This window comes from Microchirus variegatus (assembly GCF_963457635.1).
Source record: "Microchirus variegatus genome assembly, chromosome: 1".
NCBI classification, from domain to species: domain Eukaryota; kingdom Metazoa; phylum Chordata; class Actinopteri; order Pleuronectiformes; family Soleidae; genus Microchirus; species Microchirus variegatus.
The window spans coordinates 40771931-40839984 of NC_139802.1; the positions used below are offsets into that span (position 1 = coordinate 40771931).

General features: G+C 39.4%; 2 protein-coding genes across 4 annotated transcripts in view; one reads left to right on the top strand and one right to left on the bottom strand.

The window, feature by feature from the left end:
- Positions 1–18589: 18589 nt before the first annotated feature.
- LOC310933445 (kinesin-like protein KIF2A) lies at positions 18590–45757 on the top strand (the record flags this gene model as incomplete). Its single annotated transcript, XM_083896939.1, has 21 exons — positions 18590–18650; positions 19432–19526; positions 21452–21571; positions 21919–21973; positions 37570–37689; positions 38371–38471; positions 39146–39247; positions 39737–39791; positions 39870–40032; positions 40098–40188; positions 40264–40327; positions 40418–40509; positions 40803–40945; positions 41195–41399; positions 41769–41879; positions 41998–42065; positions 42781–42870; positions 44046–44187; positions 44642–44743; positions 45378–45513; positions 45642–45757. 21 exons carry the CDS (start codon positions 18590–18592, stop codon positions 45725–45727), a joined length of 2202 nt encoding a protein of 733 aa, XP_083753065.1. The 3' UTR covers positions 45728–45757.
- A 6550-nt stretch (positions 45758–52307) lies between these two features.
- LOC310936730 (membrane-associated phosphatidylinositol transfer protein 2-like) overlaps positions 52308–68054 on the bottom strand; it is a gene marked incomplete at both ends in the record, with an annotated part of 25948 nt that continues 10201 nt past the window's right edge. The window contains 25 exons of one of the 3 annotated variants that reach the window (XM_083900856.1): positions 52308–52685; positions 53252–53380; positions 53468–53651; positions 54714–54863; positions 54966–55114; positions 55203–55319; positions 55492–55608; positions 55820–55968; positions 56661–56927; positions 57035–57196; positions 58204–58341; positions 58441–58611; positions 59468–59643; positions 60688–60887; positions 62058–62177; positions 62283–62472; positions 62552–62705; positions 63405–63495; positions 63751–63815; positions 63968–64072; positions 65022–65117; positions 65849–66181; positions 66576–66809; positions 67611–67732; positions 67889–68054. The exon at positions 67889–68054 is cut by the window's right edge and continues 49 nt beyond it. In XM_083900856.1, coding sequence (XP_083756982.1) covers positions 52308–52685; positions 53252–53380; positions 53468–53651; positions 54714–54863; positions 54966–55114; positions 55203–55319; positions 55492–55608; positions 55820–55968; positions 56661–56927; positions 57035–57196; positions 58204–58341; positions 58441–58611; positions 59468–59643; positions 60688–60887; positions 62058–62177; positions 62283–62472; positions 62552–62705; positions 63405–63495; positions 63751–63815; positions 63968–64072; positions 65022–65117; positions 65849–66181; positions 66576–66809; positions 67611–67732; positions 67889–68054 — 4163 coding nt within the window. The remainder of the gene's footprint in view (positions 52686–53251; positions 53381–53467; positions 53652–54713; positions 54864–54965; positions 55115–55202; positions 55320–55491; positions 55609–55819; positions 55969–56660; positions 56928–57034; positions 57197–58203; positions 58342–58440; positions 58612–59467; positions 59644–60687; positions 60888–62057; positions 62178–62282; positions 62473–62551; positions 62706–63404; positions 63496–63750; positions 63816–63967; positions 64073–65021; positions 65118–65848; positions 66182–66575; positions 66810–67610; positions 67733–67888) is intronic. The other 2 variants (XM_083900858.1, XM_083900857.1) reach the window with 2 other exon arrangements.

Genomic DNA, 68054 nt, shown 5'->3' on the forward strand with positions numbered 1-68054 from the left:
TTCAAGGCAATTATTATTATTATCATTCATATCATCACCATTGTTATTATGCTATAATTAAAGTTGATATAATTATCAACACCCTTGCAGCTAAATATGTTCCATCCCAGAGCAATTCAGAGAGAGAGACTGAGTGCTCCTATCGGCTGTTCCACTAATACTACTCTGCATACATTCCCTTCCATAGAGACAGCCTATGCTGCAAAGCAACTTAAAGAAACTGCTAGGGCTTCAAAGAGTTGCACAATAAATGCAATAAAACACATGTCAATATCAGCAGAGAGTTTCAGACGGAGATGGAGAAACAGTCTCAGATTCATCTATCATGTTTGAAAACTGTGCATAACCTGCTGTTAAAATCCAATAATCTTCTCTTTTTCTTGCTCTCCTACACACTGCTGCTTTGATACGATAACACATAAACAACCTAACAGATATTATTGATGCGGTTAACCTCCGGGTTTTTATTTCATACATATCACATTGAAGTGCATGCTGTGTGTTTGTGTGTGTGTGTGTGTGTCATGCAGTTCATCCTGTTGATTCAAGCACGGTGCCATAGTATAAACAAGTCTCAACACACTGTATCTCAGGCACCTTTTTTTTCTTAAATGTCACAGCAGTGCAGGGGAAAGGAAGCGTAATCCAACACACACACACACACACACACACCATTACAAATGTATAGCATTACTGGTGCACACAGTGTGTTGGTGTGGCCTTTTGCAGGCGTTCCTCAGAGACGTGGCATTGACAAACCTACAAACAGTAATTGGGCCATTATAACTCCCTGCGATGGTATTGATTCTACTGTTTTAGGTGCAGGCGGATAATGGGAGTCTAGACGCAAGGGTTCATATTACAGGCAGAAGGCTCTGTGCAATATTATATACAGTAATCTCGGTGCTGGTCATGATTCACAAGTGTTGTTTTGTGTAATTCGGGTTCTATTGAAAGTGATGCAATTTAGCAGCGTATTTGGACAGTTATTGCAGAGTATTTCTGTGTGCTTGGAGCAGCGCCTCTGTGAGCTACTCTTTCTGCAGCTATACAGGCAAACTTACAGACTGAGGAGAAGTCTGTACGGAGGGGGAGGCAGAAATCATCAGGATGGATTCCTTCTTTTCCCCAGTCCAATTATCACCAGCGTTAACACTAATCCCAGCAGCCACGAGCTCAGTGACTCAACTTTGAAAATCCTGTCACCTGGAGAGCAGAGAGCAGGCGAGTGGCATCTTGCTGCTGATCAAAATCAAATATTACTGAGGCTTGGTTGCTATGGCAATAACACGCTGCCCCCGCCATGACATTTGGGGGTTTCGGCTGTAAAGGAGGTGCCCACCTCCCCTCCATTGCCTGTCTGCCCCTCTTGGTGCAAACGTGAGCGGAATAGATGAGTAAGCAGCATCCTGACCGTAGCTTTCACCTTGTGTGAGTTGTGTACGCAGCTCTCTCCCATGGGCTGCACAGCAACAGGACGACACGTAGCAACCAACTCTCCCCACGCTGCAGGAAGGTGCAGGTCCACAGAGAAATACTGAGGCCATCGATTGCTTTCTCCACGGGGGCACAGTGTGCAAACCGTTAGCCCACAAAATGTCAATGGATATGATTCGTGTAGAAACCTCTTGATCCCCCAATTCAGCTTTATAAAGCTTCACGAAGGTCATACTGTATGGTAAAATAACAATGCCTTACACCCTAAGCAGCTCCATGATATTACATTCTTATACATGTGTGTATATATTTGTGTATTTACATTATTATATTATATATTACATATATATTCATTTTTGGACATTGAGACAAAAATTAAAACAAACGTTATGTGTTTTATACTCTTCACATTTCAGATTGAACACACAAAATCTGGTGTATGTGTACAACTACGTAGTTTTTCTAAATAAAACGTCTTTTTTTCTTCATTTTAAGTTGTTAATACACCATTTTAACACACATTAAATTCTAAATAACTGGAAAAATGGGCAAAAACACTCACTCACAGAATAATATAGGGCCAGAATATTCTCTTTTATGGTTAAAATTAGCACACAAAAAAATCCAAACAGACATTTTGAGTTATATATTATATAATATTTTGTTTGTCGTATAACATATTGCAATAACAATATTTTTGGACGATATTTCACATGGAACAATATAGAACTGAGAAATAAAAATGTATTTGCTGCTAAATTATAACTTGGTATGGAGTGGTGGGCCACAGGAAATCAACTTGAGGGCCGCATGTGGCCCACGAGCCGCAAGTTTGAGACCCCTGCACTTTAGTGTCATTTTTGAAATTCATGAGGATTCATGCGTAGTAGTGACATGCAGCCTGACTGGGAGGTTTCCAACCATGATGTCTTTACAGTCTCCTGTGGATTTCCAATTATAGACTAAAGTCAGCTTCTCGTAAGAGTGTTATTGCTCTAGACTAATGTAATCAGCTGTTATTTTGTGTGTGTGTGTTTTGGGGGCCTCTCAGCTTGGGGCCCCTTCCAATTGACTGCTTTACCATCCAATGTTTTCAACACTCTCGTCTACCTGCTTCCCTCAATATTCCATGTTCTGTTTTTAACTCCCGATCCTGCTGCCTGCCCACCTTCAGCCTGCAATATTCATTTGGGAGAGCGGCGTTACGATGAAACATGCATTTCAATGCGTACAACAACACAGCCCTGGGCTCTTTTCACAGCATCAGTCATCTAACATCAAATCAAAGCTGCTTCTGAGGGGCGAGTGTGTATGAACAGGCCACGTATAAAGTGAGAGGGGAAAGAATAACAGAAGTGTTGCGCAGCTAACATTTGCAGAGAAAGCGGCTCAGCTGTGGGCAAACATGCAGGGGTTTTGGCTCAGGCTGCTGATGATGGAGGTTTGACACTCAGCTCTTTGGTCCTTTTGTTTAGTCTGTCGCAGGGGTGTGTGCAGAATGATTTTCACCGTGGTCCACTGATCTCCTCGCTACATTAGCCCAGGTCATTCCAGTGATTGCTGCTAAAGCTGCCAGGAAACTAAATGAATGTGTGAGGAGGAGGAGACAGACCACCGGTGCTCCCACATGCATATATTTACAGGCCACGAGAAACAACACAAAGGGGAGGAAAATGACTCCAGCTTTGAAAAAACCTCTATATAACGACACTAGACTCACAAGCACCAAATGGTCACAATACTGGCTATTTAAAGAGCTTGGAAGGGTGACATCTCTTTTTTATTATTAAACCCACCTCCAAAAAACTCTCTGAATCTGCTGTACCTCAAGTTGCAAATCTAGCGCTGTAAATCTCAGTGACTATGGGGTGTATATTGGCAGGAATCCTTGCAATACGCTACAAATCTCAATACAGGGATGACAGTACGATATTTTGTGACATCTTGGGATGCTATAAACGAGGCAATATCACTAACAAATCTCATGTGCAATCCCTGGCAATATCATGCTGTGTATATTCTAAAATATACACAGCAAAATTAATCTATTAAATTACAAAAACAGACAGAAAAACTAGTTACAAGTCAATATTAAGTTGCGAACCACATTGAATCGATTGGAAGGTCTCAAGTTTGAGTCCTCTGCTGAACGCCGTTGTGTATATTTTACATAGATCCCCTTTAATTCGATTTTTAATTTTTAATGAGAGAAAATGAAAATATATACAGAATAAACAGAGTATAATTAGAATATGTAAGGAATATTATGTACACATGTGGGCCTCCATATTAATTGGCTCAGCCTGAATGAAATGATTGTTGATGATTAGCAGAGCTAAAGACGCCATGTTTTTCGTTCTGTTTGGTAGATTAATAGCTCGGTGAAGTCCGTCTCACTACCTCTCGCTAACCACAGCGCATTTGTAACCCGAGCAGTTTTTGAAGTCAAAGCACCATCGTTAACTACTGTGCTGTGTTCACAAATAAATGTACAGTCATTCTTCACGCGCCATTTACTGCGAAAAGAAGAAGAAGAAGAAGAACGTCATAAGTGATTGATCATTTATTGACCGACACGTTCAGGGTCTTAAAGGCGTGGGTTGTCCATCAGTGTCTGGGAGGCTACATGTATGTTGGTTATTTACTGTAGTGATTCAGTCGGCTCCGATGCAGATGTAGGTGATTAATAGTCGTCTAAGAGTCGGAGGATGAGGCCTTCGTCTGCTATAACACTGAGATAAATCTACGTTTCTCGAGGAGAGCTGGATAGATGCAGCATTCAGGAGCAGCTCTGTCTAAACGTATAGGCTAGCTATCAATCATGAGATAAAGAATGTGCTTTTTGCTTCATAAAGCTCTTTTTTAAAACTTTTTATCCCTCCGCTATGAGCTGTAATTATTGATTTATTTTGTGTATTTCCAGAATCAGTGCTGCAGTCTAGATTTACTGCAGCTTGTGGATTCTGTTTTGTGAATCCTCTGCTTGAGGATGTGGGAGGCCGCTCATGCAAGAAAGGAGAATCCTCCACTCGCCACTTTATTCCGTGTCATGTTTTTATTTTTTATTTCTTTATTATTTGAAAAACAAAATGCATCTCGATGATGATGAATTATTCCTCACCGAGCAGCCGCACTTTGATTTCTCCTTAATCGAAAGCTGCGCAAAAGTTCTTCGGCGTGGAACAGCGCATGCATTTTTCATAAAAGACAGATCATCCGAAAGCGGCGCGGCGCGGCACGGGATATCGGTGACATATTCTGTGCAGAACACACCATGCATATTTCATAACAAAAATGTTTTCTCTCCTCCAGCTTTGTCGATGTTTAGACTCGAGAGGGATCAAGCGCTGAAGAATTGTGAGAAAGTGGAGGTATTTTCATCTGGGGCCGTGTTGTCAAAGATTTGTTTTTGTACATAAATTATCACTTTAAATCACAGGTGTCAAAATCAAGGCCCGTGGGCCACATCCGGCCCGCCATCCAATTGTATTTGGCCCGTGAGATAATATTTGATTTTTCTTTCCTGCTTTTTTCCCACTGATTTACTGATCAGTACCATTAAATGCGGACTTTTGAAAACATCAGCCCCTCATTTTCTTGTATTTGACTCGCTTTATACATCTATGTGCTGTTCTACTGTAATACAGCAGAGGAAATCGGGCAAGACAGATGGAAACGGACAATGGAAAATCATTTGTTTGGAAGTTTTTGTTATTTGACCTCATCCGGCCCTTGACTTTTGATTTCGGTCCACTCTGTTATTGTGTTTGACACCCCTGCTTTAAATCATAGCCATCACATGGTCAAACAATATCCCATTATTAGGGATTTTTTGGGATTTATAAGCAGCAAAAAAAACAAACTGCTTTACAAAGACAGTGAGTAGTGGCGACAGAAGAAGCTATTTTAATTAATGTAAGGAAAGGTAGGGAAACATTGATTAAGAACTACTATGTAATCGGAGACAGTGTGAGAGACCATCAGTAGGAAAGAAATAATAAGGACTAAGGAAGGAGAGGAAAGGAGTAGAGTGCACTCAAGACCATATTAGTGGTTGGTTGGTGGTGTTAAGAGATTTCAGAGAGAAGGTGCTCTCGAAAGAGATGAGTCTTCAAGAGTTTCTTGAAGACGGAAGAGAATGAGGCTCTCTTGCTCTGATAGCATTGGGGAGCTCATTCTACCATCAGGGAACCATATATGAGATTAATCTGGACTGGCATTTCCTTGTGTGCAGGGAGGGAAAAACAAGGCAGTGTTCAGACAGTGGTCGAGAAGGAGCATAAGCCTGAATATTGGAGTTCAAGTATATACTGTAGGTGTAATCCCAGGTTCCAAGGTCCCAAGTTACTTTGTACATCAATTTGATTCAGGCAACCTCCGTTGGCAGCCAATGGCGGTTGATAAGCAGCAGTGACGTGTCCTTTTAGGTTGGTTTAAGATCATCATTCTGGATCATGTACAGCACCTTACTCTAGACCCAGCAGAGCGGTGTTTCAGTAGTCAAGGTGGCAGAGAACCATGGCCTGTACCAAGAGTTGGGTGTCGTACTGATCTTTTCTGATGTTGCACAATGTGAAGTGACATGACAGATGGGTGGCAGATGTAAACATGGTCAGATAAGGATAGCTGATCATCAAGCACAAAACCTGGGTGTCATGGGTGAATAAGAGGCTTGGGAAGTGGGTGGAGTGGTTTGAAAAAGCTCTTTCCACACATGTTAAAGGAGCGCCCCCTGAGGTAATATTTGAACCAGGAGAGAGCGGTGGCTAAGATGCCCATGTCGGAATAAACAGAATGCAGCGATTTATTGTGTTCAAGACTGCAGACAATTCCAGCAAGGATGGATGGATGGTCATTCTTGAATCTTGGCTTATTGGGATCATGAATGCGCTTCCAGAGAAAAGGCCTCAGAACTGTTTGGAAACTGCTCTTTCAATGGCTCTTGACAGGAAGGGGACTAGTCAAGCATTGTTTGTTATTTTCCAAATCAAACCATGACATGAGCCCATTAGGATGGACGTGTGTGATAGCAGGCACAATGGTGGGCGATATGGCCTGTAGGAGGTTGTTAGAAATTGGGTCCAGTGTGCAGGTAGGTAAGTAGGATGGCTACCAATCAGGAGTTTCAACACCTCATTCTCAGTGAGGAGGGTGAATGGGGAAAGTGATGCACCATTAGCCTGAGGGCACAGAAGAGGATATGCAGTCAGACAGCGACATGTTGTGTTTGAGCCAGAAGACAGGTTGTCACCGAGTGGCTCAAAGAACTGACTGCTAATGGCTGTCACCTTTGCGGTGAAGAAGAAGGCAAAGATGTCGGGTGAGAGGTTTGTGTCTGCTGGAGGAGGCAGAGGGCTGAGTAGAGTTTTGAAGGTGGAAAATACTTTCCAAGTGTCACTATGCAGCTGAACTTATTATAAAAAAAAGTAGCTTTGGCAGCATTTGACACTTGATGAAACAGAGAATAGGAGCAACTGATAGCCCCTCAGATGAGCAGATGTGGCTAGAGGCTATCCAGGCAGGAGTTGAGAAGAGACTTTCTGTGGCATCATTAACCTCATGAGAAGAAAATGTGCTGAGAGGAGGTAAAGCAGAGACAACATCAAAGAGGTTGTCTGGAGACAGGCTGCAGAAGTTACAGTACATTGCGAGGACACCAGAGGTTGGTGGGAGAGTGTCATTTCAGCAGAGCAGACTGTAAAGCTTATTCGATTGTGGACAGAGCGATGTGACCTTTAAGCCATGTGTGGAATAGTTGCAGATAAGAATGAGGTCAAGTTCTTTATCAGCTTGTTTCTGATCAAAGGAGTTAATAAGAGACAGGAAGTCAGCCGAGTACGGGTTGTTAAAGTGAATGTTCTACAACAGTGTCCTAATTGTCCCGGTGGACAGTAAGTTAATAACAACCACAGCGAGAGACAAGCATGGTATGGTATTTGAAAGTGCAGTATTTGGTAGCAAGAGGGCTATGCTGCCAACTAATCCTAAAATTATAAAAGCATGTACCCATAATTTCTTCCCTCTTCACTGGAAGAAGAAGAGAAAGGAAGAGGCTGGAGGATCTGGAGGGCTATATTGATGAGTGTTTTCACTGGCTAGTCATGTGGAAAACATTGAAAACCCCATTCTAAAAGAAGCCACCCACAGCAGCCGCTCCTCCCGACAGCGAATTTGTGGAGAGCCTTACCTACTTAAATGGAAAATTATCCAGCCTTGATGCTCGACTTTCTATGTTGGAGGTCTTGCATAGAGAGTTTCTGGTGCTGCGGGAGTCACAGGTGTCCTTGCTTGTGGCTGAAAACGTGTCTCTGAAAGGATCCGTAAAATGCATCAGAGCAATTGTGTTTAGTAACTTAAAAGATGCAAAAAAAACAACCAACCGTTTCAGACTGATATTAACACCGAGCGTATTGCAAGCGACACGTTTGCGTAGGCTCACTTTGCATTACAAAAATTCTGTGACGGTTTGTGCTGTCGGAAAAATTAAAAACGGTTAAAGCCAATATGAGATTATTACGGTAATTTCACTTGCGTTGGTGTAGGGAGCCGGCGAATCAGCGTTTGGCCCTTTTATGGTTAAAGTAAACAAAAAAGTCCAGACTCTATTCATTGTTACTCTATTACTTTTATAAGTATAATAATTAATAACTACATTATTGCTTAAAATGTCCTTATAGATGCTCCATGTGTATGTTATAATCCATTTTAAACATGTTCGTATTCCCCAAATGTTAACAATAGTGCTGGGCACTAGCTTAACGCACGTTAAGCACGATGCGTTTCCATGACAACTGACCCATAAAAAGACGCGCACGACATCATGTTTACCTGCCGCGACACCAGAGTCCAGGCACCGTTTACCAGTTAGCTCCGTTAGCTCGTTTAGCCCCAGTTAGCGCGCCTACAGTCGGACTGGAGCGGTCTGTTTATGAAACGAAAAGAGCAGCGCTACAAATAACCCTAAGTGTACCTGTGTACTGCGTATGTGTGCCTCTGTTTAGCGTTACTTAAGAGACTAATTTTAACAATCCGTAGTCGTGTAAACATGACGTCGTGCGCGTCTTTTTCCGGTCAGTCGTCATTGTAAACGCGCCATGCGTTAACGTTGACGCCGTTAACGCGCCCAGCGCTAGTTAACAAATGACTAAACTTTGAGGTCAAAAAGTCAAATTGCAGTCTCCTTGCTACAGCAACTGTGTTGAAGGGCGACCCTAATCACATTCCCACATTTACATATGTGTGAAGAGAGATGCCGTCCTTATATAACGGCGAATTCCCCCTCTGCTGCAGCGCGGCACAATCGCTCCCCATCATCTCTCAGCTGTCATCTGCTGCAGTTTGTCACAATCCACAGCATCCCACTGCCTCGCCAGCTGACAGCTCTGAGGCCCCACTGAGGGGCATCAAATGGATCGCGAGCACAGTGATGTGTGCCAATTTGAGCGGCGCACAGTCGTTTGCGGAACATACATTTTCAAATAAAAATTGACAAAAGAAATTTAATCTCAATTCAGGGTACGGCTGAGGCGTTGTCACCGGATAAAATTAATTGTTACCCGCTCAGCAACGGCGTGTGACAGGTTTTGAATAGACGGGATAATGGCTTTATCATCTCGCCATGAAACGGTCGTACCGAAACAAGTGACAAGCAGTGCAACAAGAGGGGCACACGAGCTGCACATAACGGACGGGTTGGCAGAGAGAAATCGATGGAATCGCATTTGAAACGGCACAAACATCATCTGACAAGGCATCCATTCTCAGCGTGTTGTCTAGTCTGATACATTAATAAAAAATTATAAAATTTCATAGCTGTCAAAGACAAAAGACTCCACTGAATTTAGCCCAGTTTATGGCCTGGCTGAGGTTGGAAAGAGCACACGACAGAGAGTATTGGATTTCTGTGCCGAATGACTCTAATGCATCTCATTACAGAGCGAGTCCACACAGATTTGGTTCAGAGTGAACATGAGGTCAGAGAGGAGTGCATTAGATGGACTCACTTCATCGAAAACTCACAACAGCTCCGCTTCACACTTATTTTACCAATTCTGACGATCTGAAACAACAAAATAATACCTTCATTTACGTGTTGTCATCGGAAACTTCCAGAGTAACCACTGGTCCACATCCACAACAACTGTGATATGTGATATTATGAATTTAATTAAGATCAATTCGACAGAATTACAGCAATATAATTCTGTCAAATTGATGGATCGGGTGCTGAAAGAGTGGATGTATAAGTTACACATAGTCAGTAGTGATATCACCATATGTGCTGCCAGCATGCTGCTGGCATGGTTCAACCAGCCTGAGACACAGACTCCCCTGACTTATAACATGGCTGACAGCAGAGACACAAGGAACAACAGATTTGACCCACTTAACCTGAGCCTCGTCGAATAAAACATTCTCTATAGCTTAAGTGTATAATGTCTTTAAGGTTTTATATAAGACAGATGGAGGCAAAAGAAACAGTGTTCTAGTAAAGCAAATAGGCTGCATAGAGATTGGAGGATGACTGAGAACACAGAGACACTCATGAAAAGTGAATTCTGCTATTAAAAAAATGATGTAAAAAAAAAAAATGTATATATGTGTATACATATATATTTATATGTAGTTATATACATATGTATGTATATATATGTATGTATATATATATATACAAGTATATATACGTATATATATATATATATGTGTGTATATATATATATATATATATATTCCTGTCCCCACCCACCCCTGCACTGCTGCTCTGTCAGGTCTGATAGTATTGCTTGACAGAGCCCATTTTCAGCTGAAGGACACAGCATCTATCTCTCTATCTATAGCAAGTAAGTTGATTCTCTGTCTGTGTCTGTCTGTCTGTCTGTTACAGGCATATCTCGCTGACCGTTAATCAGATCGCCCTAAAATTTTGGATATGGGTTGAGCATGGCCCGATGGTGTGCATCCTTGATTTTCTACTGCTACACCAGCACGCCACACGGACAGGCAGCGCATCTGACGGCGCATCAGGAGTGTCAACAACGGGTAAGCAGCGACTCATTACACACGGATATGTTGTTATACTGAAACGACAAAGTCGGTGTCCATTCACCAATACGCGAGCGCATATCTATTTAGCACTAGCATGCTATTATTTTGCGTCTGACTTGACGAACCTGTGCTAGCTTAGCATTAGTGTAGGACTAACATAATGCAAACACTGTGCAACTTCATCAGGCAAGTTATTTTAATCTGATATAACATAGCAAAATACCCAGATTAATGTAGACTATAAATCTTAAAATCTCATTTTAAAATAACCAAAACAAAAATGATGCACTGCAGCTAAAATCAGATGTTATTGTGTTCTCATTAGCAGCCATGTTTTCAGTGAGGGTGAGTGTCCATATCTGACAATTAATATTAGTCTATGATTTTATAGGCAGGTTTTTATCGTAAATTTAAAAAGTAGCACCGACACTGTAACAATTAAAAACATTTTTAGTTAAATAATCTCTCAGTTTACTCTTTATGGAGCATGTAACTGCATAGTCAAGAGTATAATGTTAACGTACCCTGGTTAATCCTCACTAGATACTGGGATATTATGCAAACAATATTAATGTTACACCAAAACATAGAGCTAGGTACATTTTATACCATGTGTGTAATCTATAGAATTACCATAATACATCATTATCATTGCCTTTTGCTAATAATCCTGTACCTGATGACATGACAGTTGAAAGAACTCATGGAGTCTGAATTACCACAAAAAAAAAAAAATTCTTCCTTGGCCTATAACATACACCGAAAAAATATTCAAAAATGATCTTTCCCTTTTTCAGCTATGCTGCCCAGAGACAGACAGAATGATCACAAAGGATCATTAAAAAAACAGATGGTTTCACTGATGTTTTATGTCATTTGTGTGACATAATTTGAACAAAAGGGGCTGCACGAATGAGCCATCAAGACCAAAGAAGACAGATTTAATGAGCATAAGGAAATAAATTATCTCATTTAAATGGTTTTCGTGAGATTAAAAAGGACCGTCTTGGTCCAAATGACTGGGACTTGTCAATCAAGGAATCCCGTATTCTTTACATGCCAAGGTATCATCTCCGTTCAAAGGAGTAGTTTTTGATGTCAGCGGCATCAATCCGCGTTGGCAGCCGACCTGAAAATACACGAGCGTCTCAGCCTCATTCCTATTCCCCTGGAGTTTCTCTCTCCTGGGCCAAAAGATTCGACTCAGGTTTCCAGCATCAGTCCATGAAAACATAATGAGCAAACACGGCAGTCAAGAAAGCACGATAGAGGGAAAGGATTGGGGGATTGTGTGCTGCACACAGTCCCACCACACACTTCAAAGTAAAGCACCCTAACCCAAAGAAGCCTCTCCCCCCCCCCTCTCCTCCCCTTTCCTCAGCATTAAATACTGCAGCAGCATCATCCCCTTCTGAACTTCCTCCTCCTCCTCCTCCTCCTCCTCACCCTCCAATTAAAGGTCTCCGCTCTGTTCCTTGACAATAACCATAATGCAGCGCAGCGTTTCGGTTTTATTTACAGCCCGAGTAAAGACACAGCTCCCATATATGAATTCTAAATCATCTCATTTCACATTCAGTTGACCTACAGCGTTTTCACAAGGACAGTGTTGTTGCCTGAAAGACAATAGCCTGTCGCGTTTTAGCGCATAAAAGACTAGTGCACGGGGTTAACGACAAACATAACTTTCTTTCTTTTCTTTTTTTTTTTTTTTTTTCATGAAATGACATCAAGTGAAGAGAGACGATGGCTCTAACTGCCAATGAAACCCTGGGGGGATGTTGCAGCTCCAGTGAACAGGACTAAGGGCCCCCCATCATTGCCAGAAACCATTAACCGGTGATGCTGCCGCACAGCCGCGGCCTCCACCATGAAAATGAAATCAGTAAAATGGACCGTAATTCAATTGCCCCTTTTGTCCTCAGACCTTTCAGTCCTGATTCTTCAGCACAGGTCTCCTGATTTTGACAGGGATTATTAATTAGCGGAGGAATTGGTGCCATTTCAGTGGATGACGCGGCCGCGCGGGGTCACAGTGGAGTCAACGATGTGCTGGATGCTGATGCGGCATATGCTTCTGTAGGAGGAAGGACGGACCGATACAACAAACGTGCCCTGCATTTAAACTCTTACTTAAAGGTCCAATGTGTGAAATTTAAATGATTATAATGAATTCTTTCTAAGCATTCAATCACCGGATTGTATGAGTTGTTGTCTTTCATTACCCCAGAATTTTAACCCTTTAACACCTAAGCCTGAAAATGTCAATCTGGACTCTTTTTTTTTGCCTTTTTTTAACATTAAAGGGCCAGAAAATGTCCTGTGAGAAAGTGCTTTTGCCCATTTTTTCCAGAAGAACTTTCAATATCGGGCAGTTATTTACAATTTACTGCATGTTAATAAAAAAAAATAGTGTACTAACAATTTAAAATGAAGAAAAACAATAAGGTTTATTTAGAAAAAACACTGGAGTTGTTTTGCGTGTTAAATTTGAAATTTAAACAGTATATCCACTGGACGGATAAATCCTCTGAGGCTGGAAGTTCGTGTAGGACTCGACACTACAGAGGCTACTGGGAGCTAACAGCAATTAGCATTTGCAGGCTCTAGCAGGCACATTGTCGTCATATATAACATGTATCCACTGGACAGATAAATCCTCTGAGGCTGGAAGTTTGTGTAGAACTCTGTGCTGCACTGTGGAGCCAAGAATAGAACTTTTCACAGACTACGCGGACTTCCGGTTTTCAGATACCGTTGCCCTCGCCAGCACTCTCGCGTGTTTTACGGACAAAGCGGAGCTCCGCGAGACAACGATTCCAGGAATTTAGCGCATTGTGACGCACAAAAACATGAGTGAGTCATCTTTTTTCACACTTTGCCGATTGATAGGAATCCTCTGGATAACCTCCAGAGTCCCAAATATAAGGATTTCGGATTTATTTTCATAACATAAACTGAGATTCAGATTTGGAATATGGGTAAATGAATGATTTACTGTCCGTTTTAAAGATTATAGGATTTTGTTTATTTTATAGTGTAAAGCAAAAAAACTAACATTTACATACCTTGGAAAAGTAAGATTTTTTACACCAGGGTGGGAAATTAGCTGTGGTTTGGGGCATAATACCCTTAAAATATCTGAAACTGCCCTTGTAATCCACATGAGAGAAGCTTAAAATGCCCCATAAAATAGAAAATTAACTTCTACAAAGGCCAAGTTGAAAATGGCCGCAAGGCGTCTGGAGCACACACACACACACAACGTTTGATCTGTAATCCCGCAAAAGTACTGTAGGATTACATATAACAGAACCAGGACCGATTATGGGATTTTTTTTACTATGTTCTTCATGAAATAAAATACTTTAAAACCATTTTATAGATAGACATTCTTTGTGACCTTGTCTTGCACCCTGATGGAGAAAACACTGCATTCCATATTTGATTAAATTACCCAGGGAATGCTTCAAAAATGGGGCCACACGGTTGGTGTAGTGGTTAGCACTCTTGCATTTCTTGCTGCGCTGTGACCGTTTCAGGACCTGGACAGAACAAGGTTCTTTTCTGCATGGAGTTTGCATGTTTTCTCCGGGTTCTCCGGCTTCCTCCCACAGTCCAAAAACTGGAAAATTGGACACTCTAAAGGCCACATTCTACAATTGCGCAGACCCCTCAAGCCCTTTTAGCCCTAGCTTCTGGCTACAGTGAGCAATGGCATCCGAGAGAGAAAGACTGTTGTTGTTGCAACTGAATAACATTGAAACACAGATACTTTTGATACAAAAATGGAGACGCGAAAGACTGAGGAGACGTGTCCGGAGGTGGTGTGTACGTCCACTAAATGTACCGAGACTGACCGATGAGGGACATGGACGAAGAAACCCACTTCAGGTACTTCCCGAATGTCGGCTTGCAAATTTGATGAACTTCTACGCCCGTGCGCTACCTCATATTAATCATCAGGGCACCCACCGCGTGCCCGTTGATGCACGGCCAGCTAGCTACGCTAATGCACCCGGAGAGGCTATCCGTCAGGCTCTTCGGCGACGTAGAGCACTTTACACAGGAGTGTAAATTAGGCTTTAAATGATCCTAGGTGTGAGAGTGAAGGGTGGATCGTCTCTGTGTGGCCCTGCGATGGACTGGCGAACTGTGTACTCCGCCTATCGCTCCCTATGAAATTGGCACATGACCCTCATGTGGACGATAAAGCGCTAGAAAATGGATGGATGTTTCAAAATTCCACATTTTGCATTCCATTCCATTATGAATAAACAAACAATGCGTACATGCTTTGTCCTTGTTTTATTATTCATTTAGATAATTCTAAACCGATAACTGTAGTTCAAATAACTTGTAGTTGAGAATGTCCACGACACGGGCTCGGGTAGGGTCGGGCATGATTTTTTTTGGGCCCCCGATCTAAGCTCTATTCCACACCACAGGTGAGTCATATTACCGGAGTGAAAAGCACATCATCGCCTCACTGTGTTGAATTTACAGACACTGAAACAGAAGAAGCAGGGCCCTTTACAAAGTGAAGCCAAGAGGAAGAAAAGGGAATTTCCCCCAAGTCCCAAACCACCTTCAAAAGGATTTTCATATGCAGCGTCTGTGCGGATCATGAATTATCCATGATTGCAAAATAGATCCCTTGCAGTCGCTGCTCGACATGTAATATTGGTATGTAAAATAATGCGAACGATCCAGAGAAATATGTATGAATATCAGCCTGGGTTCAGCCGCTGTTTTGTATCACACAAATGAGCTGCAGAGCACATTTCAGAAGAAATGTCGTCGTGTGGTTAAATGAGGAACAAAGGAGGCGTAATTGTCCTTAATATAGAATTCAGTTTATTATCGTCAATGTTGATTAATCTTCTACACATTTTGTCCTTAAAAAATGTCCAATGTATATCTCATAAAGCGTCAGTCTGCGGTGACTTCTGCTAATGCGCTCGAGTGCATGTTCCGCACAACAACAGCATTACAATCCTCTGGAAAGCAAAGCAAAGCAAACAGAGAAAAGCACTCTCTCAAAGTCTGACGGGGGGAGGCTCCGGCTGCTGGGTGAAGCAGAGACAGTGATGGCTGACACCTCGGGGACCGGGCGGACTGATGGGTAGTGAGGGGACGTGTCCGTGTTTGTGGCTCTGTTGGACTGGAGAGGCTGAGGAAACGTGTGTTGTTAATGAAAGAGTGGAGGCGCTGTGGGGGTCTCCAGTCAACATAGTGGACTCATGGTTGTTCCACTGGGGGAGTGACAGCTGTGGATTAGGGGCAGGCTTTTGGTGGGCGGGGCCAGATATTTCAATGAGCCACTGTGTGAGCACATCAACGCTGTGAAGTGGGATTGTTCATTCATTGTGGATTCATCTGTCATCACATCTTCACCATTGCAGTTATTTGGCCTAATGAGTGAAATGATCTATTATTAACTGTATTATTAACGGTAACATTATCACAGATGACTTTTGTTTCCATATGTAACATGGCAGGTCACAAATAAGAGGTGGGAAGTCATTAAGTACAATTTTTATAATAACTGTACATATCACAAAACACAAATCAAAAAACACAAATGCAAAATGTTTTTTGTTTTACGTTTGTGTATTTTCATTTGCGTTTTTGATTTGTTTTTTGTTTTGCATTTGTGTTTTTTGTTTTGCGTTTGTATTTTGAATTGCGTTTGTTTTTTGATTTGCGTTGTGATTTTCCTTTGTGTTTTTTGATTTGCGTTTGTGTTTTGCGTTTTTTGTTTTGCATTCGTGTTTTTTGTTTTGTGTTTTTTCATTTGCGTTTGTTTTTTCATTTGCGTTTCTGTTTTTTTTACTTTTGCATTTGTGTTTTTTTTTACTTTTGCGTTTGTGTTTTTTACTTTTGCGTTGTTTTATCATTTGTGTTTGTGTTTTTTCAATTTACATTTGCATTTTTGTTTTGCGTTTGTATTTTGTTTTGCATTTGTGTTTTTTGTTTTGTATTTGTGTTTTTTCATTTGCATTTCTGTTTTTTCATTTATGTTTGTGCTTTTTCATTTGTGTTTTTTGTTTTGCGTTTGTGTTTTTTCATTTGCGTTTTGTGTTTTGCACCTCAGGGCCACCGTACTAGCCTGAGCATCAAAGCAAAACTATTGTGAGCGTCGTTCAGTGAGTCTTTGTCCTCCAACTTCTGCAATGCAACAACATAAGCAGTCGGCTCGCTCAGCCTCCCCAAGGTCTCCAATTACTTTTAAACTCAATGAGCGTTTTATTGTCAAAACCTGCAGAGGCCTCACACTGAGGCCCGAGGATATAAGTCACAATTAATATATGTAAAAGTAGCTGCGGTGGCGGTGGCAGTCATTGTCCTTTCAGTAATTAAACAGAGCCAAGTGCACCTGACTGCTGATCATGCAATGTCAAGAGTGTGTTTGTTTTGGGTCACTTAACTTTTACTTTCCAAGTGCAGCATTAACCTGACCTTTGTTAAAGTAATAATAAACATGTCAACCATAAAAACATGTTCCCAAAGTGAAAGTCTCCTTTTAAGTCTTAGATCTGAACAAAAGGTTGAGGGTTTTTTTTTGCTTCATTTTACTAGTTATTTTTTCATTCATGTATTTCTTTTAAAGGTACTATTATCAGTGTGTATTAGAATATCCATACCATCCATTTGCTCCCATTTTATCCTCCACAGGAGGGTTACAGTGAATGCATAATAATTCTAAATGTATGATTTAAGTGTAAAATAAGCACAGCAAGTCGATGAGAATACAAATTTATTTTTCTATTCATGGGAAAATAGAGCCAATCTTAGCTGAAACTGAGCAAGAGGTGGGATATAGGGATAAAGATCCTGTCAACAGCAAAATGCACATGACAAATCAGTCAGTATCCTCCTCTGTGCTGGTCTTTGCTGCCACCCTGTGGTCAGTAAGAGGAAGTTACAAGTTCAGGTATAAATATAATTCAGTGTATCTTCTTCTTCTTGTTTCGTCTGCTCCCTTCAGAGGTCGTCACAGCGAATCAACCTCCTCCATCTAACCTTATCCTCTGTGTCCTCCTCTCTGACACCAGCTAACTTCATGTCCTCTTTCACTACATCCATTAATCTTCTCTTTTTTCCACTTCTTCTAGTCCTCCTGCCTGGCTGTCCCAACCCCAGCGATATCCTTCTACCAATATATCCACTATCATTCCTCTGTACGTGACCAAACCATCTCATTCTGGCCTCTCTGTCCTTATCTCCAAAACATCTAACATGTGCTGTTCCCCTGATGAACTCACTCCTGATCCGATCCATCTTCTCTCCCAAAGAGAACCTCAACATCTTCATCTCTGCGACCTCCAGCTCTCTGCTTCCTGTCTGGCTTCCTGTACCTACCACAGTGCAGCACGTATGATTGGACACCAGTGTGATTGACAGCTGGTATCATCCAATCGGATCCTGTGTGCAGGTGACACCTCTCAACATCCTCTGGCATCAAGTAGGAGTTGAACTTTTCACTGACCGTTTTTTTTGTTTTCATCAGTGAGACAGATATCGTGATGCATCACCACCATACGTCTCGCGATATATTGATTATCGCAGAATCGTATCGTGATATTATCACGTCTCGTATTGTAGCATGAGATACCCTAGGTCACTTTTATTATTATTTATTTATTTTAATTTATCATTTTGTTATTTATTTTAACCCTAGTATTTACAGTATTAACAGTGGATTTTCCTCGAAGCAGCATCAGAGGAACCTTACGTACCACTGGTGCTGCGCGTACCTCAGTTTGAGAACCGTGGTTATTTATCAATTTGTTTATAATGATATAATATAATTTATGTACAACAAAAGCAGTCGTATTTTAATTAAATTTCACTGACATTTGTGCATGATTTTGTCAAATCTGACTATTTTTTTATTATTATTATTATAAATAATAATAAATGGTGCTGAGGAGACTCCACCCGCGCATGCGCAGTGACTCGCTCTCTTCCGATGACTGACCGACAGTGACCTCAGTATCTGCAGCAGCGCTCAACTCGGACTGACACCGCACACACACACACACACAAACACACACATTACACACACACACACACACACACCCACCCACATAGTGTCGCGGAGATGGCCGCGATATTCGGGAAGATCTTCGTGGGCATTTACGTGGAGATAAAGCGGAGCGACGGTACGTTGCCACACACATACAGACACACAGACACCGCTCCTCTCCATCCGGAGGGTCCGGATGACCGAAGCTAACGTCACCGCTCACCGCAGCGGCGACGTTACTGCTTGTTAGCTAGCTAGCCCGCTGCTACACCACCCTCCCCGCAACGTTTGGTGCATTTACACAGGGTTTTTGTTTATTAAAAAGAAAAAATATATATATATACACGAGCTTTTTTCATTTTTTAATGTATTTATTTTACTGCCATGCTGGTGTCGGTTACATAGACACATGCCGGCTCGGTGGTGCCAGCCGGGCGGGTCCGTCCACCTGTGCCTTGACATCCCTGCTCTGCGCTGCTTTGCTCTGCTGTGTCTTTTCCTCTCTTCCCCTTCTCTGCATCGGTGGAGGATGAAGATGCTCTGCATCATCCACACTGGCCTGTGAATCATGGGTGATGGCTGCATCCTCTCCCCCTCTGACTGCATCTTAAAAAAATATCCTTGTTTCATGCTTATTTTCATATGTACGTTTATAAAACTGACTCCTCAGCTTATAATAATCTAGTAATCAGTGAACAGTCAAGGTGCAGTAGTAGTGTTACAGCTGCACAGATTGAGTGAAAAGCATCATCCATCACATGAGCCACACCCATTAGCATCTTATTTCACTGTGCAAGTTGGGACTGTTATTTAACAGCAGTGCACATTCTTAGATGCCTGTGTCTTGAATTGTATTGTGTGATTTAAGTCCTGCAAAAGGTGCTGATGCTGAGCATCTCCATGTCCTCTCGCTGCAGGACGAATACACCAGGCGATGGTCACGTCGCTGCACGAGGACAACGAGAGCGTGACGGTGGAGTGGATCGAGAACGGGGACACCAAGGGGAAAGAAGTAGGGTGGCGATCCATCTCGTTTTAAATTTGAAAATGTGGTTACATTTTGCTATACATGTTCCTCCCAAAGACCAAACCCATGCCAAGGTTAATTGGACGCTCTAAATTGACCATAGGTGTGAATGTGAGAGTGAATGTTGACCTGTCCAGGGGTGTAACCCACCTTTTGCCCCCGTGTGAGCTGGGATTGGCTCCAGTGATTTAAAGTGGTTAACAATGAATGGATGGAAATGGAAATTTGACGACTGATTTACTTTGCTCTTGTATGTCTTAGTGTTTCTTCTGGGTAGGTCCAATTTTGAAACAATATTTGAATAGAATCGGTCCTCAAAAAGTGTGTGATTTGTCCTTGAGAGCTGAAGTAGGTAACATATCTTCAGCGTTATCGATCAATAGTTCTACAACATTTCAGCATAATCTAAATCAAGCCATCAGAGAGAGAGAAAACTAGATTTCAGCACCTGGTCTAGATTCTGTTTCCATAATTTAAGGTAGTGACCGATGACAGTCCAGAGTAAGGCTGGCTGATACATAATATCTGGATATTTTTAGGGGCTGTAACATAATATATGAGATATATGGGGATATTAAGCTATATACACTTCTGCTATAACATCAATAATTAGGCTTAAAATTAAAGCGTTATTGACTTTTTTAAGATATCTATATATTGTTGATTCCCTGGTCAGCTGCCTTCTCCGTACGGACTGTTTGCTTAATCGGTATATATAATATTTGATCTATAATATTTGGTATATTTCACAAATTTATTCTATAATGAATATGATTATCAATGCAACAGCTTTTAACATCACAAATACTTTATCACGATATGACAATATCCAAAATCTACAACAATAATATAGTGTTTCTATAATTTGACCAAAACATCATACTATACTATGTCGTCGACCAAAGCGTCATACCGTACTATGGGGTCCAAAATGTTACAAATTTTTTGAAAAAAATTGTTGGTCCAAAATTTTACCAAAACGTCATACTATACTATGTCGTCCAAAATCTGACCATTTTTTTGAAAAAAATGTTTTGGTCAAAAATATTACCAAAACGTCATACTCTATTTACTCCAAAATCGTCCAAAATCGGAAAATTTTTTGAAAAATGTTTTTGTCCTAAATTTGACCAAAACGTCATACTATACTATGTCGTCGACCAAAACGTTATGCCATGCTATGTGATCCAAAATGTGAACATTTTTGAAAAAAAAAATTTGGTCCAAAATTTTACCAAAACGTCATACTATACTATTTCGTCCAAAATCTGACCATTTTTTTGCCAAAATCTTTTTGGTCCAAAATTTGACCAAAACGTCATACTATACGATGTCGTCCAAAATCTGACCATTGTTTTGAAAAAGATACTTTATCACGATATGACAATGTCGACAATACTGTGTCTCGTGTCACGATGAAGTGGCAACCTGTTCGCCGCTCTTGCGAGACGTAAAGTTTCTGTACTCGTGCTTTTCGTGAGGCATCAAACGGGGAAACGAGCCATTGTAAAAGAAATTGCTGTGGTTTATTCCCAACATATAATCCACATTGGACAAAAAAGACAAGTTTCCAGATTTACAACAGTAAACGACAGTACTACGATAAGCGGTGCTTTACGGCAGTACCGGTTTGGGATAGCAAGACAAAATAAGAGCATAATAAACCTTATCTACTGAATATACATTACTGTCATTAAAACAAAATATCAGTTATGATTAATCATTATAAGTTAAAGCAAAAAAGATATTAACTAACTATGCAAGAAATGGTGTTCTTCCACTGTTAAATTAATGTAGTTGTTCATTTAAACCAAATTACTGCCACTTTATAAGTGTTGCAGTTTATTTAGTGCTGTTAATCCAGCGGTGGACTTCCTCACACGTTCTCCCTCCTCTCCTTTCTGTCTCAGATCGACCTGGAGAGTGTCTTTGCTCTGAATCCAGATGTTGCTCCCGACGAGGAGATCCCACAGAGTCCTGAGCCTCCTCTTCATCCTTCCAATGTTGCCAAAGCCAGCAAAGTTCCCAAGGTTTTCTCCTCGTCATTCATAATTCAAGAATAACAATTGAACTTGTTTGACTGTAGATCATTTTAAGGGTCAGATATTTTGAGTCAACTTAATTGCAGCTAATAAACTCATGATCCTTTGTTGACTATTTTCCCATACGGAAAATAACGTTTGAGAAGCTGAAACCTGTGATTATTTGCTTGAAATTTGACTTTAAAATTGCTTGAATGTTTCTCGTGTTTTTTAAGGTTTTTTGTTTTTGTAACAAAAATGCTGCTAAGTGTGAATCCAATGTCAACTTAATCTGCACAGGGATTGATTCAATATGTATGTGTTGTGATTTTGAGTCGTTTTGTTGTTTTTTTCAGACCAGACGCGCCACAGCAATACCAAAGGCTGAGAACACGCCTCGGGAGAACAGAGGTGCGTTTGATTTATTTGTGTAGACACCTAAGAACACACTGAACCCCATTCTAAATATGTGTTAACTAATGATGCGTTCATCCAAAATACTATTTTATTTTTTTTAGCCCAAAATGTGACCAAAACGTCATACTATACTATGTTGTCGACCTCAATGTCATACTACACTATTTCCTCCAAAATATGAACATTTTTTTGAAAAAAAAAAATTGGTCCAAAATTTGACAAAAATGTCATACTATGTCGTCCAAAATCTGTAAAAAAAAATTGCCCAAAATGTGACAAAAGGTCATACTATACTATGTCGTTGACCAAAATGTCATAGTATGCTGTGTCGTCGACCAGGATTTCATTATATGCTATGTTATCAGGCTTCTGGCCAACACATTGGTGTAGTGGTGAAGACACTTGCAGTTCAAGTTGTTGGTTGTGGGTTCGAATCCTGGCGGGGTTAGGGCTCTATGGTCACATTTTTTTAAAAAATCGAACCATATTTTAGAAAATAAAATTTTGGTCCAAAATTTGACAAAAATGTCATACTATACTATGTCGTCCAAAATCTGTTCATTTTTTTGAAAAAAGATTTTTACCCCAAAATGTGACCAAAACTTCATACTATACTATGTTGTCGACCTCAATGTCAATCTACACTATTTCCTCCAAAATCTGACAATTTTTTGGAAAAAAAAATGTTGGTCCAAAATTTGACAAAAACGACATATGTCATCCAAAATATGTAAAAAAAAAATATTATTTTTTTTAGCCCAAAATGTGACCAAAAAGTCATACTATACTATGTCGTCGACCTCAATGTCATACTACACTAATTCCATCAAAATCTGACCATTTTTTTGAAAAACAATTTTGGTCCAAAATTTGACAAAAACGTCATACTATATACTATGTCGTCCAAAATCTGTTCATTTTTTGAATTTTTTTTACCCCAAAATGTGACCAACAAGTCATACTATACTATGTTGTCGACCTCAATGTCATACTACACTATTTCCTCCAAAATCTATCCATATTTTAGACAATAAAATTTTGGTCCAAAATTTGACAAAAATGTCATACTATACTATGTCGTCCAAAATCTCTTCATTTTTTGAAAAAAGATTTTCTACCCCAAAATGTGACCAAAACGTGATACTATACTATGTTGTCGACCTCAATGTCAATCTACACTATTTCCTCCAAAATCTGACCATTTTTTGGAAAAAAAAAGTTTTGGTCCAAAATTTGACAAAAACGTCATACTATACTATGTCGTCCAAAATCTGTAAAAAATGTGATTTATTTTTTTTTGCCCAAAATGTGACAAAAAAGTCATACTATACTATGTCGTCCAAAATCTGTTCATTTTTTGAAAAAAATGTTTTACCCCAAAATTTGACAAAAACATCATACTATACTATATTGTTGACCTCAATGTCATACTACACTATTTCCTCCAAAATCTGACCATTTTTTTGAAAATAAAATGTTGGTCCAAAATTTGACAAAAACGTCATACTATACTATGTCGTCCAAAATCTGTTCATTTTTTGAAAAATAATTGTTTTACAACAAAATGTGACCAAAAAGTCATACTATACTATGTTGTCTACCTCAATGTCATACTACACTATTTCCTCCAAAATCTGACAATTTTTTGGAAAAAAAAATGTTGGTCCAAAATTTGACAAAAACGACATATGTCGTCCAAAATCTGTAAAAAAAAATTATTTTTTTTTTTAGCCCAAAATGTGACCAAAAAGTCATACTATACTATGTCGTTGACCTCAATGTCATACTACACTATTTCCTCCAAAATCTAACCATATTTTAGACAATAAAATTTTGGTCCAAAATTTGACAAAAATGTCATACTATACTATGTCGTCCAAAATCTTCATTTTTTGAAAAAATATTTTTTAACCCAAAATGTGACCAAAACGTCATACTATACTATGTTGTCGACCTCAATGTCAATCTACACTATTTCCTCCAAAATCTGACCATTTTTTGGAAAAAAAAAGTTTTGGTCCAAAATTTGACAAAAACGTCATACTATACTATGTCGTCCAAAATCTGTAAAAAAAATTGAATTTTTTTTTTAGCCCAAAATGTGACAAAAACGTCATACTATACTATGTCATCGACCTCAATGTCATACTACACTATTTCGTGCAAAATCTGACATTTTTTTTTAAAAAAAAATTTGGTCCAAATTTTGACAAAAACGTCATACCTATGTCGTCCGAAATATATCCATTTTTTTGAAAAAAAATTTTTGGTGCAAAACTTGACAAAAACGTCATACTATACTATGTTGTCGACCTCAATGTCATACTACACTATTGGGCAATATTTTTTTGGGGCGTTTTTGCCTTTAGAGGATTGTATAGGGGAGAGAGACAGGAGGCAAAGGTGGGGAATGACATGCAGGAAAAACTGCTCAATGTCATACTACACTATTCCGTGCAAAATCTGACCATTTTTTTGAAAAAACAATTTGGTCCAAAATTTGACAAAAACGACATACTATACTATGTAGTCCAAAATCTGACCATTTTTTTGAAAAACATTTTTTTGGTCCAAAACTTGACAAAAACATCATACTATACTATGTAGTACCTTATACTATACTATGTCATCCAAAATGTGACCATTTTTTGAAAAAAAAATTTGGTCCAAAATTTGACAAAAAGGACATACTATACTATGTCGTCCGAAATATATACATTTTTTTGAAAACATTTTTTTGGTCCAAAACTTGACAAAAACGTCATACTATACTATATTGTCGACCTCAATGTCATACTACACTATTTCCTCCAAAATCTGACAATTTTTTTGAAAAAAAAATGTTGGTCCAAAATTTGACAAAAACTTCATACTATACTATGTCGTCCAAAATCTCTTCATTTTTTGAAAAAAGATTTTTTACCCCAAAATGTGACCAAAACGTCATACTATACTATGTTGTCGACCTCAATGTCAATCTATACTATTTCCTCCAAAATCAGACCATTTTTTGGAAAAAAAAAGTTTTTGTCCAAAATTTGACAAAAACGTCATACTATACTATGTCATCGACCTCAATGTCATACTACACTATTTCGTGCAAAATCTGACCATTTTTTGGAAAAAACAATTTGGTCCAAAATTTGACAAAAACATCATACTATACTATGTCGTCCGAAATATATCAATTTTTTTGAAAACATTTTTTTGGTCCAAAACTTGACAAAATGTCATACTATACTATGTTGTCGACCTCAATGTCATACTACACCATTCCGTGCAAAATCGGACCATTTTTTTGAAAAAACAATTTGGTCCAAAATTTGACAAAAACTTCATACTATACTATGTCGTCCAAAATTGGGCAATATTTTTTGGGGGCGTTTTTGCCTTGAGAGGATTGTATAGGGGAGAGAGACAGGAGGCAAAGGTGGGGAATGACATGCAGGAAAATCTGCTCGGTGTGGGATTTGAACCAGGGTTGTCTATAGTAAGCACAACAGCCTCAACACCTGGTAGGTTGGGTGCTCTACCATCTGAGCTAATCCAATGTCTTAATTACATAGTCGACCTCAATATCATACTACACTATTTCGTCCAAAATGTGACATTTTTTGAAAAAAAAATTTGGTCCAAAATTTGACAAAAAGGACATACTATACTATGTCGTCCGAAATCTGACCATTTTTTTGAAAACATTTTTTTGGTCCAAAACTTGACAAAAATGTCATACTATACTATGTTGTCGACCTCAATGTCATACTACACTATTCCGTGCAAAATCTGACCATTTTTTTGAAAAACATTTTTTTGGTCCAAAATGTGACCAAAATGTCATACTATACTATGTTGTCGACCTCAATGTCATACTACACTATTTCCTCCAAAATCTGACCATATTCTTGAAAAACATTTTTTTGGTCCAAAACTTGACAAAAACGTCATACTATACTACGTAGTACTTTATACTATACTATGTCGTCCAAAATGTGACCATTTAAAAAAAAAAAAAAATTGGTCCAAAATTTGACAAAACAACATACTATACTATGTCGTCCAAAATCTCTTCATTTTTTGAAAAAAGATTTTTTACCCCAAAATGTGACCAAAACGTCATACTATACTATGTTGTCAACCTCAATGTCATACTACACTATTTCGTCCAAAATGTGACCATTTTTGAAAAAAAAATTGGGTCCAAAATTTGACAAAAAGGACATACTATACTATGTCGTCCGAAATATATCAATTTTTTTGAAAACATTTTTTTGGTCCAAAACTTGACAAAAACGTCATACTATACTATGTCGTCCAAAATCTGTTCATTTTTTGAAAAATAATTGTTTTACAACAAAATGTGACCAAAATGTCATACTATACCATGTTGTCGACCTCAATGTCATACTACACTATTTCCTCCAAAATCTAACCATATTTTAGACGATAAAATTTTGGTCCAAAATTTGACAAAAATGTCATACTATACTATGTCGTCCAAAATCTGTTCATTTTTTTGAAAAAAGATTTTTACCCCAAAATGTGACCAAAACGTCATACTATACTATGTTGTCGACCTCAATGTCATACTACACTATTTCCTCCAAAATATGAACATTTTTTTGAAAAAAAAAAATTGGTCCAAAATTTGACAAAAATGTCATACTATGTCGTCCAAAATCTGTAAAAAAAAATTGCCCAAAATGTGACAAAAGGTCATACTATACTATGTCGTTGACCAAAATGTCATAGTATGCTGTGTCGTCGACCAGGATTTCATTATATGCTATGTTATCTGGCTTCTGGCCAACACATTGGTGTAGTGGTGAAGACACTTGCAGTTCAAGTTGTTGGTTGTGGGTTCGAATCCTGGCGGGGTTAGGGCTCTATGGTCACATTTTTTTAAAAAATCTAACCATATTTTAGAAAATAACATTTTGGTCCAAAATTTGACAAAAATGTCATACTATACTATGTCGTCCAAAATCTGTTCATTTTTTTGAAAAAAGATTTTTACCCCAAAATGTGACCAAAACTTCATACTATACTATGTTGTCGACCTCAATGTCAATCTACACTATTTCCTCCAAAATCTGACAATTTTTTGAAAAAAAAAATGTTGGTCCAAAATTTGACAAAAACGACATATGTCGTCCAAAATATGTAAAAAAAAAATATTATTTTTTTTAGCCCAAAATGTGACCAAAAAGTCATACTATACTATGTCGTCGACCTCAATGTCATACTACACTAATTCCATCAAAATCTGACCATTTTTTTGAAAAACAATTTTGGTCCAAAATTTGACAAAAACGTCATACTATATACTATGTCGTCCAAAATCTGTTCATTTTTTGAATTTTTTTTACCCCAAAATGTGACCAACAAGTCATACTATACTATGTTGTCGACCTCAATGTCATACTACACTATTTCCTCCAAAATCTAACCATATTTTAGACAATAAAATTTTGGTCCAAAATTTGACAAAAATGTCATACTATACTATGTCGTCCAAAATCTCTTCATTTTTTGAAAAAAGATTTTCTACCCCAAAATGTGACCAAAACGTGATACCATACTATGTTGTCGACCTCAATGTCAATCTACACTATTTCCTCCAAAATCTGACCATTTTTTGGAAAAAAAAAGTTTTGGTCCAAAATTTGACAAAAACGTCATACTATACTATGTCGTCCAAAATCTGTAAAAAATGTGATTTATTTTTTTTGCCCAAAATGTGACAAAAAAGTCATACTTTACTATGTCGTCCAAAATCTGTTCATTTTTTGAAAAAAATGTTTTACCCCAAAATTTGACAAAAACATCATACTATACTATATTGTTGACCTCAATGTCATACTACACTATTTCCTCCAAAATCTGACCATTTTTTTGAAAATAAAATGTTGGTCCAAAATTTGACAAAAACGTCATACTATACTATGTCGTCCAAAATCTGTTCATTTTTTGAAAAATAATTGTTTTACAACAAAATGTGACCAAAACGTCATACTATACTATGTTGTCTACCTCAATGTCATACTACACTATTTCCTCCAAAATCTGACAATTTTTTGGAAAAAAAATGTTGGTCCAAAATTTGACAAAAACGACATATGTCGTCCAAAATCTGTAAAAAAAAAATATTATTTTTTTTAGCCCAAAATGTGACCAAAAAGTCATACTATACTATGTCGTCGACCTCAATGTCATACTACACTATTTCCTCCAAAATCTAACCATATTTTAGACAATAAAATTTTGGTCCAAAATTTGACAAAAATGTCATACTATACTATGTCGTCTAAAATCTCTTCATTTTTTGAAAAAATATTTTTTAACCCAAAATGTGACCAAAACGTCATACTATACTATGTTGTCGACCTCAATGTCAATCTACACTATTTCCTCCAAAATCTGACCATTTTTTGGAAAAAAAAAGATTTGGTCCAAAATTTGACAAAAACGTCATACTATACTATGTCGTCCAAAATCTGTAAAAAAAATTGAATTTTTTTTTTAGCCCAAAATGTGACAAAAACGTCATACTATACTATGTCATCGACCTCAATGTCATACTACACTATTTCGTGCAAAATCTGACAATTTAAAAAAAAAAAAAATTTGGTCCAAATTTTGACAAAAACGTCATACCTATGTCGTCCGAAATATATCCATTTTTTTGAAAAAAAAATTTTGGTGCAAAACTTGACAAAAACGTCATACTATACTATGTTGTCAACCTCAATGTCATACTACACTATTGGGCAATATTTTTTTGGGGCGTTTTTGCCTTTAGAGGATTGTATAGGGGAGAGAGACAGGAGGCAAAGGTGGGGAATGACATGCAGGAAAAACTGCTCAATGTCATACTACGCTATTTCGTGCAAAATCTGACCATTTTTTTGAAAAAACAATTTGGTCCAAAATTTGACAAAAACATCATACTATACTATGTAGTACCTTATACTATACTATGTCATCCAAAATGTGACCATTTTTTGAAAAAAAAATTTGGTCCAAAATTTGACAAAAAGGACATACTATACTATGTCGTCCGAAATATATAAATTTTTTTGAAAACATTTTTTTTGTCCAAAACTTGACAAAAACGTCATACTATACTATATTGTCGACCTCAATGTCATACTACACTATTTCCTCCAAAATCTGACCATTTTTTGGAAAAAAAAAGTTTTGGTCCAAAATTTGACAAAAAAGTCATACTATACTATGTCGTCCAAAATCTGTAAAAAATGTGAACTTTTTTTTTAGCCCAAAATAAGACAAAAACGTCATACTATACTATATCATCGACCTCAATGTCATACTACACTATTTCGTGCAAAATCTGACCATTTTTTGTAAAAAACAATTCGGTCCAAAATTTGACAAAAACATCATACTATAATACTATGTCGTCCAAAATCTGTTCATTTTTTGAAAAAAATGTTTTACCCCAAAATGTGACCAAAACGTCATACTATACTATATTGTCGACCTCAATGTCATACTACACTATTTCCTCCAAAATCTAACCATATTTTAGACGATAAAATTTTGGTCCAAAATTTGACAAAAATGTCATACTATACTATGTCGTCCAAAATCTGACCATTTTTTGAAAAAAGATTTTTTGCCCCAAAATGTGACCAAAACGTCATACTATACTATGTTGTCAACCTCAATGTCATACTACACTATTTCGTCCAAAATGTGACCATTTTTTGAAAAAAAAATTGGGTCCAAAATTTGACAAAAAGGACATACTATATATACTATGTCGTCCGAAATATATCCATTTTTTTGAAAACATTTTTTTGGTCCAAAACTTGACAAAAACATCATACTATACTATGTAGTACATCATACTATACTATTTGGTCCAAAATGTGACAATTTTTTGAAAAAAAAATTTGGTCCAAAATTTTGACAAAAACGACATACTATACTATGTCGTCCAAAATCTGACCATTTTTTTGAAAAACATTTTTTTGTTCCAAAACTTGACAAAAACGTCATACTATACTATGTCGTCCAAAATTGGGCAATATTTTTTGGGGCGTTTTTGCCTTTAGAGGATTGTATAGGGGAGAGAGACAGGAGGCAAAGGTGGGGAATGACATGCAGGAAAAACTGCTCAATGTCATACTACGCTATTTCGTGCAAAATCTGACCATTTTTTTGAAAAAACAATTTGGTCCAAAATTTGACAAAAACATCATACTATACTATGTAGTACCTTATACTATACTATGTCATCCAAAATGTGACCATTTTTTGAAAAAAAAATTTGACAAAATAGTCATACTATACTATGTCGTACAAAATCTGAAAAAAATGTGAATTTTTTTTTTAGCCCAAAATAAGACAAAAACGTCATACTATACTATATTGTCGACCTCAATGTCATACTACACTATTTCCTCCAAAATCGGACAATTTTTTTGAAAAAAAAATGTTGGTCCAAAATTTGACAAAAACGACATACTATACTATGTCGTCCGAAATATATCAATTTCTTTGAAAACATTTTTTTGGTCCAAAACTTGACAAAATGTCATACTATACGATGTTGTCAACCTCAATGTCATACGACACTATTTCGTCCAAAATGTGACCATTTTTTGAAAAAAAAATTGGGTCCAAAATTTGACAAAAAGGACATACTATACTATGTCGTCCAAAATCTGACCATTTTTTGAAAAAAAAAAGTTTTGGTCCAAAATTTGACAAAAAAGTCATACTATACTATGTCGTCCAAAATCTGTAAAAAATTTGATTTTTTTTTTAGCCCAAAATAAGACAAAAACGTCATACTATACTATATCATCGACCTCAATGTCATACTACACTATTTCGTGCAAAATCTGACAATTTTTTTGAAAAAACAATTCGGTCCAAAATTTGACAAAAACATCATACTATAATACTATGTCGTCCAAAATCTGTTCATTTTTTGAAAAAAATGTTTTACCCCAAAATGTGACCAAAACGTCATACTATACTATATTGTCGACCTCAATGTCATACTACACTATTTCCTCCAAAATCGGACAATTTTTTTGAAAAAAAAATGTTGGTCCAAAATTTGACAAAAACGACATACTATACTATGTCGTCCGAAATATATCAATTTTTTTGAAAACATTTTTTTGGTCCAAAACTTGACAAAATGTCATACTATACTATGTTGTCGACCTCAATGTCATACTACACCATTCCGTGCAAAATCGGACCATTTTTTTGAAAAAACAATTTGGTCCAAAATTTGACAAAAACGTCATACTATACTATGTTGTCCAAAATTGGGCAATATTTTTTTGGGGCGTTTTTGCCTTGAGAGGATTGTATAGGGGAGAGAGACAGGAGGCAAAGGTGGGGAATGACATGCAGGAAAATCTGCTCGGTGTGGGATTTGAACCAGGGTTGTCTATAGTAAGAACTACAGCCTCAACACCTGGCAGGTTGGGTGCTCTACCATCTGAGCTAATCCAATGTCTTAATTAGATAGTCGACCTCAAACTCATACTACACTATTTCGTCCAAAATGTGACATTTTTTGAAAAAGAAATTTGGTCCAAAATTTGACAAAAAGGACATACTATACTATGTCGTCCGAAATATATTCATTTTTTTGGAAACATTTTTTTGGTCCAAAACTTGACAAAAACATCATACTATACTATGTAGTACATCATACTATACTATTTGGTCCAAAATGTGACCATTTTTTGAAAAAAAAATTGGGTCCAAAATTTTGACAAAAACGACATACTATACTATGTCGTCCAAAATCTGACCATTTTTTTGAAAAACATTTTTTTGGTCCAAAATGTGACCAAAATGTCATACTATACTATGTTGTCGACCTAAATGTCATACTACACTATTTCCTCCAAAATCTAACCATATTCTTGAAAAACATTTTTTTGGTCCAAAACTTGACAAAAACGTCATACTATACTATGTAGTACTTTATACTATACTATGTCGTCCAAAATGTGACCATTTAAAAAAAAAAAAAATTGGTCCAAAATTTGACAAAAACGACATACTATATATACTTTGTCGTCCAAAATCTCTTCATTATTTGAAAAAAGATTTTTTACCCCAAAATGTGACCAAAACGTCATACTATACTATGTTGTCAACCTCAATGTCATACTACACTATTTCGTCCAAAATGTGACCATTTTTTGAAAAAAAAATTGGGTCCAAAATTTGACAAAAAGGACATACTATACTATGTCGTCCGAAATATATCAATTTTTTTGAAAACATTTTTTTGGTCCAAAACTTGACAAAAACATCATACTATACTATGTTGTCGACCTCAATGTCAATCTATACTATTTCCTCCAAAATCTCACCATTTTTTGGAAAAAAAAAGTTTTGCTCCAAAATTTGACAAAATAGTCATACTATACTATATCATCGACCTCAATGTCATACTACACTATTTCGTGCAAAATCTGACAATTTTTTTGAAAAAACAATTCGGTCCAAAATTTGACAAAAACATCATACTATAATACTATGTCGTCCAAAATCTGTTCATTTTTTGAAAAAAATGTTTTACCCCAAAATGTGACCAAAACGTCATACTATACTATATTGTCGACCTCAATGTCATACTACACTATTTCCTCCAAAATGTGACCATTTTTTTGAAAAAAAAATGTTGGTCCAAAATTTGACAAAAACGACATACTATACTATGTCGTCCGAAATATATCAATTTTTTTGAAAACATTTTTTTGGTCCAAAACTTGACAAAATGTCATACTATACTATGTTGTCAACCTCAATGTCATACGACACTATTTCGTCCAAAATGTGACCATTTTTTGAAAAAAAAATTGGGTCCAAAATTTGACAAAAAGGACATACTATACTATGTCGTCCGAAATATATCAATTTTTTTGAAAACATTTTTTTGGTCCAAAACTTGACAAAAACGTCATACTATACTATGTTGTCCAAAATCTGTTCATTTTTTGAAAAATAATTGTTTTACAACAAAATGTGACCAAAATGTCATACTATACTATGTTGTCGACCTCAATGTCACACTACACTATTTCCTCCAAAATCTAACCATATTTTAGACGATAAAATTTTGGTCCAAAATTTGACAAAAATGTCATACTATACTATGTTGTCGACCTCAATGTCATACTACACTATTTCCTCCAAAATCTAACCATATTTTTGAAAAACATTTTTTTGGTCCAAAACTTGACAAAAACGTCATACTATACTATGTAGTACTTTATACTATACTATGTCGTCCAAAATGTGACCATTTAAAAAAAAAAAAAATTGGTCCAAAATTTGACAAAAACGACATACTATACTATGTCGTCCAAAATCTCTTCATTATTTGAAAAAAGATTTTTTACCCCAAAATGTGACCAAAACGTCATACTATACTATGTTGTCAACCTCAATGTCATACTACACTATTTCGTCCAAAATGTGACCATTTTTTGAAAAAAAAATTGGGTCCAAAATTTGACAAAAAGGACATACTATACTATGTCGTCCGAAATATATAAATTTTTTTGAAAACATTTTTTTGTTCCAAAACTTGACAAAAACGTCATACTATACTATGTCGTCCAAAATCTGTTCATTTTTTGAAAAATAATTGTTTTACAACAAAATGTGACCAAAATGTCATACTATACTATGTTGTCGACCTCAATGTCATACTACACTATTTCCTCAAAAATCTAACCATATTTTAGACGATAAGATTTTGGTCCAAACTTTGACAAAAATGTCATACTATACTATGTTGTCCAAAATCTCTTCATTTTTTGAAAAAAGATTTTTTACCCCAAAATGTGACCAAAACGTCATACTATACTATGTTGTCGACCTCAATGTCATACTACACTATTTCCTCCAAAATCTGACCATTTTTTGAAAAAAAAATTGGGTCCAAAATTTGACAAAAAGGACATACTATATATACTATGTTGTCCGAAATATATCCATTTTTTTGAAAACATTTTTTTGGTCCAAAACTTGACAAAACCGTTATACTATACTATGTTGTCGACCTCAATGTCATACTACACTATTTCCTCCAAAATCTGACCATTTTTTTGAAAAACATTTTTTTGGTCCAAAACTTGACAAAAACGTCATACTATACTATGTCGTCCAAAATCTGTTCATTTTTTGAAAAAAGATTTTTTGCCCAAAATGTGACCAAAACGTCATACTATACTATGTTGTCAACCTCAATGTCATACTACACTATTTCCTCAAAAATCTAACCATATTTTAGACGATAAAATTTTGGTCCAAAATTTGACAAAAATGTCATACTATACTATGTTGTCCAAAATCTCTTCATTTTTTGAAAAAAGATTTTTTACCCCAAAATGTGACCAAAACGTCATACTATACTATGTTGTCGACCTCAATGTCATACTACACTATTTCCTCCAAAATCTGAACATTTTTTGAAAAAAAAATTGGGTCCAAAATTTGACAAAAAGGACATACTATACTATGTCGTCCGAAATATATCAATTTTTTTGAAAAAAATTTTTTGGCCCAAAACTTGACAAAAACGTCATACTATACTATGTTGTCCAAAATCTGTTCATTTTTTGAAAAATAATTGTTTTACAACAAAATGTGACCAAAATGTCATACTATACTATGTTGTCGACCTCAATGTCATACTACACTATTTCCTCAAAAATCTAACCATATTTTAGACGATAAAATTTTGGTACAAAATTTGACAAAAATGTCATACTATACTATGTTGTCCAAAATCTCTTCATTTTTTGAAAAAAGATTTTTTACCCCAAAATGTGACCAAAACGTCATACTATACTATGTTGTCGACCTCAATGTCATACTACACTATTTCCTCCAAAATCTGACCATTTTTTGAAAAAAAAATTGGGTCCAAAATTTGACAAAAAGGACATACTATATAAACTATGTCGTCCGAAATATATCCATTTTTTTGAAAACATTTTTTTGGTCCAAAACTTGACAAAACCGTCATACTATACTATGTTGTCGACCTCAATGTCAAACTACACTATTTCCTCCAAAATCTGACCATTTTTTTGAAAAACATTTTTTTGGTCCAAAACTTGACAAAAACGTCATACTATACTATGTCGTCCAAAATCTGACCATTTTTTGAAAAAAGATTTTTTGCCCAAAATGTGACCAAAACGTCATACTATACTATGTTGTCAACCTCAATGTCATACTACACTATTTCGTCCAAAATGTGACCATTTTTTGAAAAAAAAATTGGGTCCAAAATTTGACAAAAAGGACATACTATATATACTATGTCGTCCGAAATATATCCATTTTTTTGAAAACATTTTTTTGGTCCAAAACTTGACAAAAACGTCATACTATACTATGTTGTCGACCTCAATGTCCTACTACACTATTCCGTGCAAAATCTGACCATTTTTTGAAAGAAAAATTTGGTCCAAAATTTGACAAAAAGGATATACTATACTATGTCGTCCGAAATATATCAATTTTTTTGGAAACATTTTTTTGGCCCAAAACTTGACAAAAACATCATACTATAGTATGTAGTACATCATACTATACTATTTGGTCCAAAATGTGACAATTTTTTGAAAAAAAAATTTGGTCCAAAATTTGGACAAAAACGACATACTATACTATGTCGTCCAAAATCTGACCATTTTTTTGAAAAACATTTTTTTGTTCCAAAACTTGACAAAAACGTCATACTATACTATGTTGTCGACCTCAATGTCATACTACACTATTCTGTGCAAAAACTGACAATTTTTTTGAAAAAACTATTTGGTCCAAAATTTGACAAAAACGTCATACTATACTATGTCGTCCAAAATTGGGCAATATTTTTTGGGGCGTTTTTGCCTTTAGAGGATTGTATAGGGGAGAGAGACAGGAGGCAAAGGTGGGGAATGACATGCAGGAAAAACTGCTCGGTGTGGGATTTGAACCAGAGTTGTCCATAGCAAGGACTACAGCCTCAATACCTGGTAGGTTGGGTGCTCTACCATCTGAGCTAATCCAATGTCTTAACAATGTTGTCGACCTCAATCTGATACTACACTATTTCGTCCAAAATGTGACATTTTCTGAAAAATAATTTGGTCCAAAATTTGACAAAAAGGACATACTATACTATGTCGTCCGAAATATATCAATTTTTTTGAAAACATTTTTTTGGTCCAAAACTTGACAAAGACATCATACTATACTATGTAGTACATCATACTATACTATTTGGTCCAAAATGTGACCATTTTTTGAAAAAAAATTTGGTCCAAAAATTTGACAAAAACGACATACTATATACTATTTCGTCCAAAATCTGACCATTTTTTTGAAAAACATTTTTTTGGTCCAAAACTTGACAAAAACGTCATACTATACAATGTAGTACGTTATACTATACTATGTCGTCCAAAATGTGACATTTAAAAAAAAATATTTGGTCCAAAATTTGACAAAAACGACATACTATACTATGTCGTCCAAAATCTCTTCATTTTTTGAAAAAAAGATTTTTTACCCCAAAATGTGACCAAAACGTCATACTATACTATGTTGTCGACCTCAATGTCATACTACACTATTTCGTGCAAAATCTGACCATTTTTTTGAAAAAACAATTTGGTCCAAAATTTGACAAAAACATCATGCTATAATACTATGTCGTCCAAAATCTGTTCATTTTTTGAAAAAAATGTTTTACCCCAAAATGTGACCAAAACGTCATACTATACTATATTGTCGACCTCAATGTCATACTACACTATTTTCTCCAAAATCTGACCATTTTTTTGAAAAAAAAATGTTGGTCCAAAATTTGACAAAAACGTCATACTATACTATGTCGTCCAAAATCTGTTAATTTTTTGAAAAATAATTGTTTTACCCCAAAATGTGACCAAAATGTCATACTATACTATGTTGTCGACCTCAATGTCATACTGCACTATTTCCTCCAAAATCTGACAATTTTTTGGAAAAAAAAGAATTCAGAAAAAATTTGACAAAAATGTCATACTATACTATGTTGTCTAAAATCTGTTCATTTTTTGAATTTTTTTTCAAAATGGCAGCCTCTGTGGATCTGGTACAGCTTCTGATTTGGGTCACATTTACGATTGGATGACTGTACCCTGATCAAAAAGTGCACGCACATTTCTGCCAAATAATAATTTCACATACAGACTAAATAAATGTACCTTTTTTGGCAAATGGGACAGGATTCTCACATTTATGTCACGAATGAATCTCATCATGCTTCATCCAAAAACAGTGAAGCATTTAACCCTTAGTGCTCACACAGCACAGATCCGTGCTACCCATGCTAAATTGCCGTGGGAATAATACACAACTCCGTATATGGAAGTGTGTGTTTATAGGTCACATATTCAGGCTTTAAAAATGTGGTTTTTTTCATCTTCTTATGTATTGTGGAGTCCAAGTTATGATTCATTTTTATATCACATTTTTAGTCATGATAGTGATAGTGATAACTTGCCAAAGTGAGTGACGATGTGTCACTGCATGCTCCTCAGCTGCAGCAGTCGGGACCACACGGGCCCGCCCGAGCCAGCACAGCCAAGTCGCAGAGCCACCTCCACCCGCCATCGCTCCCCAGGCTACGCTGAACCAGGCCCTGTTACAACAACAGAACGGTAACACACCCCGGGCTACTAATACTTCCATGATGATGAGTCCAGAACCGGTGATGTCATGCTCCGGACACAGCTGCGAGTCTGAGCGCCTCAAAGCCTCTTTCACAGTTTTCTCACTGATGTTGGCTTTGTTCTGGTTTTCTGCTGGCTCTGTTGAGATTAGCATAAATGTGCATGAAACAGAACACTCAAAACAACAGTAAAGTTCTTTTTTGTTGTTATGTCAACAAAAAGACATATTATCTGTGTATCCAAGGTAGCAATATATCAACATTATATCTATATCCTCACATGAGACAAGGTACGATAGACAATGAATGAACACCAAATATTAGATGATCAACTTTTTCTAGATTTAAAAAAATTATAATTAAAAAAATACATGGCATCAACAAAATTATATTATAAAAAAGTCACTTTATGGGATTAATTTTATTATTAATTTTAAGCCTATTTGTTTGTGTTATAGCAGAATATGACGATATTTAGGCAATTTCTTTGTTTCTAACACACAATCCTTCATTTAACATCAAAAAGTAAACCAGAAATATAATAACAGTACTTTCCGCATGTGATACAGTTCCTTGTTTCTAAATAACGTTTTTCACTTTTAGGAACATGTCTCTTGTGTTTTTAACAGCACAATTCTCTGATCTTTTAACTTGTTTGCTCCCCATACAGCCCGGAAGAAATCCAGTTGTGTCAAAGAAGTGGAGAAGCTGCAGGAGAAACGAGAAAAGAGACGACTCCAGCAGCAAGAGCTCAGAGAGAAGAGAGCACAGGTGAGGAGCCCACGTTGTACTGTACTGTATATCCAGCCAGGTAAAGTACTCCTCAGTCTAGGTACAGGAGATGAAACACACGATGTTGACTTCCGCACTCACTGGGACGTCACAATGCGCTAAATTCCTGGAATTAAAACATGCTGGCGAGGGCAACAGTGCAGCACAGAGTTCTACACAAACTTCCAGCCTCAGAGGATTTATCTGTCCAGTGGATACATGTTATATATGACGGCAATGTGCCTGCTAGAGCCTGCAAATGATCACTTTTACAAATGCTAACTGCTGTTAGCTCCCAGTAGCCTCTGTGGATGATGTCATTTCCTGTCCCTTAAGTTTCGTTTTACTTTTTTTTTTTTTAAGGTGGACCTAAAGAGATACTACTAAACAGAGCATTCTGAACAGGGCTGTTTTGGCAGGGTGATTGAACTGCTGTGGTGCTTCATCCTTATGGTATTTTGACCAAAGCATGTCACAGACATGTTCATTAGGACACCAGGGAACTAGGTTAACTTGGAGAAATAGGGTATAATATGACCCCTTTAAGGTCACCAGTGTGGGCAGTTCTGATCTTGACGTTGTTTGGATGCCACCAAAGGAGCATCAAAAGGCAAAATAGGAAATATACATTGATTTCCACGTTTTTTTCCTTTGTTCTCTCTGTTTCTCTGCAGGAGGTGGATGTTCAATTACCCAACTATGAAATCATGTGTATGATCAGAGACTTCAGAGCCAGTCTGGACTACAGGCCTTTAACCACTAATGATCTGGATAGTGTGAGTATTTAGAAACACGAGGACCTGACCTGATTGTGGTTTTTAAGATCAGATGCTAAGGTTTGCTGACGAGGGGTTAAAAGGGTAATTCAGGTTTTTTTTAAGGTGTGGTTGCATGATGACAGTTCACCAGTCCATCACAGGGCCACATAGAGACAAACAACCACCCACTCTCACACCTACGGTCAATTTAGAGTGTCCAATTTACATAATCCCCATATTGCATGTTTTTGGACTGTTGGAGGAAGCTGGAGAACCCAGAGAAAACCCATGCACCCACGTGGAGAACATGCAAACTCCGTGCAGAAAGGCCCTTGTTCAAACAGGGGCTCAAACCCAAGTCTTCTTGCTGCAAACACAATATGCTAACCACTACGCCAACCGTGTGGCACTTTAATAAAATAAGCTCCTCACATTATGTACAGCACGTAAGCTCAAAACTACACAAATCTCTAAAGAATAATCGCTTTGCACCTGTTTGCGTTTCAGATTGAGGAGCACAGGATATGTGTGTGTGTACGTGCACGTCCCCTCAATAAGAAAGGTAAGAAAAGCTTTGCACCGCGGCACACAGTTTACATACACAGTATGAGCACGAGCGACGCATGTTTGTCTCCTATAGAGCTGACAGTGAAGGATTTGGACGTCATCACCATTCCCAGCAAAGACGTGGTAATGGTCCACGAGCCCAAGCAGAAGGTGGACCTGACGCGCTTCTTGGAAAACCAGACGTTCCGATTCGACTACGCCTTCGACGAGAACTCCACCAACGAAATGGTGTACAGGTAATGTCTTTTTCTCACTCCGAAATAAAGCTGAAAGCAGTGTTGCTAAAAGTAAACTCTGATAGATTCACTGCTCAGCCGCTCGTTGAGACCATCTTTGAGAGGGGCATGGCCACCTGCTTTGCATACGGACAAACTGGAAGCGGAAAAACACACGTGAGCTGCTTCGATTTTTTCTCGAGAAGAGTTTTCAGTGCAATTTCGCTGTCGTAACCCGCTCTCTTCTTTCAGACAATGGGGGGAGACTTTTCGGGAAAGAACCAAGACTGCTCCAAAGGGATCTACGCACTTTCTGGTTCGTTTCCACCTTTCACCTCCGTCTCCACTGCGGCTCACTGATGGTGGTGATATAATAACGTGTCTGTGTTCCCCTGTTTCTGTGCAGCCAGAGATGTTTTTGTCATGTTAAAGAAGCCAAATTACAAGAAGTTGGATCTTCAGGTCTTCGCCACATTTTTTGAGATTTACAGTGGGAAGGCAAGTAATTCCCTTCCCTTAAAGTGCACATATATAAAACAGGCAACAAACAGAGTAAAACTGGATGAAAACAAATAAGAAATTTATGTTAAATAATATTGCATGTGTGTTTAAAATAAAATTGTGCAGTATATGTACAGTAGAGGTTAATTAATGTGTAAGTTCATTGTCTGGGCTTTAATACACCCGTAGCGCCTTCCAGAGGGATAAAGGTTACACTAAATATTTGTTTTTCCTATTGTTATTCTTAATGATGTCACGAGTCATGAGTGAATATGCTCTTTGCCTTATAGGTGTTTGACCTACTTAATCGCAAAACCAAGTTGCGGGTCCTGGAGGACGGGAAGCAGCAGGTGCAGGTGGTGGGGCTTCAGGAGAGGGATGTGAAATGTACAGAGGACGTCCTCAAACTCATAGAAGTGGGAAACAGCTGCAGGTAAACGAATGGTTGGTTAAGCGCAAGGTAGACGATGAGATTGAAATGCAAGAAAGCCCAATTCAGCAGCACCATAAAGCCCCTGTTAGAAGGGTTTTTTTTCCTTTCCTTGGTCGAGGGTCTAAGGACAGAGGATGTTACCAACCCCGTGAAGTGGGAGTTGACCACACCATTTCAAGACTCGTACTCACAAATGAGATTTAAATATTCTCGTTAAAAAACATTTTCGTTTCTCTGCATTCATTTCAGGACTTCTGGCCAGACCTCAGCGAACGCTCATTCCTCTCGGAGCCACGCAGTTTTCCAGATCATCCTGCGTCGACGGGGGAAAATGCACGGGAAGTTTTCCCTCATTGACCTGGCGGGGAACGAGAGAGGAGCAGACACGTCCAGCGCCGACCGCCAGACTCGCCTCGAAGGAGCCGAGATCAACAAGAGCCTGCTGGCGCTCAAGGTCTCGTCCTCTTCTCTGCCTCACGCCGTAGATCACGTGTATCAGTGTGTTTATCCCACTGTTTTCCCCCGAATGCAGGGAAACAGAGCTGTTAATGCTGCTATCAACACATTTAAAACTGCAGTCAGCAGGGAGTGCAGTTGTGCGACTATTAATAACAGATTTGGGGGAAAAGTGATGATTCAACATCTATCTTTGGACATGAAACCAGGTCAAATAGACTTTTTAATAGACGTAGACCGATATGGTTTTTTCAGGGCCGATAACTGATATTTGGAGCCGATATTCGTTTGCAGTAAAAGTGAAAATATTGGTGTATTTAGGAACTCTGACCACACTCAGCCACTGACGAGATCCTTGCCTTTGCAGGAGTGTATTCGAGCCCTGGGCAGAAACAAACCTCACACTCCTTTCAGAGCCAGCAAGTTAACCCAAGTGCTGAGGGACTCCTTCATCGGAGAGAACTCCAGGACGTGCATGGTAAGGACACGGCACGGACACGTTTTTCCCCATACCTTGGACGATGACCCTGGCACTAACGTATGATGCATCTGAACAGTTTTGAGTGAGGTCATGATCTACTGTTTCTCCTGCACAGATCGCTACCATCTCTCCTGGAATGGCCTCATGTGAAAACACCCTGAACACGCTAAGATACGCTAACAGGTAAAACCTTGAGACTGTAACACACAGTTCATTATACTTTACTTTTAGCTCCTTCTAAACATCCTGCAACTGAGTTCTCATTTCAAAACACCGTGGTTGCACCTGCCAACCTCACTACCCCAGAGATTTGAGATTTAAAAACTGCAGGGCTGCATTTTAGCCTGGACACATACTGTACTTACACATCACAATATCTGTCTAAAATGAAGAAAACAGTGCAGGATTTATCTGTGTGTGTTTACAGCACAGAGAACAAAGCGTATAAAGTCTATGTAGCGAACGTGGATGGAGCATCTCTTAACGTAGCATCCTCCACCTTTATCCCGCCCTTCAGCCAGGCAACTTCCGCACCTAGTTTCCCTCATACATTTGAACAGCGCCGCCATGAGGAGACGTGAAGTAGTGACGTACAGTGACAGAAACTGGCAGGGCCTGGTTTACTTTAGAGCACCTTCATTTATTGATTTAAATATTTGTATTTGCCCTGGTGTATAAATGATCATATTATATGAGGGAGGACAGCGATATATACCAAATCGACCAAATCAGAAAATTGTCTGGACAAGGATCATAGTAACATGGATGTAGACTAAGTATTCTTTGAATCCAGGACTTTGAATGGGAACAGAGTCATTTCTTAAAGATATGAGTGTCCTTCCTCATCCTCTCTTCCACTTGTTCATGTCTTTGTCTCTCTCTCCCTCCATGTTTTCAGGGTAAAGGAGTTTGGGATAAGTCCCTCAGACATTCCCTTCTCCCAGAGCGGGGGTGGAGGGGGTCGCTCTGACCTCTCCCCGACTTATGAGTATGATCGATTTACGTCCCCCTCCCATCACCTCTCACTCTCTCTCTCTCTCTTGCCGCAGTTCTCTTTCCATGGCATCATGACATCATCCTGCTTCCTTTGAGCCACTTAAAGACACACTCTGTAGTTTACACTGACTCCTTACCAAACACAGTCACCTTCTTGTTGCCTCAAATACGAACTACCACGAACAACAGGGCATGTTTATCCACTGCTGAATCTAGTCTGACAAAAACTAGCTTCCTTGTTTTATGCCTCAGGCTAAAGGCATCAATAATAGATGATGCTAATTTAGTTAAGTTGTTAAGTTTCGTGTTCATTCTTATGAATGAGAAATCTCAAGAATCTTCCAAAAATAGAAGCAAAATAAAACTTAAAGGGGAATGTTTTTCAAATGTTTATAAATGTGGGCGTGTATGTGTGAATAGTACTGACAAAAAGTTTCATAATTGACAGGAGGGAATGTCTGCAGTGTAATTTTACAGGGCAACAGCCATACTTAGTTATATCCAATTGTTAATACAGGATTTTATCATGCAGTAAATTGTAAATAACTGCCAGATATTGAAAGATATTCTGGGAAAAAGGTCAAAAGCACTTACTCACAGGACATTTTCTGGCCCTTTTATGATTAAAATAAGCAAAAAAAAAAATCCAGAACATGCATTTTGAGGCTAAGGTGTTAAAGGGGTTAAAGCTAATTTGAGATGATTTGTAAATAATGTTTTCTTTTGACTCAAAGTGATCTTCATGCTAAGATGCACCTCATGTCAAGCTTTGTGTCAGTCAGTGACACAATCTAATGGATTCTGAATTATTTAGGATTATATGAGGGAATAGCATAAAATGAACATGACCTCATATTCATGTTTTACCTGCAGGCCACACAAATCATGCTCAGGTTGTTAGAGTGTCACATCTGCTTCTTGCCATTTCTTTTTGTTTTGCTCCACCATCCATTATTTACTGAATGTTACTTAACTTTATCATTATTTTTTCTTTATTCTACTTTTCCATAAAAACCTGCATGGAAAAATCAGCTCTTTTGTCTCAGCATGTTCACAGTATTTTCCTCATGCAGCTACAGCACCAAAGCTGCTCCCGCCTCCCCCTCAGCACTTAGCAGTTACTTACACTTCTGGCTGTTTGACGCAGTGTCTCTGTTGTGTTGTCAGGGTGAAGGAGCTCACCGCGGACCCCGCAGCAGTGATGGAGAGCCGTCAGGGACTCGTCAACCAGCTGGAGGTGCTGGAGGCTCAGTGGGGAGTTGGCAGCTCTCCACAGAGGGACGACCTGAAGCTGCTCTGTGAACAGAATGTAAGACACACACAGATCGACTCAGGTGGAGATACAGTATCGGCCATTAAAGCTCCAGTGTGTAGAATTCAGGGGATCTATGGACACAAATTGTTTGCAACAGTTGAGCCTTAGAACACAGAGCATTTAGGCTGCTATGTTAGAACATAACAGTATATACAGAGGCTATAAGAATGTGCAACATAGAGTGTCTTATATCCTTTTTTTCAGCACAACCTAGACAATCTGATGGGGGAAAAAAAAGTAATAATTTTCACCAACTATATAAACACACCTGAGCAAAAAGTACTCAAAATGTCTAAAAATCGGATTGAATTTGTGAAATTTGGAAATACGTCACAGTTCAAAGTTTTTATGAACAAAAAGAAAGGAAACTTGATCAGTATAGCATTCTTTGTTTGGCTTACTCAGTTTAACTCATCGTGCATTGTGTCACTTTTTTTTTTTCCTTAAGGAGGAAGAGGTTTCCCCGCAGCTCTTTACTTTCCATGAAGCCGTGTCTCAGCTGGTAGAGATGGAGGAGCAGGTGCTGGAGGACCACAGGGCTGTGTTCCAGGTACGAAAGTCCATCCATCCATCATCTACCGCTTTATCCTCTACTGGAGGGTCGTGGGGGGTGCTGTGCAACCATTCACTCACTCTCTCACACCTATGGTCAATTTAGAGTGACCAATTCCAGATACAAAAGCGACACAATTATGTATAAAAATCATCCATCCATTTTCTACCGCTTTATCCTCCACATGAGGGTCACGGGGGGGGCTTTGTCCTAATCTCAGGGCGATAGGCGGGGTCACACCATGGACAGTTCGCCAGTCCTTCGCAGGGACACATAATAGACAAACATATTTCTTAACCGTAAATCCCAGTTGATTGGTTCAGTGCGTTCAAAGTCATCAAAGTTATTACAATAATGTCATCGAAGCCGAGAAACTCCTCAAAATCACTGCCTTCAGAAATCTCTTTGCTGTCAAAGTCCTCCATGTTTGCAACAAATTATGCAACAGCGCCCCCCGGCTTTAATGGTAGAAATGTAGTAATGCTTTCCTGGCCTAAATGAGTTAAAGACCTTCAACGAGCAATTGAGTTGCCCCCTGGTGGCTATGCATTATAGTTTTACTACCACATCAGGAGAACAGGAAGTCCACTCTTTTTTTTTTTGCTAACCCACATCTGCTTACCTCCCACAGGAGTCGATCCGCTGGTTAGAAGATGAGAAGGTGCTTCTGGAAATGACAGAGGAGGTGGACTACGATGTCGAGTCGTACGCAACTCAGCTGGAACAAATCCTGGACCAGAAGATAGACATTCTCACCGAGCTGAGAGGTAACTTCAGCATAATAAATTCACGTTTGCCTTAAAAGCCCGAACACACAGTAGCTATCACAGTGGCCACAGAGATTGTAAACCACAGTGGTGTCCTGACATTAAACTGTCACTCTCTCTTCTTCCAGATAAAGTCAAGTCCTTCCGCTGTGCGCTCCAGGAAGAGGAGCAAGCTAGCAAACAAATAACGCCCAAGAGGCCTCGTGCACTATAGAAGTCCGGAAAGCACACGTTTCACTGTAACGTTGATTTGTCTGGAGACACGAGGAGGCCTCGTCTCCGTGGAGCCCAGCTGTGGTTTAATGACGCACCGTGTCTCTGTGTTTGGTTTGCTCCTCCATCTCTTTGCTGCACAGGCCGCCATCGCTCCCCGTCCTCCATCGCTCCTCGTCCTCCATCAGTCCACCTGTAAAACCAAAGAGCAGGTCGTCCTTGCTCTCCATCCTCCTTGTGACGTGTATCTACCAGCTCTCTGTTCTGTGTGTGATGAGAAATCAGTTCATTGTCATATACAAAAAAAAATGAGGGGTAAATAAATGTTTTCAAAGAATTTTATAGAGTCAATCAGTGTGGCCAATTTTATAAATAGCTGTTGCCATTTTGTGCAATATTTGGAGGATAATCCTCCTGTTGTTCCCTGGACTCCAGCTCAGAAGAGACCGGGAAAATGTTTTGTTTGTGTTTACAGTAAAAAAAAAAAAGAAAAGAAAAAAGAAATGATGATCTACTGTGTGTTTGTGTTGTTGACAACCCTAAAAATAAGAATCTCACCTTGCATCATGTTACTTGACCTGCAGAGGGCACTGTGCTCGCAGTTGATTTTAGAGAGTTCCAGACATTTTCTATAATAAAAAATTAAAACACTACTTGTTGCTGCCTCTTTTATTTACTCCTTGAGCTGTGTGTATTTGTACAGATGGAATGTTTACTTTTTGGTTTAAATTATTTTATATTATGTAAACATAATATGGTTTATACGACAACATAATGTCATGAGACAGACTAACCATTATTGTACAGTATATGAAAGGTTATTGCTACTAAAAAATAAAATAACATTTAAAAGTTGGACCATTTGTGACCTTTGACCCATTTTGACCGATACATTATGTGTTTTCATTTTGTCAGCATTTTAATTTTTAAAGAACACAAGAAAGAACCAAGTTACTTTTTTTACTTTAACTTGAATTTACACCAGTACTTTTACTTGTACTCAAGTAAAATGTTATCAAAATTGTAGTACTCGTGGTACTTTTACTTGAGTAGATTATTTCAGTACTCTTTCCACCTCTGGGAAGGTGGTATGCTAACTTGTGTTTACCTTTATTGAATGATATATATACCACTCTCTCATAAAATGTACTTGACAACAAAAATGTTGTATTGAAGCTCACATAGAGTGGTCCTATCGCACATATATATGAGTTATGGAGGTCTACTTACATACGTTAACTTGTTTTTATGGTTAAAAACCTCTGTGAACGAGATCTCTCCTCATTGAAGAGCTCGAGCTCTTTCACAACTGTATTGTGATTGGCCAGGTACCTGGAAGTGACGTAGTTAGCACACCAGCTCTCAGAAGCGCAGCTCCCCCCTCTGGACCGGTGGATGTACTGCTACTCATTATCAAAACATTGTTTTAACAATGTTTTAAAATGGCTTCGTCACGACTCACTCGCCGCAGTCCCTTTTACGACGTCGGACCCAGAGTCAGAAGACACTGTCGCAGGTGAAACACCTCCACAACGGACGTTCTTCTTCTTCGGTACGCAACCGGATGTGCCCAGACTAGTGCCCGCAGCAGGAGGATCTGCTATTCAGGAGACTTCAGGTTCCTTACGTAACGATTCCAGCCTTTTTCAGACCACTTTCAGAACCCCGAGCGTTCTCAGTAGTGGCTGAACTGTTTGTTTAAAAACTTTAGAGCTTCATAAACGAGGTAATGGCGCAGATACACACCAAAAACAACAGCGTTAATTGGAACTTCCGGTCTAAGACCCCCGAAAACTGTTTCCGGTCTGAAAGCTAATTACAGTTTCATATTTTAAATTGAAGCACTAATTGTAGAGATACTGAACTTGAAACAAAACAAATAAACAAAATAAAACATTGAGGACATAGAGAGGACAACATAACTGCTTTATTATTGTTAAACATGAAGGTTACGTAGTTCCAATCTGACTGGATGACATGCAACAGCCTGTTAAATAGAGCTGCTTCAACTATGGGCTTTTAGCTTCTTCTTCTTCTTCTTCTTTTTTTTGTTTTTTCCCATGCACCCGCCACTGACCGAAAACACAGTCTGGAGTTATATTTCAAAGGTTCCTGTAAAACAGTCAGAAAAATAGGTACAGTGAGTCCTATAAAACCCTCAGCGGTAGTTTGTAAAGTGACAGCAGAGGTCGAACCATAGCTCCAGTACAAATGTGTGTGAAACTAGCTGTGGTTTGTAATAGTGTGTAATAGTGTGTACACCGTGACCCTGCTGTGACAGCTATACTTATGTTGCCTGCTTGTGATTGGAACGATAATAATATTGCACTGGTTAAAAAATAACAAACAAAAAAAAGCCTTTCCATGTGTTGGTCCATCACGTTAATGATAATGTGACAAAATAAAAATGCTACATATCTTCAAATATATTTCACCTGAAATTTTCATAGTCGATATCATGATCTTTAGGTAAATAAATAACTCTCAACCATAGAGGTCCTACATATACATCTTTACACTATGTACACTGACACATATATAAGGCTCCTACGCACACATTCATCTCAGCAGTCAAATAATGATGTAAAGAAGAAAGAACTGATCACCTAAACCACAGCACAACAGGAACGCAAAGCATCTGGAAAACAGCTTATTTTAGCGTGATTACATATAGACTCACTCAACCCCTGCCCCTCAATGAAAGGCTTTAAAGACACACCTCGACATTTCATACAATACACGTCCATGTATTTGTCCAGTGAAAGCTTGGATAAAGTCCACATCAGGATATACTGTTTTAAAAAAGTTGGGGGGAAGCATGATGGTTGATGATGGGTCTAAATTGTACCAACATGGCAATAAAAGACATAGTTAACTCTTTTAACACCGAGCGTATCGCATACGACACATTTGTGCAAGCGCACTTTGCGTTACCGTAAAGGGCAGCATATGGTTATTACGGGGATTTCACTTCAGAGAGTTGGAAAAACATATGTACTTAGTTTCTATTTTGGGCCTGTTTTTGGAGACGAAAACTCAAACAAATGTTATTTTAAATATGTTTTATACTGTTCAAATTTCAAATTGAACATGCAAAAAACTACAGTGTTTTTTTTTTGTTTTGTTTTTTTAAAATAGTTAATACGCTATTTTAACCTACAGCAAATTGTAAATAACTGCCAGATATTTAATGTTATTCTGGAATAATGGGCAAAAGCACTTAGTCACATTTTTTCCGGCCCTTTTATGGATAAAAAAAGCAAAATACTGATATTTTATGGCTTAGGTGTTAAAGAATTATTATTATATTCAGCAGTTAAAACAGTGTCTTAACAATTTAAAATGAAGAAAAACAAAAAGTTTTATTCGGAAAAACCAAAAACCAATGTAGTTGTTCATGAACACCAGATTCTGCGCGCTAAATTTTAAATTTGAACACATATTTAAATTAAAATGTGTTTGAGTTTTTGTCTCAATGTCCAAAAACTGCAACTAAAACAAAAAAATGGAAACTATGTAAAGGTGTTTTTTCAACAGCGTGAGTGAAATTACCGTAATAACCACATGTTGGCTTTGAACTTGTCAGCTTTCAGAAACAATTGGGATTTTTTTAAATTGCACAAACCATCACATAAGCAGAGTCAAGCAAATTGCACTTGCCTACGATACGCTCTGTGTTCAGGGTTAAGGCTTGTGGCTAAAATCTCCTTCATGATGTCCCTGCTGGCAGCCATGTTTCCACTGGCCATGTGTCTGCTGGGTTCTTGTCAAAGACAGTGCACTCAGCTTTATGTACAATGTGGACTGAAACCCGAATTTCCCATTTAATGGCCACAATTAGCCTCAACAATCCACGTGTCAAACCCAGATATGACATATTTTTACATGTATTTCTGGACATATGATTATCTCCAATAAACACCAGACAAAGTTGTTTCAGAGTCAAGACAATGAAAACTCCCTAATATCCTCAAATACCAGTCTGTTTACCGTTTTGGCACATTTTTACATGTCCTGACATAATACACAGATGTGTGCATCCTTGCACATACCCTGAAATAAATTTAAAATAAAAAAAATGTGTTATGCAGCAACGTGTTATGGTAATAACTACAGCGTATTTCCAACGTAAACTAGTGCAAAAACAACAACAATGAGGTTACGCAGTTGATTCACTACAGTTTAAGAGAATGGTTTTGGCTTTGGCGACGGGCTGAAGACTTTTCTGACGCTCCTGTGTGGTGTGGAAGCTGCACGTGCAAAAACAACACATTGTCTTTCTGTGCAAAATAATGTAGTTTAAACAAAAACACTGGAATACATTTGTACACAGAACACTGTCAACTGTGCGTCTATAGGAGCAAGTAAAACTAGCTTCACTGTGTATGTGGTTGGTATGTTAAAGCTGCAGTAGGCAGGAAACGCAAGGAAAAATAGCTAAAATATACTTTTTTTCCCCCCTCTTTGTGACGTAGGCAGTCGTTGCCAAAGCTTTAAGACAGATTTGACAAATCTGAGCAGGGGTGTAGTAACAATCTGATTATTTTGTGCACATTGTAACGTTGGGTTTTACTCACTCTACGTCCTGTTTGAATGTAGAAACAGTTCAACAGTCGACAGGAGCGACAACAAACAACAATGTTTGACGAAACCATTGGCTTTCTCACCACTTGAAAGCATCAACTCGGCCATTTCGACATTCACGCTGAATCGGCCGTGGCCCACTCTTCGCTCCATTTTGGTAAAAACACGCAACAAAGGGTCTGTGTAAAAGTGGTAAATCCTGGCTCCGCCCCCTCCCCCCCCACCACCGAGTGTCCAGTCTGAAATTAAATAATCACGTCATCAAACGACGTCAAAAACACCAGGTCCGTCGATATGATGCGAGCAGAGAGAGAGCGGCGAGAGCTGGGAAACGCCTCACAAATGTCGACTATCAAACAGCAGCAAATGTGGCAACTCCACCTACAGGTAGATCAGAGGTATTGCAAGCAGATGGACATAATAGTATAATAAAGGGATTGTTGCTGTGGACTGTACAGAGTTTCAGTTGTTGCTTAAATGCTGCATGCCCTGTTTTTTTTTGTGTTTTGTTTTTATCTGCTTCCTGTTCCACCTGTGAAGTAAGTGTATGGTTGGATGTTTTGGATGTTAAGGCCTTGGGCGGCCCACAGGCCACACGGAGAGGGAATAATAAAGTAACACAACAGATCTGTGACTAAGACAACAAGTACAGTCCTTTGTGCGACAAGATAAGGATCAGTTCACCCAAATTAGAACAAAAACACCAAATATCACTGTGTTACGGTCAAATTATTTCAGTAAATGCACATCATTGAATACATATTGAAATAACTTAATAATCGTTTCACGGTGAATATTTTCTTGTGTTTGGTTGCATGTCAAGGTTAAACATTATTCTTTATCATTTAAAGGTCCAGTGTGCAAAATTTATACTTGTACTTATACTTGTACCTGTACTTGTATGAATTGTTGTGTTTCATTTACCCAAACTTTATATTTACTTTTCAGGAGTTGGATCATCTCTATGGAGACCACCATTTTGGAAGTTTTTAACAATAACCACAATGCTAACCACACTGTTTTTCCAACACACTTGGGTAGGTACTTCGCTAATAAAATTGAGCTAAATTCTACACACTGTACCTTCACATTTAAGGGCATAATGTTTGTTTTGTGGCCGTTTTATTGTCTGTATTTTTTTTTTTAAAGCACTCATTTGACCATTTATGAGGCAATAATCCCATCATCTAATACCAAATGAAATCCTCCCTTTATGAATGCTCAGTTCAATGCTCAAAATGTACTGATTCACCAATGTGACTTTTACAGCGAGTTTGAGCTTATTTACCAGATGAGATGATGCCATTTCTAATTGGCATCTAAATCAGGATTATTAATTTTTGTCCACATTGTGGACAAATAAAAGCAAAACGAATAAATAAATACCAGAAATGGTCAAAGATGAAAATGATATATTTTGTAATTTGGGAGACCTGACCCTTCTTTTGCACTGTGAGGACTCTCTTTTTTCGTACTTATTGCCACGTCACGTAGCCGACAGGTGGGACAGAAACCGAGGTGAAAGTCATTGGCTTTTGGCGTTTTGAAGATGAATCTGGCTCTTTCAGTTTGTCCTGAGCTCATGAGGGTGAACGTTGTGGGCATGTGTGTGTGTGTGTTTAGAAAGGAGTTCGGGGGTCGTCCCGTTATACGAGATAACTTTAAGGCTTGCAATGATTCTCTAAACCCTTCCTTGTCACCTTTTTTAATAGTAAATGATGTCTCCTATAAAAAAAGGTATAACTGTAAAAGAGTCATGCTACAGAACTGTCTTTTGTTCACTGCGTCCCATGTGGCCTGATTCGTCCACTCCTCCTGAACAGATCCCCAAATATCTCTCCTTGTCTATTGTTCCATGTTTTCATCCCTCATCGACTTTTTCGTTTTTCTAGAATCCAACCCCTTCATCTCTACTTCCTTCATTCCAGCCGTCGTTCATCCAGAGATCATGGTGGCTCGGGCCTTGCGTCCTCTTCAACCGCAGCTCCTTCTTTGAATTATTTTGGCCCGAGTAACCCTCCGCTGCCCTCCTTGGTGCTCCCGCTGCGGCCCCAGCAGCCCGCCGCTATGCTCATACTTCTCTGGGTGGCGATGGTGGCGATGCCTCGTTCGCGCTCCGTCTCGCACTGGCTCTGCGTTCGTTCGGTCCGGCCCGGCTGGCCGGGCGACGCCGAGCCGGCTCCTCCTCCTCCGGGCTTCTGGGACGAGATGCTGCGGAAGATGTGGTTGCGTTTGCGCAGGAAGTCGCCTCCGGCGGCGCCCAGGCCGAAGCTGCCCTTTCGGAGGACCATGCGGTTGCTGGCGGACTTCGCCGGGCGAGACCTCTGGTTGTACTCCAGCTGGGACAAGTGGGCGGCGTAGCCATCCGAGATGAACTGGGGGGGAAATAGTTAATCATCATTAAATCACATTAATAACACTGGGTTACAAAAAAAAGTAAGTTGTCTGTTTTCAACAGAATTGGGACTATTTTGCACCACTGAATCCAAAAATGAGGTTTTTATGCTAATTTGATTTTTAAAAAATCCAATCTTCTGACTAAATTGAGTCCATTTTTGTGACATTATCAGTTGATTTTCGTTAACATTTCTCATCCAAAAAGGTTTTTAGGAGAAAAAAAACAGATTCCTGTTAGGAACAATGGTGTATTCACTGCAAATGTAGCAGAATACGTCTTAGGCTTATTTTTGCAAGATCAGACTTCAGACTTCACCCCATTCACGCAACAAGCCTCTGGCGGCCTCTGCTGGTCACATTGGGAAGTGCAAGTGCGGAAGCGCAAACAGACAGACACACAGAGCCACTTAAAACAACACTTCACTCCCACATCGTTGGGTAGAAGTAACTCGTAGAGTCAAGTCGAGTAGTGCTAGGACTGTAAAATGGAAAAAGAGCCCATAAGTTGCACTGCACTAAAGATGATTTGTGATTTACTGCTCACCTGACACTGTTGCTGCATTTTTTTTGTGGGTCTTCCCACAATGTAGATGTTAAAAGGAGACAGACCGATGGACGTGTACACCGAGATGTCCTTGGTGGAGCCGTACGCTGCGAAGATCCTCATGTGGGCCTGATCGAATGTGAGGGGTCAGCGTTCAGAGTCTTCAGGTATGAAATGTGTCAGACACACACACACACACGCATCAGCCTCTCTTACCTCGTTGATGAGGTGTTTGAGGAAGTTGGCCTTGTGGCGGAGGGGGTCGTGAACCAGCCCGTCGCAGAAGGAGACGATGCCGTGGGGGAAGTTGTGCTGCGAGAGCCAGGCCACCACGCGCTGTTTCTGCATGTCAGGGCGACCCGTGACATACACTATCAGATAGCCCAAGTCCTGCCAGTATCTGCAAATGATGATAGTGTGAGAGCAAATAGTTATTCACTGTACATGCAGTTAACTTCAGTACATGCAGACAAAAGACTCATTCTTTAAAACGTAATGAGCAATTTGTATCATAGATAACACAGAGTGTGCAAGGTTTTTCTTCAATACCAAAACATCCTGGATTAAAAATGTTGGCTAAAAACAAGCATTTCATTTTATTTTTGGTCTTTGTCATCCTCTTAAGATCAAAATATTAATCGGAGCCTTTATTAACTGCTTCTCTGATATTTAACGTTCTTAGACACTCTTAGAAATAAGGGTTCCAACAGGGTTTTTCTACAAGAGCTGAGGTTCTACCTGGAACCATTTGCTTCTGAAAAACCCTTTCCTGAAGAAAGGGTTTTTCAAGGGTTCTTGGTAACACTAATGGTTCCAGTAAGAACCATTTTGATCCAGAGAACCCTTTAAAACCACTTTCCAGAATAAAGGGTTTTAAAAGGGTTCTTGGCGGAACCCTCCTAAAGGGTTCTCCTATGAGGACAAGCAGAAGAACCTTATATGGTTCTACTTAGCACTTTTATTTCTAAGAGTGCAGAAGTAGTCACAGATATACAAAACATAATCATGTATCATCCACATACCAGCGATTGACATTATTGTGACTGACAATATCATGCACTCTTAGAAATAAAGGTGCTAAGTAGAACCATATAAGGTTCTTCGGCTTGTCCTCATAGGAGAACCCTTTTTGGCTCCACCAAGAACCCTTTTAAAACCCTTTATTGAGCAAAGGGGTTTTGGATCAAAATGGTTCTTACTGGAACCATTAGTGTGACCAAGAACCCTTTCTTCGGGAAAAGGGTTTTTCAGAAGCAAATGGTTCCAGGTAGAACCTCAGCCCTAGTAGAAGGACCCGTTTAGAACCCTTATTTCTAAGCGTGGGCAGAGAAAACAAGACAGGGCCCAGAATGCCTCCTTGAGGAACTCCATGATCAATCGCTAACACATTAAATGTTTGACAGAAAGTACAACAAAATGTCCTAGATCTCGAAAAGTGCTCTGTTTTGGGAACGATCCTTACCTCACCACGTCTACAGCTCCAGCTCGGACCTTTGGGTCGCTGCCCATGATCGACACACTGGCAGCAAACGAGCCGTCGATACTGAAAACGACAAACTCTGCTCCCCGTGGTAAAACAGTTAGATAGCTGTCTGCAAATGTGTGGTCGCCCCTGGAAGGAGAAAACAAATGTATCGGCTTTATTTCAACTCACGAGACAGACAATTATAATTATAATAATTATGAGTAATAAATAATAATAAACACTGCATACCTGACGACCATCTTGACAGGATACACACCGACACCAAGCCTTTTGTTTTCGGGGATTACATAAGAGACACGTCCACTGCTGTTGGTGAGCTCGGTGTTGAAGTACACCCACTCTCCAGAGGGAGGCTGCGTCATGATGTGGACGTCAATCTGCGAGAAAAAGGAAAAACGCGTTGCCGTCAGCGACACTGTCGGACACAGGTGACACGATGACGTAACACATCGATCGCGTTAATACCTTCTCTCCGGCGAGGGTGACCATGTCCAGAGGACCGTACATGAAACGTCCCGCCACCGTCTGGGCTCCGTCCTCCGTGAACACGGCGTCGTTCGCGCGGTGGTTCGCCGTCACGTTCTGACGCGCGAGAACAACGAAGGATTTGAAATGAAACGAAACGAAAAAAGATGTGCTTTAACGGCACACTTTCAGCTTTGATTTAAGGGTATTTACATCCAAATCAGGTGACCGGTGTAGGAATTACAACACTTTTTGTACATTTTTACGAATGACTGAAAACAGGTCTTACTCTGATTTTGACGTGAGTTCTCTTGCGAAGCCACTTTTCTCGAGGTTTGGACGGAGTGAATTCAGAGACTTCTTTCCCGTCCAGCTCCAAGATACTGGAATTCTCATGTCTCATCACCTGTCAAGAAGATAAATAGCGCAGAACATTTCTGGTCTTTAGGCTCAAGGATTTATTTGAATGCACTTGGCCAAGGAGAACAGTGGCAACAACAGATGCAAAATCAGTCCTCAATGATCTGCTCTCGGCTCCGTCATAATCACGTTATGGGTTGCACAAGGCTCTGATTGGTCGAGATGAGAAATGAATAAGCCCGGGAGCATCACTGTACCTGTCTAAGTAGAAAGGAGACAACATCTGTGGATTCCCAGTAGGAGGCGTGGAAGAGATGAGGCAGAGCCACCGTGGGAAACGCCGTCAGGGCGTCAGGACAGTAGAGAGCATAGTCTGTCCTCTTACTGCCCCACCAACGAGAGGCAACTGCAACAGAAGGGTGAAGGGGGGGAAAAAAAATAGGAAAAAGTGAGTCTCAGTGAGTTTAGGAATCAGTGCGAGCACAATCGCGATCTCATTCCACTGCAGAAGAATCCAGTTCAGAAGGCTCTAAAACTGAAATGGTCCTCATGTATTTCACGAGAAAAAAAATGTTGACCGTGAAAGGAATAGTTCTTTTTTGTTATTTAGTCTTTTCTGGTCAAAATCCATAGAGATAATCAATGATTTTATGTCATGGCACACACACGTTACCCTGTGAATTCAGTGATTGAAATCATTCGTTTGGATTGACCTAATTGTCACAAATGAGGCTACAGTAAGCTAAAAAAAAAAAAAAATTGTTTGATCAGAAAGCAATGTATGAACTATTTAAGATTAACTTTTTAAGGTGAGGTAAAATTAAAAAATGTGTCCAACCATTTCCTTTTCCCTGGACCCCCAATTTTAAGAACCACTGAAGTAGAGGGACAGCACAGTGTTGAAGGTGTTAAGAGGGTTGAAACGTACACTCGCACTCGTAGAACTACAGCTCAAACTCCAGGGAGAAGTCACACAAGACACAGGGTTTACAGGTCTCAGGTGAGATCTTTAGAAACAGGACTACTAGGAACTAGGAAAGAGGGAACGGACTCTAGCGTCCATGTCCTCGTGTCCTCGTACTACAGCTCCCAGGATACCTTGCTCTATGTCCTTCAACGCCCCCGGTGACGGGGGAGCAGAGCCGATGTCTGTGACATCAGACATGTCATCGGTCAGGTGGGAAGTCACGTCAGAGCTAAAGTCCGAGCTCTGCTCTGACTCCACACCGTTGGATCTCGGCAACGCCCGACGCGTTTTGTCGCGCGACCGAGCGGATGACGACGTCGTCCGAGCGGCATATTTATTGTAGGGCAGAGCCAGGTGGGACAGCAGACTGGGTCTTTTACTGAGGCTCACTTTGTGTGCTGAAGGGGGGATGTTCAGAGGGAGGAAATGGCTTCGTCATCATACAGAAAGTCACCTCGTTGGCAAAGATACGGATCAGACCGTAGAGGTTAAAGTGGCAACTCACTCGTGGCGATGTTGGAGGCGGTGTAAGCGTCGGCTAAGCCCGACACCTGGCTCGCTATGCTGGCCTCGCTGGCCCTGCGCGTGCAGCGCAGGTGAGGGACGCCGGGTGACGTGGGCGGCGGATACTGGCCGTCGACGAAATTAGGTGAGTGAAGAGCATCTGCTGTGGAGAGAGAAGTAAATATTATGACAAGGCGAGAAGAGAGAGGATACATGAAGTAGTACGAGTCAATATGATGAGAAGGAGGTTCATTTTGCTGCCAAAACAGTCCTGTTCAGAACGCTCTGTTTAGTAGTATCTCTTTAGGTCCACCTTAATGGTCCACCTTAAAAAAAGGTAAAACGAAACTCAAGGGACAGGAAATGTCAGCCACAGAGGCTACTAGGAGCTAACAGCAGTTAGCATTTGGAAAAGTTATAATTTTCAGGCTCTAGCAGGCACATTGCCGTCATATAACATGTATCCACTGGACAGATAAATCCTCTGAGGCTGGAAGTTTGTGTAGAACTCTGTGCTGCACTGTGGAGCCAAGAATAGTACTTTTCGCGGACTTCCGGTTATCAAATACCGTTGCCCTCGCCAGCACTCTCGCATGTTTTATCTCCTGTACTTAGACTGAGGAGGACCACAAAAACATGAGTGAGCCGACTGATAGGGCCTCCAGAGTCCCAAATATAAGGATTTAAATGATTAAAAAGTTGATTTTGCATAATACGTCTGCTATAATGGCCTATTTATAATGAAATAATGTTTTTCTCATAAAAAGTCCTTTATGTTGATTTCTTTTCATTGGATGATTATGAAAATCTCTGCTCACCTTTGCAGATTTGATTGGCCAGATCTGGGAGAGAGGGAAGAACATTTAGTTTATTATCGAGCTGTGAAATAACCTGGAACGTTGTCATGAATTGACCTGCATTAACCCATAGAACTCAGAACATGTTGGCTGCTACTATATTTAAACATACAGTATATAAAGAGGGTACAAGAATGTGCAGTATAGAGTGTCTTATATCCTTGCCTAATGAGGTTGCACATTGTTTGTATTACGTTAGCCTTTACGTTACTATAGGAATACATGCTTCCTACGCGCACTGCACGAGTTATATTTAAATCAGGAAACAGGAGGGAGATAATAGTGACATAAGACAACGCTAAGAGAAACACACTCTCTGTGTGGAGCTGTGAAGTTTGCCAGTTGAGGACGGGCACAGGGATGGTGGTCTCGCTGACGACGCTCTCCTGGCAACGTTGGGAAGCCGCAACAGACTCCATTAGAAGCTGAGGGTTACTCTGCACTGTCTCCACTAGATGAGGGACAGAAGAGAGAAAACATAAAGACTCACCCATATACTGTACATACAAACATGCTGATGTATAGGATGTGTGTGTGTGCATGGGCTCACCCAGGAGAGCAGAGTGCCCATCGCCCAGAGGAAAGCGCTGATAACGTGGAACACTAAAGGGAGGCAGCAGGTGGAACCTCTTGTCCAGGAGCGGCTCCAGGCGCGAGGCCGAGGGGTCAGCCGGGTGGAACAGGTTGTAAACCTGCTGACAGGCTGGACGCAAGGCTGACACTGGAGGAGAGACGTGGTGTTAGAGGTGTTACAGTGTGGAACCATCCATCCATCGGTCAATTTAGAGCATTGGTTCTCAAAGTGCGGCCCGCGGATGAATTACAGTTGATAGTTTTAATCCAGGAGCTACTAAGCTTGTCCAATGTTTATTGGACATTACTGGATACAGACCAATAAGTGTAAACAAAAATTCTGGGTATATACCTGGTTTCTGTATGGTGAATTTGAGTGTATTATTGGGTAATAAGCAGGTAGCTACAGCCCCCAATTGCTAGCTATTTACCCAGTAAATATATGGTAAGAGAAATGTGTTACTTGGTATTAACCTGTAATTAGAAGGTAAGAACAATGGCCAAAATACTGGGTAATTAGTTTACCCAGTAAATTATAAAGCGTTATTATATTAACGCTTAAATTACATTATAATAACGCTTATATTACTTAACGCTTAACTTTAGAACTGCAATCTGGTCTTTAAAATGATTACAAATGGGATTTCTTTCTGGGTTTTTTTCCTTTGGCGGCCCTCTGTCCAATGTTGGGTTCCTAAATTGGCCCTCAGGTATCAAAACTTTGAGAACCCCTGATTTAGAGTATCAAAATGACCTAATCTGCATGTTTCTGGACTATGGGACGAAGCTGGAGGACCCAGAGAAACAGGGTACATGCAGACTCCACACAAACAGGCCCTTAGTTTAACTGAGATCTGAACTGGCAACCTTCTTGCATCTATGAATTGGCCTTATCGCATGAAAAGATTTTCAGAAACAAACAAAAACTACTACACTGATTATATCCTTTACACTGTTCTTTACACTGCAGCATGACATACAAAAGGGAAGAAAACATTGTTCACCATCTAACGAGGGCACCACAGTCTTCCTCAGCGCGAGCACAAGCCCCAGAGGAGAGCCGAAGAGGAAGAAGTCGGTCACCTCGAAGTCGAACTTTCCCAAGGAGCCTCCCTCCAACATGGTGCTGTTGCTGGATCGCCGTGACCCAGGATCAGTGTAGAGGACACTGGAGTGAAGACTGCTCAGAGAGATGAGGGAAAAAAAAACTAATGTTGTGACTTTTTAAATTCATCGCTTTTCAACTACGATAAGAATTTGATAAGGATCAGAAACATAGTCCTGGAAGTGACATAGAAGGGAAAAAAAATTTGATCTGCAGGATTAAACTACACTATTGCATTCAAAGTACAACCAGGTCCGTTTGGGCCATGGAAACTAAAAACAAACACAACAATGGAGCTCATACATTCACATGGGAGAGTTTTTAAGTTTTATTTTGTAATTGGTCTTCAATATAAATAAAATATTTGCAAATGTCTTAAGGAATAATTTTTAATGAATTTTTGAAATTCAGGAAATAATCCATTTGCCCTGATGCACTTTGGCAATGAGCTGACTTTTTTCTCAAAAACAAAAAGTATCTCGGAATGACTTGAAATTCACCATCATAATAGTCGGCATCGCCCTGAACAAGGATCCGTTGAACATATTTGCAAATCTCTTAAGGAATAATTTTAATACATTTTTGAAATTCAGGAAATGATCCATTTGCCCTGACAGCTGACTTTCTTCAAAAAAAACAAAACTATCTCGGAATGACTTGAAATTTACCATCATAATAGTCGGTATCGCCCTGAATAAGGATCCATCGAAAATATTTGCAAATGTCTTAAGGAATAATTTTAGTGAATTTTTGAAATTCAGGAAATGATCAATTTGCCCTGATGCAGTTTGACAGTTAGCTGACTTTCTTCTCAAAAACAAAAACTATCTCGGAATAACTTGAAATCTACCAACATAATAGTCGGGATCGCCCTGAACAAGGATCCGTTGAAAATATTTGCAAACCTCTTAAGGAATAATTTTAATGAATTTTTGAAATTCAGGAAATTATCTATTTGCCCTGATGCACTTTGACAGTGAGCTGACTTTCTTCTCAAAAACAAAAAGTATCTCGGAATGACTTGAAATTTACCATCATAATAGTCGGCATTGTTCTGAACAAGGACGCCTTAAAAATATTGACGCAAGTGACATGTTTTTGTCCATTCCTGCGTCTCACCTGGACAGGAAGGCTTGGTGGTGTTTGATGGTGTCTAGCTCGTACGTGGAGGAATCACTGCGCTTGCGCGGAAGTTGCTTCGTGGGGTCGTCGGGGCCCGAGCAGCGAGGGATGTCAATGTTGCTGCGGCTCAGGTGGCGGCTTCCCTCGAGGGACGAGACGCTGTTTATGATGATACCTGGAGAGAGAAGGTCTGTGTCCTGAGGGACAGACATGAAGAGAGGACAGAAACAAGTAGGTCAGGAATAAAAGATGTGGTTAAATGGTCTTTAAAGTTTGACGAATTCTACAGTTTTGGGGGTTCTTAAAAGTGTTCTTGGTAACACTAAGGGTTCCAGGTGGAACCTTTTATCAAGGTTCTACTGAGCACTTTTATTTCTAAGTATATGACATTTGGTAGAAACGTTTTGTGATGCACAGAGGATAAATCCTACTTTCTTTAGTGATTACTCAGAATTTCCAGCCGGTGCATCTTTAGAAGGAAGTATCCTTTGTTCAGGCGTCAGAATTACAGCTAATTTTGCTGATGATAAACCTTTCACAGTTTCATTTGTCCAATACTTGGCCTCCGCAAGTGCTGTAGTTTGTGTTTAGAGCTAATTACCAATTCATAACAACCATCTGATTCCAATTCTACTCCGTGTGAGGTATTTGTACACCAAGACAAACCTGTTTACGGTCAAGTTTCTGAATTTTAGCCTTTTACAGAATTACAGCTCATTACTTAGTGTGCTTTTATTTCATTGTAGCTGTACTGGGAGTTCATTCCACTGCCAGTAAATGTAAGTGAGGTTCCTTTTAGCAGCTAAGTAGCTTCCAATTCACTTTAAGACAATGGATGAGGTTGTCCTAACTACACTCTTAGAAATAAGGGTTCCAAAAGAGTTCTTCTACAAGGGCTGAGGTTCTACCTGGAACCATTTGCTTCTGAAAAACCCATTCCCTTCTCTTGGTAACCCTTTTGAGGCGTGTGAAGCTCGCTTAGGTTCTCATAGGAGAACCAATATCTTCTTGTTTTGTCAGCTTCTCCCATTAGGGGTCGCCACAGCAGATCGTTTGCTTTGTCTCTGGCCAACAGTAGAACAATTTCAATATATTATATATTCAGATAGCACAATACATTGGAATATAAGCATGGAAAAATAGACTGCCATAATTTGAATATGAATAGAATGGTGGATGTTTATGCATAAGCAGAACATGGAAGGAAGAACAAATAGAGGCCTTCAACCCTCAACATCAATAACAGAATTGTCATTCTGACCTTCTTGCGATGCAGACATCACCATCTAACCCTGGACTCATTGCTGTCCCGAGCCTCACAGAGCAGCTTATTAGTTAGTCTATCATGTTTATCATCGGGCTGATACCTGCACACTGATGGTGCTGCCTCGTCTGCTACTGTTCTGGCTCTCTATCACCGTCACTGAGCTGCTGCACAGAGCGTCGAATCCCAGGATTCCGCCGACACAGTCGCCAATGACACACACCTGCAAGAAAAAAACAAAGCACAAACACATTCAGCTTTGACTTGTAGGCAAAACTCATCCACTTTCACCACCTCCGTGCATCTTCATATCAGGTGTCACACTGACCTGGCCATTGAAGGATGCTCCTTCTAAAGACTTGATGAAGTCATTGTACACCTGATTGGCTCTAAGGATGACCGTCGCCACGGCATCTTGATACTGTGGCGCAGAGGTAGCCAACAGAGGCAGAGCAGCCAGCGGGATGTGGTCCTGACTGCTGGAGAGGCAGCCCTCATCGTAGCTGTAGGGACTCAGGCTGCAGAGCGGAGAGGACGCAAAAGGTTATCCACGTGTTAAAGGAGAATTATTTAAACGCGATGCAAACCGTCACTCACTTAGAGACGAGCGAGAACGCGTCGGCACACACGGCGGGACACGGGACCATGCGGATGGTGATGCGGCCCAGCGCCGCAGGGTAATGGACCCTCATCACGGTGTCAAAAGCCCCACTCAGGGTGTTTACATCCCCCTGCTTGCTGCTCTGTTCGCCTGCGGGTAAAGTAATACACATCGTGTCAACTTCTGAGTCGTAAAAAGAGAAAAGAAATACAACTCTTTGTTACTCGTAAAAAAAAAAAAAAAAAAAGCCTGACAGTTTCATTAGGAGAAATTTACAATATCTGATGTTTAGCTCACCTCACTTTTATGTCACTGTGAAGCATTGTGGGTGTTTTGTTCCTCGATTTCTACATTACTTGTGTTACATTAATATTCATGAACTGGAGCCATGAAGATGTTTTTTCACTGATGATGTTTCTAATTCTTAACCTTTTAAGGTACGCACCAAGAAAAAAGCAAAGGAAAAAATATTTATTTGCATCTTTTATTATTTTATTTCATTTACTTATTATAACAATATATATATATATATATATATATATATATATATTTTTTAAATTAGACCCATAGTGTTTCAGATACAGGCTTCTACCAAACGGTTGAGATGTCTGTTCATAATAAACCTGGTTTGCATAATCCATAAAGTACAACAATCAGAACAAGTCACATTAATTAAGTGTTAGTGAGTTCAGCTTGATGCATTTTTCAATGAGATATTGTGACTTAAAATGTGGTCGACCAAAACGGTTGAGTAGTACCTTAAAGGGTTAACGGTTTGCATTTGAGGTCATTCAAACTAAATGTACAGTAATCGTAGCACATGTAAAGTGATACTTGGCGCTGCTGCACCTGAGCCAGTGTCCAGAATGTTTCCACCGTGCAGGACCAGGACGAGGACGTGGACTTTGGACGGCTGCAGACACTGCTGAGACGAACAATCCTGCACGTAAGATATGAAACAAACACAGAGGCAACATATTAATTAAATCTGTATATGAATCCTTCAAGCACTAATAAAAACAGTAGATAATGTGAACTTATAAGCCAGTAACTGAGTTATGGTCCTGATATGAGGTCAAACTGAAGATTTACTACGAGCCTATTTAAGAGGAGGGATGTTATCAACCTTAAGTACCTTAATTTAAGGTGGAAGTTTGAGAGGGACATGAATGAAGAAACAGCGAAAGGACTTTACCTCCATCTGCGTCTCCTCATTACTCATGCCAGCATACTCCCCACCTGACTCCTGATACAAGGCTTCTGTGAAAACAGGAATTATTCACTGTTATATTAAAGGTTGAGTGTTTTGTTCTGTTCAAAACCGTCCAGAAAACCCTTTAAAATCTGTGAGGATGAGACATAAATGTCCTCACAAAGAAAGGTTTGAATCAGCAGACTGTATGCTCTCCTACCTTGTGCTTCATCCACCTCTATTGTCTCTATCTTGTCCATCAGGTCGTTTGAGCTCCACTTGGTGATCTCCTTGGCAAACATCTCCTCGTTGTCAGAGAAGTCCTCTGCATGAAACACAGAGAGACCAGCAATGAAAACAATGCTTCTGGCCCTTTGTGAACCCTCATCTGAGATCTTCTGACCTAAAGTTCTTTCATAAAAGTAAATCAACAATGGAAACGGGCAATTATTGTCTCATGAGACCATTTTCTAAGATGAGACTAGGTGAGACCAGGAAAAAAACTGTAACACATCACGTGCATATCCTATATCTACACACAGCGTTGTAGCACTGTACACAAATAGGCCTGATGACTGTGCCAGTCGCAAGGTAACAGTCGAACAAAATGTGTGAGTGTTAGTTACGTTTCTTCACACATGGCTATTTTATTTTAATATAACAACTGAATGTGACCATATGCATCTAATTTCAAATTTCCCAATTATGAAATTTTAGGAAAATGACACAATTTTGCAGTTTTCAATTGTGCTTATGAAGTGGTTTAGCTTCATAAGCACAAACCACTTCATAAGCACTTCATAAGCACTGCATCAGCATTTTTCATGCAGATGCAGTGACGAACATAAGAGCATCATTTAATGTAGTTTTTATTTTATGAAGCCCTTGCTCCTGTATAAATTTGACCATGGAGTAAACCATATAATTCTGTATAATGACTTAACACAAGTTAATGTTTCACAATGCTGATTCACAAAAGGAAATGCCTTGAACTAAGGGAACAACTACAAGAAGAAAGGGTTTTAAAAGGGTTCTTGGTAACACTAATGGTTCCAGTAAGAACCATTTTGATCCAGAGAACCCTTTAAAACCCCTTTCCTGCATAAAGGGTTTTAAAAGGGTTCTTGGTGGGACCCTCAAAAAGGGTTCTCCTATGAGGACAAGCCGAAGAACCTTATATGGTTCTACTTAGCACTTTTATTTCTAAGAGTGTAATACAAATGGTGTCATGGTGTCAATAAAGCCAATGAGTTGTTGTCGTGTGACGACTTTACCATGAGCGTCAAAGAACTCATCGTCTGTACTGTCCTCAGAGTCCCGCGCGATGCTCTGCATCCTCCACTCTGAAATGCTCTGATGAGAAGGACTTCCTGTGAACACACACACACAAAGAAAAAACATGAGGGAGATGGATATTAAGGAAAACATCAGATTTATCCAGGCCCTCTTTGTTTGTCCAGTTCATACTATCAAAACTAGGAAAGGAACTCTTAGAAATAAGGGTTCCAAAAGGGTCCTTCTACAAGGGCTGAGGTTCTACCTGGAACCATTTGCTTCTGAAAAACCCTTTCCTGAAGAAAGGGTTTGTCAAGGGTTCTTGGTGGTATCCTCCAAAAGGGTTCCAGGTAGAAGGGTTCTCCTATGAGGACAAGCTGAAGAACCTTATATGGTTCTACTTAGCACTTTTATTTCTCAGAGTGTAGAGCCCTGCAACAAGCAACCACAACTTAAAAAACTCAGTATGGTTTAATAAAGTAAATAATACCAGAAGCATCGCAAAACAGGAGGCAAATTAAGTAGAAGAAGGTAAAAAGTTGAAGTCATTTTGGCCTCGGGTCAATATTTTTCAAAGCAATTGTGCGAAAAACATCAAATCTTCATCAGGCAAAGCCTGAATTTGCCATGTTATTCATGTCGTAAAACCTTTTTCAGAATAAAGGCTCTGAATACGACAAAGTCTGCATGACAGAATGTCTGGTACGCTGGACTCAAAGGTCCAGGTTCTGTAAAAATATGTTAAACCTACAGATAATTCTGGAATAATACTGGAAAAATAATTCCAGAATTAATATAATTATTGTGGCATCGGTGCCCCTCTCACCTCCTCTCTTTGACGACCTGTTGGAGGATCTGGACGACGTTGACCACTGTTTGGTGAGTTCCCCTCGATTCTCCAGGGAATCCCCGTTTTTCCCTCCGTCCGCCTCCGCTTTTGCCCCCGTGGCCTCGGCTCCCGACGCCTGGTCCTGGCTCACGGACGAGCCGTTGGTCTCCGCTCCCCCCTCCTCGCTGAGGCTGAAGTGGGCCATCTTCTTGGCCAAAGCCAGCTGGGTCTCCAGCTCCAACTCCCTGATGTCCTCGATGGTCAGGCCGTACCACTCGTCCTGCCAGCACCACGCCTGCCGGTGGGCGCGCACCATCACTTTACGCAGACCTGGGAGGACAGCAACAAGGATTTATCGGCATGTAATTTCATTTAAGTGAGGAGCAGAATCATGTTCCTGTGACATAAATCAGGAAAAGTGGATTAACCTTGAAAAGTGTAATGTTATGGCTGGTAATTACAGAACGTGTCCTCAGAGATTCACGGGTCGGAAAGGAAGAGTCTTGCCTTGTACAGCCTTTTTGTCTTAGGACACTGCATTGACTTCCATTCATTTGGACAAAGTATTATCCCTAACCCTAAACATAACCAGCAATGCCTGACCCAACATTAATCTAACCATGATTCAAATCTTAGCCCTAAACTTAACCAGTTCCTCAGAAATTAGGTCCTGCCTCACTAAGTCCAGGTTTTATGCCAGAAAGTACACAAATCGCATACATACCCACGTCATGTATGAAGCGTTCGATCTTGGACTGCATGCCCCAGTATCTGAACTCCACTTTGCAGAGCTTGTAGGCACACATGACCTGGTTCTCACAAGGATTCTGGATGATCTCCTCGATCCAGTCGTCTGACAGTGGACCCCGTTTGGTCTTGATGGACTGATACAGCTTCGGGTCCTCCTCCACCAGGTACTCATGAGGAGCGATGTAGTCCTTTACAATATCTATGAGGTCTGCAATGAGACAAGGGATCGTTTAGGAGTCACAGATAGAGGCTACGTTCAGATTAGCAGGCTGAACATCTGATTTGTGTCACTTCATGTGGTCCTTAGGGCTGGGTTTTCCCTGAATCGGTTAAAGGACTCATATTATACCTTATTTCTCCAAGTTAAGCTAGTTCCCTGGTGACCTAATGAACATGTCTGTCACATGCTTTGGTCAGCCACAGAGGCTACTGGGAACTAACAGCAGTTAGCATTTGGAAAAGTGATCATTTGCAGGCTCTAGCAGGCACATTGCCGTCATATATAACATGTATCCACTGGAGAGATAAATCCTCTGAAGCTGGAAGTTTGTGTAGAACTCTGTGCTGCACTGTGGAGCCAAGAATATAACTTTTCGGATGCACTCTCGCGTGTTTTACGGACAAATCAGAGCTCCGCGAGACAACATTTCCAGGAATTTAGCGCATTGTGGCGTCCTAATGAGCACGGAAGTCAACATCGCGTGTTTCATCTCCTGTACTTAGACTGAGGAGGACCACTGAGTGAGTCATATTTTTTCACACTTTGCCGACTGATAGGACCTCCAGAGTCCCAAAAATAAGGATTTAAATGATTAAAAAGTTGATTTTGCATAATATGGGACGTTTAAATCTCTTTTTGGTGTTCCCCTGCATCACACACAGGTGGTCGTCCCTGCAAATAACATCAACTGTGTCCAGTTAATGTCTGGTCTTGCTTATTCAAATATAATACAAGACTTTCATTTCATTTTGTGACGCGATGGTAGGATGGAGTGTGATTTCTGCTTACCCACAGTTCTCTGTCTCTTCTCGACAGAGGACAGACTGAAAACGTCCCCTTGATTTCCAGTATCTGGTTTATAATATGTCTCAATGTCAATGGAGAACTTCTCTACAAAGGGACAAGTATACCTGCAAAAAAAAAAAAAAAAAAAAACATGAATAATTCTGCTGAAAGTGGTTTTTGCCGTTGTGTCAATGAAATAATGCAAACATTGAGTGGAAGACGGTGTGTGTGTGTGTGTGTGTGTGTGTGTGTGTGTGTGTGTGTGTGTGTGTTCATCTCACCGAGTTCGTGTGTAAGGGTAGGCATTCCAGGACTCCTCCTCCACTCGGAGCGCGGCCTGAGGCAGAATGGAACAGAACCAGGACGGGATGTGTTTCCCGATGTGATAGACTTTGCGCGTGTACTGGCCCGAGCCTCCGGGGCCGTCCTCGTAGGGTCTGTTCTCCA